Raw genomic sequence first — 72,089 nt, 5'->3', positions numbered from 1 at the left:
ACACTTTTTTTGGAATTCTTTTTTTTTCTGTATCGCTGCATTAAAAGTCCTGTAACTTATTTATTTTTCTATGGACGAAGCTCTGTGCAGGCTTATTTTTTGCAAGACGAGATGTAGTTTTTATTGGTACCATTTTGAGGAATATAGGCATTAGCATTTTGCCTCTGTTTTTGAGCGTTTTTTTACACGTTTTGCCATACAAAACAAAAAGCGCGTTCAACTTTTTGTATACGTCGTTACGGACGCGTCAATACCAAATATGTGCCATTTTTTTAACCTTTCTTATGCTAATATGAGAAAAAGCATTTTTTTACACCATCGATGTCCCTGAGGGACTTAAAGCACAGCAGTGATGATCGCTGTGTTAAGGCCATGCCTTATCGCTTATACAGCGACCCCAGGCACTGGCAACACAGGACGCCAGTATATGGCGTCCTGTTGCCATGGCAATAGGCTGGGCTCTCTGCGATTATATAGATTATATAGATTGCGGCGGGGAAAGGGTTAACAGCGGGAGGCCGGCTCCCGCTGCGGGATAGCGGTAGCCGGTTCCCGCTGCGGCATAGCACGAGATCAGTCATGATCTCGCGCTATTCCTATGACGTAAGGGTACATCATTTTGCGGGAAGTACCCGGCTCCCATGACGTACCCTTACGTCATGGGGAGGGAAAGGGTTAACCCTCTCCAATCCACTGTCTGACATCTAAAGACTTAATGATTTAAGACTGTACAGCTCCGATATTGGAAGATGCCCGTCGGGGTTCTCTTACTGTATATTGCCAGCCTCTCTGATGTCAGAGGCTATCCAATGTGTCACCTCATGCAGTACTGGCTTTAGCCAGCAGATAGCGCAATTGTATAATGACAGAAAGAGTAAGCCCCATAGGAAAACCAGGATACAAATTGGATTGGAAAGGGTTAAAATATTCAGCTAGGAAAACAGCATCTGTGGAGGGGTTCTATAATATTGAAGAGGTTGTTGAGTTATCACACAACATCCATTTAATAGGGCTGATTGTAGTGAAACAATAAACTGAGCAGTATTTACCTCTCCACCACTGTGAGCGTTGCAGCCCTGCTGTGATCCCGGTGTTTGTTGTGACAGTTGATGTCACTGGAAGTCAGGTGACCAATGCAACCAATCATGTTGCAGCATCAGGGTGCTCAGGGTGTGAGAGCTAGTGCCAGGAGAATGAGTGCTGACCTGCAGCCTCTCATTGGCTGCAGCAATCACCAGACTTCAGCTGTTTCAACAAACACTGGGACCACAGCAACACTAGAACCCAGCAGAGGTGGAGGGATCAGTACTGATCAGTTTGTTGTTTTACCACAGTCAGCCCTGTTAAAGGGATATCGTTTGGTTATCGGACAACTCCTTTAAAGAGGTTTTCTGAGAGTAGAAAAAGTTGTCAGTGAGGAGTTAATAGGTTAAAAGAATAAATAACTTTATAAGCACCTTTCTGATGCCCTATTGGGGTGCATCACTACTACTCAGATCCCGATGGTCTGATCGCGGCAGAGACTACAGCGCCAGTGGTTGGCTGAGTGATCACATGAGCAATGAGCGACACATGACTGCTGCAGTCTCGTCTGGGAGTAGATCAGCAGGAACAAGGGGTGGTACATTCCGGTGGTACATCCCAGGGGCACCACTGGAAAACAGTGATCATGTGACTGGGAATCGCATACAGCAGTCCCCGGTCATGTTTCCCTGCACTTGGCTTTCTTTGACAGCCGGGTGCAGGGAGATTTTAAATTTGCCGGGCTCTCCGGCCTTCTGTGCATGCGCAGAAGCCCGCAGTAGGGCCAGACCACCGCTGGACATTGCGGAGGATGGAGGTGAATATTTTCAGCTGCCCTCATGTTTCCGATCCACGAGGGTAGCTGAAATGTTAACTTTTTTTTAACTTTTGCATGATCGTCGGTATCCATTGGAATAAGCAATTTATGGGTGAGGGCATTGCTTTGCAATTTTGAACACACTGAAATATGATTCCTGTAATGGGTGTACCCGTTTCCAATTGCCTCAATACCACTCTGTCCTTCCTGGTTGCTGCTGACCTGGACATGTGACTGTTGCAGCCAATCACAGCTGTGACCTTCTATAACCAGTGATTGGCTGGTGCAGTCACATGTTCTGGTCAGCTGTCAGCAGGTAGTCCAGAGTGGTTGTGGAGCGATTTTAAATTATGGGAAAACCCCTTTAAGGATATCAAGTACACTTCTACCCAGATGACTACGCTGCACTTTTCTGCCATGTTTATGGCTCTAGCACACTTCTGGAATGAAGTAACTTTGCCCATAATGCCCCTTGCATGACCCGCTCTACCTTAGAATCCCTCTACTCCTACATATTGTAATAAATACTAAACAACCTTTCGAGCCCTCTGCCTAATTCCTCCTGGTAATTGAGAATTGAGTAAAAGTAGACGATCCAATATGTTGGCCTCACAGGGCACAATCTGCAAAGACATTATCACCTTGTTAGACACTGAAGGCGGAAGAGCAACAAAAACAATTCGCTCCACTGGGTGTTATAAAGAGAGCAAGCTTAGGGAATGTACAATTCACCATGATGAAATCATGCTCTATTTAGTTCATTAAAGCAATGTCTTTGTGCTCCGATCGGTATCATGCAGCGGAAGTGATGTCCAATTACACCAAGGATAAGCACCAATCTGACATGTCTCTTCTCCGAGACGCTCATGTACATATTCTGCTCAGTTTATGTCTTCACCGAAACGAGCAGGAAAGTAAAATGCTGCGAACAATTATATAGTGTCACAAAATAACACATCTGTAGGCCATCACCTAATCATGATTGTTATACTACTATCAATACAGAGATGGGTGGATAGTCAGAATGATGGATGGATAGATATGAGATAGATAGATAGATAGATAGATAGATAGATAGATAGATAGATAGATAGATGAGATAGAAGATAGATAGATAGATAGATAGATAGATAGATAGATAGATAGATAGGAGAGAGATAGATATGAGATAGATAGATATGAGATAGATAGATAGATAGATATGAGATAGATAGATAGATAGATAGATAGATAGATAGATAGATAGATAGATAGATAGATAGATAGATATGAGATAGATAGATAGATATGAGGTAGATAGATAGATAGATATGGGATAGATAGAGATGAGATAGATAGATAGATAGATAGATAGATAGATAGATAGATAGATAGATAGATAGATAGATATGAGATAGATAGATATGTGATAGATAGATAGATAGATATGGGATAGATAGAGATGAGATAGATAGATATGAGATAGATAGATAGATGAGATAGATATGAGAAAGATAGATAGATAGATAGATAGATAGATAGATAGATAGATAGAATAGATATGAGATAGATAGATAGATATGAGATAGATAGATAGATAGATAGATAGATAAATAGATAGATAGATAGATAGATAGATAGATAGATAGATATGAGATAGATAGATAGATAGATAGATAGATAGATAGATAGATAGATAGATAGGAGATAGATAGATAGATAGATAGATAGATAGATAGATGAGATAGATATGAGATAGATAGATAGATAGATAGATAGATAGATAGATAGATAGATGAGATAGATATGAGATAGATAGATAGATAGAATAGATATGAGATAGATAGATAGATAGATAGATAGATAGGAGATAGATAGATAGATAAATAGATAGATATGGGATAGATAGAGATGAGATAGATAGATAGATATGAGATAGATAGATATGAGATAGATAGATAGATAGATAGATAGATAGATATGTGATAGATAGATAGATAGATAGATAGATAGATAGATAGAATAGATATGAGATAGATAGATAGGAGATAGATAGATAGATAGATAGATAGATAGATAAATAGATAGATATGGGATAGATAGAGATGAGATAGATAGATAGATATGAGATAGATAGATATGAGATAGATAGATAGATAGATATGAGAGAGATAGATAGGAGATAGATAGTAGATAGTAGATAGATAGATAGATAGATAGATATGAGATAGATAGATAGATAGATATGAGAAAGATAGATAGATAGATAGATAGATAGATAGATAGATAGATAGATAGATCTATCTATCTACCTCATATCTATCTATCTATCTATCTCATATCTATCTATCACATATCTATCTATCTATGAGATATGAGATAGATAGATAGAATAGATATGAGATAGATAGATAGATAGATAGATAGATAGGAGATAGATAGATAGATAAATAGATAGATATGGGATAGATAGAGATGAGATAGATAGATAGATATGAGATAGATAGATATGAGATAGATAGATAGATAGATAGATAGATAGATAGATAGATAGATATGTGATAGATAGATAGATAGAATAGATATGAGATAGATAGATAGGAGATAGATAGATAGATAGATAGATAGATAGATAGATAGATAGATAAATAGATAGATATGGGATAGATAGAGATGAGATAGATAGATAGATAGATATGAGATAGATAGATATGAGATAGATAGATAGATAGATATGAGAGAGATAGATAGATAGGAGATAGATAGATAGATAGTAGATAGATAGATAGATAGATAGATAGATATGAGATAGATAGATAGATAGATAGATAGATAGATAGATAGATAGATATGAGAAAGATAGATAGATAGATAGATAGATAAACTATCCAACCAAAAGTAAGTGGACACCTGAGCAAGAATCAAAAGTAGTATTTACATCCATATAGTGGGGCCTCCTGTGGCCCTCATGACATCGAAAAATCTCCATAGCACTCTCCATAGGGTTCAGGCTGGGACTCTGTGCAGCCGGTCCAATCATAGAACATCCATATCTTCATACCAACATAAAGCACCATTGGATGTATGTAAAGGCACGCTGTCTTGCTGGAAGTATGGCTGACCATTCCCAGAGTTTTGTCACATTGTTGGCAACACATTATTGTCCAGAATGTCAAGGTACACATCCACGTTAATGGTTCTTGTCACTACAACCAATGAGCTGAGACCATGTCACGTAAAACATCCCCAGACAATAACAGAACCTCCGCTATACTGAACTGTTGGCACAACAGTGAAGCAAAAGGCATTTCCCAGAATCCTCCATGCCCAGGTAACTCCATTTGATTTAAAGCTGGAGTAGCACGATTTGTCAATCCATAGAAGTTATTCTATTGCTGAACTGTCTACTCACGATCCCCCTTGCAGCGTAGTAGACACGCCAATGCATTGTGCTTTGCGATGGACAGCTTCCTGCATGAATTAAGCAGCAGTCATACTTTCCATGTGTCCATGCATACTGCTGCTCCATTGATTTTCAGTGGTAGGAAAAGAGATAGCTGAGTTAAAGTGCTTTGCAATCTTTGGCACTCCCATTGAAATGAATGGAGTCGCTGTAAGCAGGAGCGTAACTATAGAGGATGCAGGGGATGCGGTTGCACCCGGGCCCAGGAGCCTTAGGGGGCCCATAAGGCCTCTCTTCTCCATATAGGGTGCCCAGTACTATGAATAAAGCATTATAGTTGGGGGCCCTGTTCCAGGTTTTGCACTGGGGCCCAGGAGCTTCAAGTTACGCCTCTGGCTGTGAGCATGTGAAAACATAGCTGTACTCATGCAGGAACCTTCAGGGCCTCCATTTTCGAGATCAGTGGAACCCTTACCAATCAGAAAGTTATCCATTCTTCTATGGATAGGGGATAACTTTCTATCTTGGCACAACCCCTCAAAGGTAATCATCTTGTTCAGATAAGTAATACTTTTAGGTTTCTAGGACATATGTAGAATAGGATTAGACTATGCAGTTTACTTGGGGCCATGTGGGAACAGGACCAATTTCAAGTTGGCTTGATCCTTTTTATAATGGGTGGTTAGAACCCACACAGGGACAATTTCTTCATAGGTGCTACATTGTAAGTAAATAAGGAAAAGGAAAATATACTAGACTCATAGTCCAGAAACTCCTGTCACATGTGGTTAGAAGCAGTAGCATCTGGTATCTGAGATGGCCCTAAGAACCTTCTGTTTCATGAGAAGATAGCAGTATTTTGCAAGTGGGGCCCTTTTACAAATTTTCTATTTGGACCCAAGAGCTTCTTGATACTCCTATGGTTAAAAGTGTGGTGGTGTAAAATAGCAATTGAAAGGGCCCTCATTTTATTCTGGGAATGGGCCCCTGCCCTCTATGTGCACCACTGAAGATATGTTATCCATGACTACCATATAATGATGAATGGATCCAAAGTATATGTGTTGAGAGTGAAGCTACTACTTTAGCTCAGATGAAGCAGAAGAAAGGAAAGAAAATAAGCCGTGCACCCCTATGGGATGGGGCTTCAGGCAAGGGTGGTTCACGGAGATGTGCCTAAAGATATTGAGCAAGGAATAGGTGCTGCCGGCTTAGTACACTAATCAACCAAAGGACATATTAGCATTGAAAACTGAGCTCATAGGCCAAGATGAAATAGCGCTTTGGTACTAGCTGTTGATAGGTGGCAACTTGAAATTTAACACCCGCTCTGAGAGATGAATGGGATTGTTCTGTAGGACCTCAAGGCCTAGGGGGTAGCAGAGGATTTGACCTGTTTCTTACCTGCAACCTGAGATGAGTCCGGAACTGGAGGCTCCATCACTGGTCTCCCATAGCTGTGGAACACCTTGGGGGCTCATCCATGCTGGCAAAAGAATGTTCTTTCACAGGACCAACTATTCAGCATTCATCGATAAATATTGCTTGACCTGTGCACCTCAACTTTTTTTTGTTTTTCAACCAAATAGGCAAAAAACAAACTGAACTTTGACATTTAACTAAACAGACGCACTGGTAGTTCGGTCACCGGGTGCTGGATGTCATAGATGAGAAGTACCAGGTCTGGTTGGCAATTCAGACTCTCCACTCCCACAGCTGATTCGGCTCTATTTCATCACACCATGCTGGCCGCTGTATTCGGCAGAACACTTTTGGCATTCTACATGGCTTTCGATGCATGGGCCAATCTCTCGAACCCCTACGCTTGAGAATCACAGCTCATTTTCTGCACAGGTCAGTAACAAAATAGGGTCTAGTCAAAACCCCCTTACAGAAGGAAAGTAAAGTCAATGGTATTGGTTTGAATAAAAAAATAAAAACTTTATTCCGAACTAGCAGTTACCGCTTTTTGAGATAGGCAAACCTCTTCATCAGACAGCTGGATTACACATAAATTGTTAAGCCAATTCCTCGGGGTCCAACATGAGTAAATTCCACGGCTAGGATGGAAAAAAACTTCTGAGGAAGAATCTGATATAGATTTGAAACCTGGTAGTGGAAGCTCTAGAGGTTATCTAAAAATGCAATTTTTGGTGCCTTTATCGGGACCTACTCCGGAGTATACACCATCCTAGCTGTGAAATCTGATTGCGATCCCTTCACCTGGACTTCAAGCGTTTGGCATCTGTGGAGTCGGTCCAAGGATTGTTGATCCTGCCTATATAATGTGTATTCACAACTAACCCAGGTGAGCAGAACATAACTCATCACTGTATTACTTACCTGGAGGAATCTTCACAGGCAGAGCCTATTCTCTTTTTTATTTACATGCAGTGGCGTAACTATAGAGGATGCAGGGGATGCGGTTGCACCCAGGCCCAGGAGCCTTAGGGGGCCCATAAGGCCTCTCTTCTCCATATAGGGAACCCAGTACTATGAATACAGCATTAGGCCTTAGTCAGAAGGGCGTTTTTTCGCGCGATTTGCGGATCGCATGACGGATGCGCATCCGCAAATCGCGTGACCGGTGCACGCAAGTCGCCCGCAAATCGCCCGAAAATCTGCTCCTAGCCGCGTTTCATTAGAAACGGTCCGGAGCTGTCCAGCGCATTGCATTCAATGGAGACGGCAATAGAGCCTCCTCCATTTAAAGCAATGCGCTGCGGGCGAGCCCGGGAGGAATTGTCGGTAAGGGCTTAAATATATAAGCCCTTCCCTGCAATTCATCCTAAAATGTGTTAAAATAAAAAAAAAATTGTATACTCACCTTCTCCCGGCAGCCGGAGCTCCGCGCGGCCGTCCTGCAGTGGGTGTGAAGGGGGTGTGAGTCAGACCTGCCCCCTGATTGGCTCAGCGCTGAGCCAATCAGAGGCATGCCTCACTCACACCCATTCATGAATTCATGAATGGATGTGAGTCAGACCTGCCCCTGATTGGCTCAGCGCTGAGAGGCAGCAGTCACTCACCCATTCATGAATTCATGAATGGGTGTGTGAGTGAAACCGGCCTCTGATTGGTCAGGGCTGTGACCAATCAGAGGCAGATCATTCAGCAGGCAGGGATTTTAAAGCCCCGTCGGCTGAATAGTGCCGAGAAGCAGTTCAGGAGAACTGACAGCGGCCGCGGCTGGACTCCGGCTGCAGTGGAAAGGTGAGTATACAATTTTTTTTTATTTTAACACATTTTAGGATGAATTGCAGGGAAGGGCTTATATATTTAACCCCTTCCCGACAATTCACCCCGCGCACGCCGGCAGCCCATTGCTTTCAATGGAGCGGCTGTATTGCCGCTCCATTGAATTCAATGGGCAAACATCGTTCTTCTCTGCCACAGCTGTTACAGCTGTGGCAGAGAAGAATGATTTGTCTTCTATATGTTCTCAATGGGGTCGACGCTGCTGCCGCCGGCCCCATTGAGCGCATATACAGAAGAGAACAGGAATCGCAGATCGCAGATAGGTGCGATCTGCGATTTTTTGTTCTATAATTTATCGGACGAGCGCATAAAAAGCGCTCATGTGTCCGATACCATTGCAAAGCAATGGTTTTATAAAATCGCCGGACGCATGCGCAAATCGCGCGAAAAATCGCGGCTAAAAACGCCCGTCTGACTAAGGCCTTATAGTTGGGGGCCCTGTTACAGGTTTTGCATTGTGGCCCAGAAGCTTCAAGTTATGCCTCTGTGCAGCATGGTTTAGGTATGGGTACGGGTACAGATACAGATAGAGGGGGGGGGGGCAGCTCACGTTTTGCATCAGGGCCCCTGAGCCTTTAGTTACGCCCCTGTTTACATGCAAGTATGCATAAATGTCATGGCCATTGGTGTCCGGAGGATAAGCCTAAGTAGCCAAGGGCAGCACAGATGGGAAGGGCATTTTCTACTTGGAGGTTCTAGGAATACGTGCCACCATACAGGTTTATAGGGACAATTTCGTTACGTAGAAAATGCAAATAAATGAATTCCCCCCTTTGGTCTTCAAAGACAATTCAAAGATGAGCCTGCACTTATAAAGTACCCAGCTCCGTCCGGGGAATTGCTGGGAGTTGTCTCATACTTGTTTGCTTGTTAGGACTTTCCAGTCGTTAAGACATTAATCAGATGTGACAATGACTCACCGAGGGATGATCTGTTGGGATGAACAATCTCTGGAAATTATTTGTAACTTTTTCCCTAAACTTTTTTATTTTAATTTCGGCATTGTACTTGAGAATTTTTTAAGGCTTCTTTCAAACAGGAATTTGACTGTATTTTTGGCTTGGAGTCAAGCTGGGAACAATGTACCCTGTTCCTAATTTACCGTTCCATACGTACAAACTTCCTTTAATTTATAATCTGTTTTTCAGAGCAAAGGAATTCTTTTGTACCTTAAGGACAAGTGACATCAAGAATTATGTTTCCTATCGGTGCCTCAGGAACTGAGGTCTAAACTGTCAGGTTTCCTAAGCATTATGTCGTGTGTCTGAATGTATTGTGCCTTAATTGGCGGCCAGTTAAAGTATGTCAAACTAAAGCTGTTATTAGCGAGAGAAGTTGCGCGGTGCAGACGGTTATCGTAAAACATTTCAAAAACAAAGGGTCAGTATTGCACTTCACTGAGGGCGAAGAAACAAACTTCTAAAAATGTTAGAATCTCGTAAGGAAACTTTTTCTTACAGTAGATTTACACAGGATGCCCCACATACATATTAAATGACTTAGAATGAGAAGAATAGTCTGAGTGTAGAGTGTTATACAAGGTGTCGTCAAAAGCCCGATCCGGCGCTACATCTCAATTCTGGTGTCCTATATTGAAATTACAATAGTGTACTCGAATAGAAAGTGGAAGTGCTATATGATGGTGCTATATGATGGTGCCTTGGGGGCCCTGGAACTTGGGTTTTAACCCCTTCCCGTCCCATGACGTAAGGGTACGTCATGGCAGGCTGGTACTTCCTGCAAAATTACGCACCCTTGCGTCATCGGGATAGCACGAGATCATGACTGATCTCGCGCTATCCCGCAGCGGGAGCCGGCTGTCAGTGATAGCCGGCCTCCCGCTGCAACAGCGGGGGGCATCGGAGATATGCCCCCCCCCGCTGTTAACCCCTTCCCTGCCGCGATCTAAGTAGATTGCGGCAGGGAAAGAGTTCATAGAGGGAGCGTCCTGTAGTGCCAATGCCTATGATCGCTGTATAAGTAGCCCTGCCATGCCTTATCACAGCAATCATAGGTACAGTGCTGCAAGTCCCTCAGAGGGACTCAAATTGTGTAAAAAAAAAGAAAAGAAAAATGTAAAAAAAAAACATTTTTGTGCTTTTTCTAATATTAGCATAAAAAAAGGTAAAAAAAAATTAAAATAGCACATATTTGGTATTGACGCGTCCGTAACGACGTGTACAAAAAGTTGATCATGCTTTTTATTTTGTACGGCAAAAAGCGTTAAAAAAACCCGCTAAAAAACAGAGGCAAAATGCTAATTTTTAGCATTTTGCCTCCCAAAAAATGCTATAAAAGTGATCAAAAAAGCCATATACTCCCCAAAATGGTACCAATAAAAACTACAGTTCGTCTCGCAAAAAATAAGCCCTCATAGAGCTCCGTACATAGAAAAATAAAAAAGTTACAGGGCTTTGAATGCAGTGATAGAGAAAAAAAAAGATTTCCGAAAAAAAGGGTTTTTATTACAAAAAAGTGTAAAAACCTAAAAAAAGGTATAAGAATTTTGGTATCGTTGTAACCGTACCGACCCGCAGAAAAAAATGTATTGTGTCATTTATGCTGCATGATTAACGCTGTAAAAAAAAAATCTATGGCAGAATTGATGCGTTTTCTTCTCTCCCTATCATCATAAAAAAAATAATAAAAGTTTTACAATATAGTCTATGTACCCAGAAGTGGCACCGATAAAAACTACAGTTCGCCACACAAAAGACAAGCCCTTATACGGCCGCGTCTACGGAAAAATAAAAAAGTTATGGCTTTTGAAAAATGGAGATGAAAATCCGCCAAAAATCGTTGCGTCCTTAAGCGCAAAATAGGCCATGTCATTAAGGGGTTAATTTTATGTTGTGGCCCCTGTAAGATATAGAGAGTAAAACCCAATTACAAAGTTGAAAATTAGCATGTGAGAATCAGAAATCCACTTTCTGCGTCTTTCTAAGTCCTGTAGGACCGCTGCTATGGCTGATGTAAGGAAACGTTAAGTTCTGGTTGTTCGGCTTATGCAAAAGTGTACTAAAAGGGGTCCAATGCGGATCAGCACATGAATCTCCTCCAGACAACAGCAGATGACGTCCTATACTATTGGCCAATGCAAAAAACCATATAGGCTGCTATTTTAAAGAAAAATCTCACATAATATCAGTAACGTATACAACTGTAGATCATAGCGCTCCATAGAATAGAGCTTGATTGTCAGTGCCGTTATTGGGCGATGATCCTGGCAAACCATGCACTGTCCTACCAGAAGTATTTGGAGCCCTCTGCTAGTAGAATATATTGTGTCTTATTAGTATGTCACATGTCTAAACCATAAGATGCAGATCCTTGGAGGTATGAGCCATGGTTTGTGGCGGGAGCTGCACGCTCTTGGATATGTGGGTTATGTCACTGCAGACAAGCCATCCATCATAAAATGCAATGCCTCGGCCGGTTTGCAATGATGCAAGGAGCCTCGTCATTGGACAGTTGAGGAATGGAAGAACATCCTATGGAGTGATGAATCCCACTACTCCATCTTCACATCAGAGGGACGTACCTGGATGTGGAAGATCACGGGGAACGCCTTTTGTGTGAGTGTGCTGTGCCAACAGTTAAGTACGGCGGAGGTTCCGTTATGGTCTGGGATGGTTTATATGGCATGGTCTCGGTCCGTTGATTGTAGTGACAAGAATCATAAATTCGGAGATGTACTTTGCCGTTCTAGACAATAATATGCTGCTGACTTTGTGGCAATACTTTAGGCCAGCCATACTTCCTACAAGAAAACGCGCCTCGTGACAAATCCAACGCTGTTTTATGTTGGTTTAAAGATATGGACGTTCCATGATTGGACTGGATGCTCAGAGTCCCAACCTGAAAACACTGAACATCACTAAGATGAGCTGGAAGGTCAGGTCAGGAAATATGAACAGCTCCATCTGAGAGAACTCAGCAGATGTTTGCAGGATGAATTGAGGGAAATGCTAGCTGAAGTGTATCAGACGCTAGTAGAAAGTATCCGATGTCCTTAGGGCCAAAGGAGCCCCACTAAGCATTATCATATGGGAATAATGACTACTTCTGATTCTTGCTCCAGTTTCGTCTGGTAGGATAGTGTATGTATCATTCATGAAGAGAAAACCCAATGTGATTATAGCCTACCAGTATAAGTATGTGCCCCCTGTAGTTACATGCAAATAGCCCTGGAGTTCGTTTTAAGCTACATCTAATGCTGTGAACAGCTCCCGCGCCTGTCACCGTATTTTCTGCTTGACGTCAATGAGCGATGTCCTGAAATGGCCACCGCGATGAGATGTGCTATTAAGTCTGATGACAAGTGATGTCTTAGGTTATCAAAAGAAGGACGTTTGTCTCGACTGTTTATCTCGGTGTTCGCACTGCACCAAATCTTTATTAAAATGTCAGCTTCTTGCTAATAAACTGCGAGATTTGATGCGCAGCGACCTCAGATTTCTCCCACCAGTTGTTACATTTTACTTTTATACGATTAATGTTTCTATTCTTCATTGTTTTAGTTTTGGCCTTTTTTTCTATAGGATTGTTCACATTTCCCTATTTTGTGCGTGCAAAAAAATAAACTAGAACATACTCTATTTTCCTTTGTATTTGCGCACCAAGGATCCTCATAGAAGTCAATAGGGAGGGAGGGGGCGCCAATGTGCACGAAATACGTAAGATGTGTGAAACCCTGCGCGATTCCACTAGAAAAAGAGCAGATCTGGAGCTAATTAGCCATTTTAATTGGTGCGTTTGCTTGCCGCACGCAAGTGAAAAAGCCCTGTGGGCAGAAAAAGTACAGTACAATACGCCGATGCACATCGCTCTGGCGCACGCAAGTGCACTTAGGCTCGAGTGAAGCCAGCCTTACTGGTACTGGGGAAGATAAACTATTGACATCGCATTTAAATGTTTAAGATACTTTTTTGGAAATTCTCATAAAAATGCTCGGACGGGTTCACAGGGCTAGAGGTGAATCCCCGGTGGGCCCTGGGTCAGAGTGGACCCCCAGCCCCCTATCCCGGCACAAGCAGTAGACTCACTGCACTAAATACAGACAGGCAGCATACAGCATCTTGCCAGCCTATACATCCATGTAATAACTTATAGACATACAGGCTGAGGTGACATCCAAGGGCATTGGGACGTTGGCCAGCATCCACAAGCCACCTTGTTATGGGTGAGATCACATGAATGTCACACTGATAGTTGGTTTTACCGCAAATCAACATGGTTTTCAAATTTGTTGTAATTGGCCACATGGTTTTAATGGTAAAACTGCAAAATTCTACAGTTATCAAAAATCAGTTCGAAAATTGAGCTGTTTTAATATAAAATTGCATGTCAGCGCCATTTTTGGACATATTGTGCCCGTTATGTGTGAGCTTGACCTTTATCGGATATGTCATAAATGCCACCTTTGGGATCCCCATCAACTGGGTGAATGGGAGTCTTCCAAATCGCCCACGACTCATTCACTGGTCGTTATAGCTGACTTCAGCATAAAACCCATGGCTGGATCGCGAGCTCTCGTTGCGTGTAAATGCTCCCCGCTCAGTGCTTCACGTAGAAGGTAAAGTACTTAGCAAGAAGCCAGCGAGAAGCCCGCGATCCAGCAATAAGTCTTTCTGTCCCATTTATCGTCGCCTCTGTTCACAGTGGTGCCGTGAACGATGAAACTGGACGCTACGGAGGGGAATCGGGTTGTCTTCAGCTATTAATCTAGGTTTAGTTTGAGCGCTGACGACGGCCATGTTCGTGTCTAGGGACCTCGGGGTGAGACTCAATCCTGCCTTTGCTGTGGAGAGGCACACTGCTCCCTGCTGGTGTGATGGTCTGGGGGGCCATTACATACGACAGTCAGTCACCCCTAGTAGTGGTACGAGGAACAATGACAGCTCAGCGATATGTTCAGGACATCCTGCAGCCACATGTGTTCCTCTTAAGGCGGCTTCCAGCAGGATAATGCTTAGTTGCACACACAAGGAGGTCACAGGAATGCATCCATAGCAGGGTACTAGAGCCTTCATCCCGTCCCGGGATATCACATCTTGTATCCACACTAGAGGCAGTACAACAGGGTACTTAACCCCTTAACGACTGCCCCATCGGGAAACTACGTCCTCAGAAAGTGGGCTTTAATCCTAGAGGACGTAGTTTTATGCGTCCTCTTTGGATTAATGCCCACTTGCCTGAGGACGTGACAGCTCCATGCTGTCGGTGCCCGCAGGTAGCCGACAGCATGGAGCTGTTATCCCAAGATGCGGGCAGTCCCCCCCGGCATTGCGATCGGCGCTATCCAATGGATAGCGCCGATCGCAAAAAAGTAAATAGAACTGTGAAAAAATGTAGATATTCAGCTGCCCTGATGGATCGGATCCATCAGGGCAGCTGAAAATACTCACCCGGCTTGTCGGCGGTGTCCCCCGGAGATCTGGTCCTCCCGGACCCGCCGGCGGCCTTCTGCGCATGCGCGCCAGACGATGACGTCACGCGCATGCGCAGAAGCCCGGGAGCCCCCGGCAAATTTAAAATCTCCTGGCTCCCGGCTCATGAAGGTAGCCGGGAACCAGGAGGTGTTACCGGGGACCGCTGTGAGCAGTCCCCGGGCCCGAGATCGCCGCTATCCATTGCGAAAAAGTTGGAAAAGTAAAAAAAAAAAGTAAAGTAAAGTAAAAGTAAAGTTTCACCTCCCCTCATGGATCGGATCCATGAGGGGAGGTGAAAATACTCACCCCCCGGTCCTCTGCGATGTCCCGATGTCCAGGGACCCGAAATCCCCATCTGCGCATGTGCGCCCGATGATTGACATTGGGCGCATGCACAGAGAGGCTTGAGCCCCGGGAAATTCAAAATTCCTCTGCTCCTGGCTGCCATGTGTAGCCAAGAACAGAGGGATGTCACAAGGGACATGATCACTGTCATCCAATAGATGACAGTGATCATGTAAAGTAAAAAAAAGTGCAAAAAGTAAAAAAAAAAAGGAGGGAAAAAGTAAAAAAAAAAAGTTTAAAAAAGTTTTTAAAAGTTAAAAAAAACTTGCATTTCATCTCCCCCCACGGATCATATCCATGAGGGAGGATGAAATGACATACCTAAGGCCCGCGGATTTATCCGCGGACCTTACCCCAGCTTCTGCGCACGTGCCTGTCGCCAATATGGCAGGCGCATCCGCAAAAGCTGTGGTAATTTAAAATCTCCCTGCTCCTGGCTACAAAACTTAGCCGAGAGCCTGGAGATTTCACGGAGAGCCGCGGTGAGCGGTTCCTGATCACGTGTTCGCCGTTATCCAATGGATAATGGCGACCACGTAAAAGTTAAAAAAAAGGTAAAGGTTCATCTCCCCTCACCGATGCGATCACAATTTTTTCCTTTTGCTTTGCTTGAATTCATTCAAAAACTGTGGGGTCAAAATGGGCAGTACACCCCTAGATAAATTCGTTAAGGGGTCTAGTTTTCAAAATGGGGTCACTTGTGGGGGTTCTCTTTGGTTTTGGCCGCTCAAGAGCTCTACAAATGTGCTATGGGGCCTAAAACGTCTTCAAGGAAAATTTATGTTCTGAAAACCACCGACTGCTCCTTTCATTTTGGGTCCCGTTGTGCATCCAGACATAAGATTAGGGCCACAATGGGTATGTTTCTGAACATGGGAGAAACGGGGGGATCCATTTTGGGTTGTAAATCTCTATGACACCCCTCAGTGAATACATTAAGGGGTGTAGTTTTTAAAATGGGGTCATTTGTGGGGGTATCTATCATTCTGACACCCATGAGCCTTTGCAAACTTGGCTTGGTGCGGGAAAACAAAGTGCTCCTCAAAATGCTGAAAAGTAATGTTAAATTTGTACATCCTCTAAATGGTTAAAAAAAACACAAAAGTTTTTCAAGTGTGCATTCAGAATAAAGTAAACAGATGGAAATATATATCTTATCAAAAATTTGTACAGTATGTTTGAACATATTTGAGATATTACGGTTGAAAATGTGAAAAAAATGACAATTTTTTCAAAATTTTTCCAATATTGGTACTTTTAATAAATATACACAAATTATATCGGTCTTTTTTTATAACCTAAATGAATTACAACATGTGGCGAAAAAACAATGTCAGAGTCACTTGGATATGTAAAGCCTTTACGGAGTTATGCTACGTTGAACGACGCATGTCAGATTTCCAAAATTTGGCTCCGTCACTAAGGCGCAAACAGGCTTCGTCACTAAGGGGTTAAGCCTCCATGCCTGCCAGTATCACATCTTGTATCCAAGCTAGAGGCGGTACAACAGGGTACTAGAGCCCCCATGCTGGCCCGTATCACATCTTGTATCCAAGCTAGAGGTGATACAACAGGGTACTAGAGCCTCCATGCCCCCCGTATCACATCTTGTATCCAAGCTAGAGGCGGTACAACAGGGTACTAGAGCCTCCATGCCCCCTGTATCACATCTTGTATCCAAGCTAGAGGCGGTACAACAGGGTACTAGAGCCTCCATGTCCGCCTGTATCACATCTTGTATCCAAGCTAGAGGTGATACAACATGGTACTAGAGCCTCCATGCCCCCCGTATCACATCTTGTATCCAAGCTAGAGGCGGCACAACAGGGTACTAGAGCCTCCATGCCTGCCTGTATCACATCTTGTATCCAAGCTAGAGGCGGTACAACAGGGTACTAGAGCCTCCATGCCCGCCTGTATCACATCTTGTATCCAAGCTAGAGGCGGTATAACAGGGTACTAGAGCCTCCATGCCTGCCTGTATCACATCTTGTATCCAAGCTAGAGGCGGTATAACAGGGTACTAGAGCCTCCATGCCCGCCCGTATCACATCTTGCATCCAAACTAGAGACGGTACAACAGGGTACTAGAGCCTCCATGCCCACCCGTATCACATCTTGTATCCAAGCTAGAGGCGGTACAACAGGGTACTAGAGCCTCCATGCCCACCCGTATCACATCTTGTATCCAAGCTAGAGGTGGCCCAACAGGGTACTAGAGCCTCCATGTCCGCCTGTATTACATCTTGTATCCAAGCTAGAGGCGGTATAACAGGGTACTAGAGCCTCCATGCCTACCCGTATCACATCTTGTATCCAAGCTAGAGGTGGCCCAACAGGGTACTAGAGCCTCCATGTCCGCCTGTATTACATCTTGTATCCAAGCTAGAGGCGGTATAACAGGGTACTAGAGCCTCCATGCCTACCCGTATCACATCTTGCATCCAAACTAGAGGTGGTACAACAGGGTACTAGAGCCTCCCTACAAGGGGTCGGTTCTCCACAATAAATTACCCTTTGCTCTGATATTGTAATCACTTATAACAACGCTACAACCACACAGAGAAAGTATCATCCGACAACTTCTAGGTGCTTGATTTTTTTTTGACAATCAGAGTATCTCAGCATCATGCCCCGAAACCCGTGAGTGAAGACAGTAAAACTGCTCGGTCTGATGAACTGCTTTCCACAATTACCACATTGTACAGTAACCTTAGGGTATGGTACAGTAAGTAGCTTAATGGAACGTCAAAACCTCTATTAGTAGTGCGGTATTAATTACTGCTCTGCTTCCATTATGGAAAAGGTTACAACTTCTGTATCTGCCACTTTATGCCGTACTATTAGAATCCTGTTAAAAAAGGAAGATTTCATTACCCTCTATTAATTCTCCATACAGTACAATACAGATGGGACTTTATTACATTTCGGGGGTTGCATAATCCTCCCATACCGCGGGTACAAAACAAAAAGTTTCGAAATACTTTTGAAATAGCTGAATTCCTAATTATAAAAGTCATTAGTAAAATCTGAAAATGTTAATTACCATATCTTGTGTAGGATTCGACATTTCAAATATTAATACATGCAATTGGCAAGGACTGTTGTCTAAATGTGTTGTCATTACCATCTGTGTACTTTATAGCTTGATTCCGAGTGAGGAATGCTTTATTATATACTGTGTTTTGGACAAGATGGCTTTTATTCATTCTTTTTATGGAACCTGCTTAGGAACGTTTAGATCCCATATGCAAAAGGAATGTTATACTGAAAGTTAATTGCGCGTCAGATGGATGAGGGATTTGAGAAATTTATGTGAAATATCTGGAAATGAAACGGGGCCAAAAAAAATGATTAGATTCCGATTATTTTGGGGTGAAACGGAAGATAAATATTGTCTCATTGTTAATTTGGTTTAGTGAGACGTTTGATCCTTTCATAATACGGAAATCTTAAAATACTTGAAATTTAAATATGGAAAATGGCCACTGAAGCCAGGATCTTGGTATTTCAAAAGGTGTTGGGAGCTGCTTAAGGTCCTTTCCAAGGGGGTAATATAACCACATATTTGGGTCTGTATTATGTCCACAGTACCCGTAATATTAGAGAAGGGAGCTCTGATCGAACTATAGAACCAGCAAAGTGAGTATACGGCTTTTTTAACCACTTGATGTAATTGTATATCAGGCGGTCCTGCAGTGTGTATTAAGTGGGCTCGTTAGCCAAGTCTGCTCCATACCTAGTGGCTTTGATTATGGCAGTCAACTCTTTAGATGCCATGTTCCAGGCTGCTTCTAAAACAGTCCCCTCCGATCCGCCATTGGCACCTAATGATGCTGTCATGGTTAGCTAAAAGTTGCCATAGTAGCCCTGGGGATAATGAAGGCTCCCGAGGCTTCCATGTGTTAAACCATGTTAAATCCTGCCTGTGGCAGGACTTAACCCTTTCCAATCCACTGTCTGACGTATGAAGACATTCTGATTGAAGGCTGCACAGCTCCAATGTTGGAAGACGTCCAGCAGGGTATTCTTACTGTATATTACTGGCCGCTCTATTGTCGGGCGACATTGTATAATGGCAGAAAGAGAAAAACCCCTATGAAACCCTGAATCCAAAATTGGATTGCAAAGGGATAATATGTGAACATTAAAAATACAGTATACTGCAATACAGAAGTACTGCAGTATATTGTGGACGTGATCAAATGATCAAAAGTTCAAGTTCACTAAGGAGACAAAAAAATATGTAAAACTTAGTCAGATAAAATTTTTAGAACTAAATAAATATTAAAATACCAAAAAAAAAAGACTTTTCCATTTTACACACAGTCTACACAATAAAAAAAACATAATTGGTGTCACCACGGAGGAAAAAATCTCAACTAAGTATTATTTATTTCACGCGGTGAACGCTGCAAGAAAAAATAATGTGCATAATGCCATAATTACAATTTGTGGTCACCCCAGCTCCTAATAAAAAATTAAAAAGTGATCGAAATGTTATATGTACCCAAAAGTGACAGCAATAAAAACTACATCTCGTTGTAAAAAAAAAAAAACAGACCTGACACGCCCTGTATGGGTAGAAAAATAAAACAAATCTGGGGTGCAGAATATCTTGACGAAAAAACAATTATTTTAGTAAAATTATGGTGCCGCCCCATGGAATGAAGTTATTATGACATGTCATTTTTACTGCACCACGAATGTCGCAACAGTAAAGCCATCTGAAAAATGGTGCAGCTGCGTTTTAGCTCCATTTGACTTCACTTGAGCTTTTTTAAAAGTTTTCCAATATATTATATAATACTAGAGATGAGCGATCTGAACCTTTTGAAACCTTTAAAAGTTCGAATTTGTCTCGAATTTCCCTAAAAGTTGAGTTCGGCGAGTGCCTGGACCCCAGGCAGTTTGTTTCGACCAAACTGGATGTTCATAAAACAGTGTCCAATACTAGTTTTAGGGGGTTTTTGTTTATGAACTTCCAGTTCAGTCCAAACTAATTTCAACCAAACTTTTTTGACGAACTTTTGAAAAGTTCTCTCATCTCTAAATGGTGGCATTAAAATATACAACTCGTCCCGTAAAAAAACTAACCTTCAAATGGTTATGTCGACAAAAAAAAAAAAAATTATGACTTTTGAAGGGCGAGGATATAAAAAAAAAAAAGAAAATCCATGTCATGAAAAAAGGGACATGGTGTCAGTGTCGGGAAATTTATTTACGGACCTTTCCCATCGAAATGGGCTACATTTGCATGCAGGTCTGTGGGTACTAGAAGTACAAATCCAAGGCTTTTTGCCACGGATTTTGTATGGAATCTGTATGGAAAAATCCAAGCTGGATTCCACCTGTATCGATATGCAGCAGCTTATGCTGCGAGTTTTCAGTGCGGATTTCACTTCTTCAGTTGAGGGGGTTAAATTTGCTTAAAAATTTGCCCCAAAATCCACAGGTTACATGAAGACTTGGACACGGATTTTCTTAAGAAGCGAATCATCACCAATGCACTTTCCCCTTTTGCATATAAAGATACAAATTAGCGCTGCCTGGGTTGGTTAACGCTTATTTAGAATGTTGCATCTTTTATATTATTATCAAAACCCAAAAAGAATTGAACAATCCAGAGGCCGGTTGTCCCCTTCCAGCTGCAATAATGTGACTGGCAGCAAACTAGAAAATGGACATTTATAGTTGAAAGGCCGGTGAATGACTGTAGCAGCATGGTCCCTCTCTGCCGGGAATAGGAAGAGGAATAAAAGGAAGATCGCCTGTTGAGAGTTTTATTTACTGTTGTGGCATGAATAATAATCCGACAGTCAGGATTCCGATCCATCACTTATAGGTACGGAGGGAAATAGCTTCCATATTTCGGACACATCATTGATTAAAAGGCAACAGTAGGGAAGATTTCCGTAAATGAGACATGCATATGTTAGCTGGAAGGTTCATTACTGTGGTCTTAGTAGGAGGACCAAGGGAGGCCGTGCTCTACTTGAGTGAAGACATTAACAAACATGGCCATCATTGCTCAAGATTTGGCACAGCAACATCCTTCACTGAAGTCATTGTTAATGCAGTTGGCTTTTCTGCGGATATACTGCAGTATGAATGTTCTAGTGAAAGACTCAGGGAATTTATCATCCGGGGAACTTTTTTACATCAGTTTTCTGGTAGCTTTTTTTTATCCCCTTTCCAGTTTAAAGATGCAACAAATTGTAAGGGGTGCTAAAGGGAACAGGTACTCAGTAGAGATGAGCGACTATTGAAATATTTGGGTCAGGTAATAAAATTGATGGAACGGCTGATTCTGACTCCTATTGAAATCAGTGGCCGTATTAATGTGTATGTGTGTAAATCCCACCAAAATAACGTTTGCATGGACTTTGAAAAACTCCACCCAGATGTTGTCCTACAACCTACAACTAAAGCATTGGAAAGCAGCAATACTAGCAACTGAGACACCACTGCCGCTCTTACAGCTAAAGAGCAGGAGAAGAGCTAGAGGAATAATCTCAGAGTATAAAAAGACATCTAGATGTTGTCCTGGCACAGATTTGGACCTACAACTCAAACACTGCCAAGCAGCAGCTCTAACAACTGAGCCACCCCACTTGTCTGTTGTGTACAACAGACGGGGGAAAACAACATGAATGAACACAAAGAGAACATAAAATTCCCATCCAGATGTTGCCCTTGGCTAGATTTGATTTGCTAACAATATAGCCAGCTGCAGAGGAGGGGAAGAACAACAAGAATAAACACAAAGAGAATGCAAAAATGTTGCCCTTCAGTTACACAGACACATACCTTTATGTGTATAACGATTTTTGGGAAAATTCGGATTGAGATGACCCAATCCAATTTTCCAAAAATTGCACAATTTTATTGGCCTGCCGATCATGATGAGCAACATTACTAAGTGAGCCGTGAAGAGATGTGTGAAGGAGAGTCCCCATGCACCAGGATAAATAATGGTAGAAAGAAAGACCTCTTACCCATAGATGTAGATGAAGAAGAGGAAAAAAAAGGTTGATGAAGTACGGGAACTATTCAGCTTAAGTCCAACCAGTTCCAAGAGCCTGTCCGCTGCTCACTATCATTGATGATACTTTTCCTCTATGGTGGACCACAGTGTGGGAGTTAATAAAAGTCATTCACCATAATGCGGAGTTGTAGAGAGTATCTTCTAGTGTCCCAGCTGGCCCAACAGTGACCCAGCAGCAGGGACTTCATCCATAATCATACCAGATTGGAGACCGTCCATTACCAGTGCCCAGTACCTGTAAAGCAAACTGCACCGCCAGTGGAGAGAAACCTTGTGATTCAGAAAACCTTCTACTAGACCTATTCCTGACCTGACCAAGGCTGCCGTTGCCGACAGGCGTACTAAACATAAAGGTTGTGCAAAGATGATACATTTGTCCCATCTTTAAATATGTTTAGAGGCGTGGAGTAACTTTGTACAACTACTGGAGTGAGGTTGCAACCAATTTTGCAACTTTTTAAAAAGTTGTATGCCATAAATGTCTGCAAAAACCTTCCTGCACTCAAATCCCACCCCTTTTCTAGATACTTGAAAAGTGGAATGTGTAACTCAGTAGTTAACTTACGTTAGTAATAAATGTGCCGTATTATGCCCGAATCTTTATTTTTGAGACTTCCATTGGGATAGGGATGAAATAAAAGATATACTTCTGCTTCATATACTTATATACTTCATATACTTTCTGATCAACAGCAAAAACATTAGGTAGGTAGGAGGGGGTGCAGCTACAGTTTCTTTGTATCTATGAAACTGCATGCTGTGAGAGGGGAGGAGGAGCAGCCCCACTTCTGCAACTAAACTGCCCACCAAAAATTGCTTGCCTGCACAACACACATGTAAAAATGTACACAGCATAGACATGCCTTCCAGTGCTTTACATTAATGAGCCTCTTCATGACACTTTGCATAAAAAGTATTGTTTTGTAACAAAAGCGGGAAATAGGATGCTACCAGATCGGCTAGCGTGCAAATCCAGGTTTTCTGTCCTCAGCTAATCCTAATGCAACATGCCTTATTTTAGGCTCCCTCTAGCACCAGAGGCTGCCAGAGCAATCAGTCTCTGTAGTCTGTAAAGGTGCTTACTATTCTGTATGTTCTCCTGGTTTTGATCCATGTCTGTCTCACCCAGCTTTTCCTGACCTCCCCACTCCTGACCTCGGTTTGTTTATTGACCACATTTACACTGTTGCCTGCCTGCCCTGGCCATCGGCCTGATTCTTAACTATGCAAGAAATCTGTCTGTCCCAAGCTTGGCCCTGTTCCATGACCCTGCCTCTGTCTACACCCTTAAGTGCCACGTCACAGTAAATCCGACCAAGTTGCTGCCTCTAAACCAAGACTAATTCTGCTATAATGGTCTGATGTTTCCTGCAATGAGGATCAGATCTCAATGGATGTGGTTAAAGGGGTGAAAACCAGGGACTCCCAGGTATAACCCTCAGATCTTGACCTAAGCCTGAACAGAACCCAGAAAGAGGTGGGGTTATGCAAATTTACTTTAAAATAGGACATTTCCAAGAAAATTGGGAGAAAATTTGCATAATTACTAAAGGGGCTGTCCAGTTGCAAACTACTGATGGGCCTATCTGCAGCATAGGCCATCAATTGTAGATTGGTGGGAGTCCACTGCCCAGGACTAGCTGTTTACCAGACGAGTGTGTTCATCCTCTGAGCTGATTTCTGCAGCAAGTGGACAGCTCCGTTCCCACTGCAGTGGCCAAGCTTGGTATTACAGGCAAGGCTCCTATTCAATTGCACCTTGGCCTGCAATGCCAAATCTGGCCATTGCAGTTGGAACGGAGCTATTTGCTTCCCACAGAAATCATCTCAATGCACAAGCACACTGGTCTGGAGAACAATAGGTTTGCAGGGATTTCAGGGGGCAGACCCCCGCTGGTCAACTGTTGATGAACTCTCCTGCGGATAGGCCCATAAAAAGTTTGTGAATGGACAACCCCTTTAAGTAGCTATTCAATTGGTTCCAAAATAAATAGCACCGTATTCGCTACTGTCTATGATAGGCAACATGTAAAGATGCGTGTGAGTTACAGAACACACGTGTTCCTCATGCTGTAGAGTTAAATTAACACATTTTTATGGCTAAGAAAAAACTTGGAAAGCCATCCGTTATTTTCATCGCTTTCTTTTTTATTAAACCTTAGCTTTGTAATGAATTGCCATTTAAGAAATGAGCCATATGGGCTCGGTGTGAGTAGAAGTGAGAGGCAGAACTATCGCTGCGGGGAGCATCATGGTATTGTGGTGTAATCAATTAAACAGACATTTACAGTAAACATGCAAATTAATTCCTCAACTTACAGATTTCTTATCAAATATTGCTGTTTTCACAAAAAAGTAGCGAAATAAATGTCATTCCTATTTATTGCTATCTGAGACATTTTTCTAAAACCAAAAGGCAAAAACTTTTTAACCCCTTCAGGAAGCTGTCCTTTTTTTTCTTTTCTGCCGCTATATTCCGACCGCCATAACATTTTTATCTTTCCATCTACATGGCGGTGCGAAGGCTCATTTTTTGCCGGACGTCCCGTAGTTTCTATTGACAGCGTTTTGGAGTACATATGACTTTGTAATCGATTTTTATAAAAATTTTTTGGAGACATGCTGACTAAAAAAGCGTAGTCCTGGCGCTGTGTACTTTTTTTTCTGATGACGTTCACTGTGTGGGATAAATAATGCATTACTTTTATAGATCAGACTTTTATGGATTAAGTGATCTCAGATATGTGGTTTTTTTTAATTAGAAAGATTGGAAAAGGGTATTTTTAGACCTTCGGAACCTTTTCGAATAATTAACAAAACTTTTTTTAAACTTGTTTTTACTTTTGTTTTTAAGTCCCCACAGGGGACTTGAGTTTGCAATCATTTGATCACTTATAGGGTATAATGCACTACTGTAGTAGTGCATTATATCACGTTCTGACGAATAGTCTATCAGCCAGCCATCTATGTTATAGACAATAATTTATTGCAGCCCTGGGGGTCATCAGAGGGAAAAAGGCTGACATGGGCACTGAAGGGCACCTTGTGATCTCACCCCGGGGGGTCCATTTAGGACTCTTAAATACCCATTGACAGCGTCATTCATAGAGTTAACAGCCATGATCAGTGTTCAAGCTGTCAAAGACTGCTACCATCTCCCGTGTATGAAGCCAGATCAGCTACCAATTCTGCTCCACATGCCCATGATGTAGGTCTACGTCCTAGGGCATTAAGGGGCTAAAGAGAACCTGTCATATCCTCAGCCATGGCCCCCCTGACTCCAACTATGTCTTTATTTTGTTTATACAGCCCACCCTTTCCCATTGCCCTGTACAGACTCTTCCTAGATTAAGCTCCTGGTGGTGTGAATGCGTCAAGTGGGCAGTCCTCACTGCTCACTGTCAGTCAGGTCTGTGGCCCTGCTACACCATCAATCAAGTCTGTGGCCCTGCTACACCAACAATGTCTTCCCTTTCTACAGGTCCTTCTTAGTGTTGGTTCCCAGCACTGTGAATGTGCCAAGTGGGTAGTCCCCACCACTCACTATCAATGTATGACATTGGACTTGATTGATAGTGAGTGGTGAGGACCACCCACTTGACACATTCAAAGCACCAGGAGCTGAATCTAAAAAAAGCCTATGCAGGGCAATAGGGGGAGGGGTTTATAAATAAAGCTAAGCATCCGACCCTGCTGATATGAGAACATAACAATTGCCTTCACAAAATCCAAACTCCTTTTAACATTATAAAGTTTCATAAATTCCCTACATGTCTATGGTCACAAAGAGTCAAAATGATGGCAGGGGTTAAGATCCATGGTGAAAAAAAGTTCAAAATATTTACCAGAACATTCATAAAGGGGTAAAAAGAGATTGCATAAGATTGAATGGGGCTGAGCTACAATGTCACAGCAACGTTTTTTAATATCTCATGCAATCCCCTTTTAAAGGGGTTGTTCAGTGAGGATAAATACTTATGGTCCAGTTGCAACATCAAGTCTTGCGGTATGGACCTTTCGCTGCCCAAGACATAAAGAGGGCTAGCCTAATTACTCAAATGAGCTGAATAGCTAGCTCCCTGTAATGGCATCATGGGCCATACCATGTAACCAGGTGTCGAAACCAGGCTGGTTGTGTAGGTTCTGATACGACTGGATTGAGTTAGGATTTGGCATCCCTGGAAACCCCTTTTAAGGTCTTATTTACTTAAAGGACTTGTGCACTTTAGGAAATACAATTTTGATAATAGCAACTCCTGATGATACATTGATCACAGGTCGTTCCACTGCTGGGAGCCCCAGTGAACAGCTTTAGTCTATGATGGAGCCTAGCACCAATTCTCTTTGTGTTTAATTCTCTGCAGTGCCCATATAGGGAAAACGAAGCATTAGAATCATAGAATGGTAGAGTTGGAAGGGACTTCCAGGGTAATCGGGTCCAACCCCCTGCTCAGTGCAGGATCACTAAATCATCCCAGACAGATGTCTGTCCAGCCTTTGTTTGAATACTTCCATTGAAGGAGAACTCACCACCTCCCGTGACAACCTGTTCCACTCATGGATCCCCCTCACTGTCTAATATCTAATCTGTGTCTCCTCCCTTTCAGTTTTTATCCCATTGCTTCTAGTCTTTCTTTGTGCAGATGAGAATAGGGCTGATCCCTCTGCACTGTGACAGCCCTTCAGATATTTGTAGACAGCTATTAGGTCTCCTCTCAGCCTTCTCTTCTGCTAAACATTCCCAGATCCTTTACCCGTTCCTCATAGGACATGATTTGCAGACTGCTCACCATCTTAGTAACTCTTCTCTGAACTTGCTTCAGTTTGTCGATGTCTTTTTTTAAAGTGGGGTGCCCAGAACTGGACAGAGTATTCCAGATGAGGTCTGACTAAGGAAGAGTAGAGGGGGATAATGACCTCATGTGATCTAGACTCTATGCTTCTCTTAATACATCCCAGAATTGTGTTTCCCTTTTTGATTGCTGCATCACATTGTTGACTCATGTTCAGTCTATGATCTATTAGTATACCCAAGTCTTTCTCATGTGCTGCTGCTTAGCCCAATTCCTCCCATTCTGCATACGTCTTTTTTCATTTTTCTTGCCCAGATGTAGGACTTTGCATTTCTCTCTGTTAAATACCATTCTGTTAGTCGCCGCCCACTGTTCAAGCTTTTCTAGATCTTTTTGAATCCTCTCCCTCTCTTCCCTAGTGTTAGGAATTCTGCCCAGCTTTGTGTTGTCGGCAAATTTGATCAGTTTCTCATCAATTCCCTTCTCCAGATCATTTATAAAAATGATGGCCACCACTGGGCCTAGGACAGAGCCTTGTGGTGCCCCACTTGATACATTCTTTCACTTATGTATTGCACATTATACAATTCCAATTAAATAAATAGACTATTCATTTGAAATACAGATGAGCCGAGCCCTCGAGAGGCAGAGGCAAACTTGACAGCAGTTTTTTTTTTTTTTTGGCTAACTGATCCTAGGAAGGAAACGTCTTTTGTTAACTCATAGGAGCGATATATTAGGTCATTTATGCTATTTCTGTCGTATAAAAGTAGCACATTTTTGGACACACTACATCTCCACTAAAATTTGCAACTTTTACAAGCGTGAGTCAAAAATTATCCGCACTCTGGCTGTAGAATTACTTTTGATAAAACTTTAGAAAAGACAACTATATCACTTTTCGATATCGTCTCTCTCAGTTTTTCAATACACTTTGTCCATCTGTCAACAAGCTTTCATATTCCCTCATTAAAAAAATATTTTAGGCTGATCTGCTATGAACGCACGCTGTTTTCACCTCTTTATCAGACATGAATCTTCCTCCTTTTAGGGCTTCTTTCAGGGGACCAAAGAGGTGATAGTCCGGTGGAGAAGATCAGGACTATAGGGAGGGTGCTTTAACACCTCAAAACAAAGTTTCTGGAGAGTGTTGACAGTATCGTCAGAGATGCGGGGACATGCTTGTCATAACCTAACACCCTTGGAAAGAAGTTCTCTGTGTTTTGTTTGAATTCTAGGCTTCCGCTCTCCAGTGAGCATCTCGCTGTAATGAGCGCTGGTGATTGTCGAACCTTTATTTTCGTGCTAACAAGTGGGGCCGCCATCTTCTCTTACGCCGCTGTCACAAATTAACTGACGTAATAAGTTCAAACCTGCACAGCAGTGACTGGGAAGACAATGACCTACAATGGAAAGTGTTGATAAGACAGTGCGGCCAACATACGTTTTAATATAGCTGGAGTGCAGATCATTTGTAACTCACTCTCATGTATGAACTGATCGATATTCTGTCTATATTCTGCTTCTACAAATAAAGCGACAAGATAGCAGCATACAACAGACCGTGAACAGAGGGGAAAAAAAGTCTGCGCTCTTAGAATATGCAAAGCGTTGACCCAGACTATTTTCCGTCAATCTAGTAAAAAGAAACTGGAACGGCACTTACTCCAGAGGAGGGGGGTGTGACTAGCAAGAAGACCCCTCCTTGAAGTGTCGACTCCTTAAGTCGTCCCGGTAGCAATTATATCTCGGGGTCGGATGAATTCAATGTTCTCTTTATTCCCAAAGGTATTACAGGCAACACGTTTCTGTGCACATAGGCACTAGAGATGAGCGAGCACCAAAATGCTCGGGTGCTCGCTACTCGAGTAGAGCTTTCGGCGATGCTCGAGGGTTCGTTTCGAGTAACGAACCCCATTGAAGTCAATGGGCGACCCGAGCATTTTTGTATTTCGCCGATGCTCGCTAAGGTTTTCATTTGTGAAAATCTGGGAAATTCAAGAAAGTGATGGGAACGACACAGAAACGGATAGGGCAGGCGAGGGGCTACATGTTGGGCTGCATCTCAAGTTCACAGGTCCCACTATTAAGCCACAATAGCGGCAAGAGTGCCCCCCCCTCCCAACAATTTTTACTTCTGAAAAACCCTCATTAGCAATGCATACCTTAGCTAAGCACCACACTACCTCCAACAAAGCACAAGCACTGCCTGCGGGACACACCGCTGCCACCTCTCCTGGGTTACATGCTGCCCAACCCCCCCCCCCCCGCACGACCCAGTGTCCACAGCGCACACCAAAGTGTCCCTGCGCAGCCTTCAGGTGCCCTCATGCCACACGCTGGCCTCATAGCCACACCACCCTCATGTCTATTTATAAGTGCGTCTGCCATGAGGAGGAACCGCAGGCACACACTGCAGAGGGTTGGCAGGGCCAGGCAGCGACCCTCTTTAAAAGGGGCGGGGCGATAGCCCACAATGCTGTACAGAAGCAATGAGAACTCCAATCCTGTGCCACCTCCATCAGGAGCTGCAAACGTGGGCATAGCAATGGGGAATCCATGTGCCACACAGTATTCATTCTGTCAAGGTGTCGCATAGCTCAATCCACACTGCAAGGGGAAAGCTGTCAGCGCTCTGCCCTCTACCCAAGTCAGTCAGTGCCTTTGTGCCAGACAGGTCAAACACCGCGATGGGAACTAAGTTTGCACCAACAGCATAGGGCGGTCCTAGGAAGCCCAAGACATGAACAAAAAATTGATCTGAGCGGCCAAACATGGCAGACTTGCACCGTGCCCACGACATAGGCCTCGGCCCACAGCTTCAGCAATCCTAGGCAGGAAGCGGACTTTCACTGCACCAAGGACATAGGCCTCTGCACAAACCCTCAGCAATCGCGGGCGTACAGCGGACTCCTATGCTAGCGTAGCTGTGCACGTCTCATTAGCGCTGTATTGCTCCTGTAGTTTGTCCCAATGCAGTGCCCGGATAGTAGAGCTAACGTCAGATTAAATACAGGTAGGCTTCGGCCCACACTGTATGCCCCAGTCTGACCGGGTTTTTTTTATAAATAGTCACAGGCAGGTACAACTCCGCAATGGGAATTCCGTGTGCACCCACAGCATGGGTGGCTCCCTGGAACCCACCGGCTATACATAAATATATCCCATTGCAGTGCCCTGAACAGCAGAGCTAACGTCAGATTAAATGCAGGTGGGCTTCAGCCCACACTGCATGCCCCAGTCAGACTGGTTTTTTTTATAAGTATACACAGGCAGGTACAACTCCCTATTGTGAAGTCCGTGTGGACCGACAGCATGGGAGGGTCCCAGGAAGCTACCGGCGGTACATAAATATATCCCATTGCAATGCCCAGCACAGCTGAGGTAACGTCAGGTTTAATGCAGGTGGGCTTCGGCCCACACTGCATGCCCCAGTCAGACTGGGGTTCTTTATAAGTAGACACATGCAGTTACAACTCCGTGTGGACCGACAGCATAGGTGGGTCCCAGGAAGTCACCGGCGGTACATAAATATATCCCATTGCATTGCCCAGCACAGCTGAGGTAACGTCCGATTATTTGCAGGTGGGCTTCGGCCCACACTGCATTCCCCAGTCAGACCGGGGTTTTTAATACATAGACACTGGCAGGTACAAATCCCTAATGTGAAGTCTCTGTGGACCCACAGCATGGGTGGCTCCCTGGAACCCATCGGCGGTACATAAATGTATCCATTGCAGTGCCCTGCTCAGCAGAGCTAACGTCAGATACAATACAGGTGGGTTTCGGCCCACAGTGCATGCCCCAGTCAGACTGGTAATATGTACCTTAACAGTAACCGCGTGGGTGGGAATGTGGTGGATGCGGACCTAGTAGCGCGGTTTTATTTAGTTGGTTTTCGGAATGTGGTCAGGATTAAGTGGGCCGTGGCGGGGGGATGGTGGGGGGGCTCTCTTGTTGTGTCGGTAAAGGTGAAATTCTTGGACTGCCACCAGACCGACCAATGCAAAGGTATATGCCAAGAATGTTTTCATTGTTGTAGGAGGAGGGGGATGTTTTTGAGGCACTACGTGTCCTCTCCACGTGTCCGTGGTTATATGCACCTTAACAGTAACCGCGTTGGTGGGAAATGGCCTCGCCGCCATCATGTCTTTGGGAAGCCTCTGTTTCCACACCCCAGTGACATAGCATTAGCAGCGGTATAGGCAGAGCCCAGAATTATTAACATTTCAGCGGTAGCATAAGGGACAGGCCCCAGTAACATATCACTAGCTGCATTATAGGGGGAGCACAGTATTAGTTCCATTTCAGTAGTAGTAGCAGTCCAGACAGGCTCCGGAAACAATTCCGAAGCAGCAGTATAGGGGGAGCACAGTATTAGTTCCATTTCAGTAGTAGTAGCAGTCAAGACAGGCCACAGTAACAATTCCGAAGCAGCAGTATAGGGGGAGCACAGTATTAGTTCCATTTCAGTAGTAGTAGCAGTCAAGACAGGCCACAGTAACAATTCCGAAGCAGCAGTATAGGGGGAGCACAGTATTAGTTCCATTTCAGTAGTAGCAGCAGTCAAGACAGGCCACAGTAACAATTCCGAAGCAGCAGTATAGGGGGAGCACAGTATTAGTTCCATTTCAGTAGTAGTAGCAGTCAAGACAGGCCACAGTAACATTCCCGTTGCAGCAGTTTAGGGAGATAACAGTCTCTTTCACATTTCAGTAGTTGCAGTATAGACAAGGCCCCAGTTACATTTATGTAGCAAAAGTGTAGGCCAACCCCAGACACATTGCTGTAGCATGAGTGCAGGCGAAGCCCATAAAAATTACTAGGATTACACTGTAGGTGAGGGCCCAAAAAAATTGGTGTACCAAAAGTACTAATGTACCTCAGAAAAATTGCCCATGCCCAACCAAGAGGGCAGGTGAAACCCATTAATCGCTTTGGTTAATGTGGCTTAATTTGTAACTAGGCCAGGAGGCAGCCCAGTTAAAATAAAAATTGGTTAAGGTGCAAGTTTCAACGCTTTAATGAGAATTGAAACATATAAACATTGTTTACAAAAGTCATATAACTGAGCCTTGTAGGCCTATGAAAAATTTCCCCTTTTTGCGTGATTACGTCAGGTTTCAGGAGGAGGATGAATATAATACACAGATTGATAAAGCTAAAAGGTCCCCAGTTTTTAAGGTGATAGAGAACGATGCTTCCATCCGCGGGTGCAGCCTACGTATTGTTTAGGTATCGCTGCTGTCCGCTGGTGGAGAAGAGAAGTCTGGGGAAATCCAGGCTTTGTTCATCTTGATGAGTGTAAGCCTGTCGGCACTGTCGGTTGACAGGCGGGTACACTTATCCGTGATGATTCCCCCAGCCGCACTAAACACCCTCTCTGACAAGACGCTAGCCGCAGGACAATCAAGCACCTCCAGGGCATACAGCGCGAGTTCAGGCCACGTGTCCAGCTTCGACACCCAGTAGTTGTAGGGAGCAGAGGCGTCACGGAGGATGGTCGGGCGATCGGCTACGTACTCCCTCACCATCCTTTTACAGTGCTCCCGCCGACTCAGCCTTTACTGGGGAGCGGTGACACAGTCTTGCTGGGGAGCCATAAAGCTGTCAAAGGCCTTGGAGAGTGTTCCCCTGCCTGCGCTGTACATGCTGCCTGATCTCCGCGCCTCCCCTGCTACCTGGCCCTCGGAACTGCGCCTTCTGCCACTAGTGCTGTCGGATGGGAATTTTACCATCAGTTTGTCCGCCAGGGTCCTGTGGTATAGCATCACTCTTGAATCCCTTTCCTCTTCGGGTATGAGAGTGGAAAGGTTCTCCTTATACCGTGGGTCGAGCAGTGTGTACACCCAGTAATCCGTAGTGGCCAGAATGCGTGTAAAGCGAGGGTCACGAGAAATGCATCCTAACATGAAGTCAGCCATGTGTGCCAGGGTACCTGTACGCAACACATGGCTGTCCTCACTAGGAAGATCACTTTCAGGATCCTCCTCCTCCTCCTCCTCAGGCCATACACGCTGAAAGGATGACAGGCCAGCAGCATGTCTACCCTCAGCAGTGGGCCAAGCTGTCTCTTCCCCCTCCTCCTCATCCTCCTCATGCTCCTCCTCCTCCTCCTCAACGCGCTGAGATAAAGACATGAGGGTGCTCTGACTATTCAGTGACATACTGTCTTCCCCCGCCTCCGTTTTCTAGCGCAAAGCGTCTGCCTTTATGCTTAGCAGGGAACTTCTCAAGAGATATAGCAGAGGAATGGTGACGCTAATGATTGCAGCATCGCTGCTCACCATCTGGGTATACTCCTCAAAGTTTCCAAGGACCTGGCAGATGTCTGCCAACCAGGCCCACTCTTCTGTAAAGAATTGAGGAGGCTGACTCCCACTACGCCGCCCATGTTTAAGTTGGTATTCCACTATAGCTCTACGCTGCTCATAGAGCCTGGCCAACATGTGGAGCGTAGAGTTCCACCGTGTGGGCACGTCGCACAGCAGTCAGTGCACTGGCAGATTAAACCGATGTTGCAGGGTCCGCAGGGTGGCAGCATCCGTGTTGGACTTGCGGAAATGTGCGCTGAGCCGGCGCACTTTTCCGAGCAGGTCTGACAAGCGTGGGTAGCTTTTCAGAAACCGCTGAACCACCAAATTAAATATGTGGGCCAGGCATGGCACATGCGTGAGGCTGCCGAGCTGCAGAGCCACCACCAGGTTACAGCCATTGTCACACACGACCATGCCCGGTTGAAGGCTCAGCGGCGCAAGCCAGCGGTCGGTCTGCTCTGTCAGACCCTGCAGCAGTTTGTGGGCCATGTGCCTCTTTTCTCCTAAGCTGAGTAGTTTCAGCACGGCCTGCTGGCGCTTGCCCACCGCTGTGCTGCCACCCCGCGCGACCCCGACTGGTGGCGACGTGCTGCTGCTGACACATGTTGATTGCGAGACAGAGGTTGCGTAGGAGGAGGAGGAGGAGGGTGGTTTAGTGGAGGAAGCATACACCACCGCAGATACCAGCACCGAGCCGAGGCCCACAATTCTGGAGGTGGGTAGGACGTGAGCGGTCCCAGGCTCTGACTCGGTCCCAGCCTCCACTAAATTCACCCAATGTGCCGTCAGGGAGATATAGTGGCCCTGCCCGCCTGTGCTTGTCCACGTGTCCGTTGTTAAGTGGACCTTGGCAGTAACCGCGTTGGTGAGGGCGCGTACAATGTTGCGGGAGACGTGGTCGTGCAGGGCTGGGACGGCACATCGGGAAAAGTAGTGGCGACTGGGAACCGAGTAGCGCGGGGCCGCCGCAGCCATCATGTTTTTGAAAGCCTCCGTTTCCACAAGCCTATACGGCAGCGTCTCCAGGCTGATCAATTTGGCTATGTGCACGTTTAATGCTTGAGCGTGCGGGTGCATGGCGGCGTACTTGCGCTTGCGCTCAAACAGTTGCGCTAGCGACGGCTGGACGCTGCGCTGAGAGACATTGCTGGATGAGGCCGAGGACAGCGGAGGTGAGCGTGTGGGTGCAGGCCGGGAGACGGTCGTGCCTGTGTCCTGAGAGGGGGGTTGGATCTCAGTGGCAGGTTGGGGCACAGGGGGAGAGGCAGTGGTGCAAACCCGAGGCGGTGAACGGCCTTCGTCCCACCTTGTGGGGTGCTTGGCCATCATATGCCTGCGCATGCTGGTGGTGGTGGCTCCCCGGCTGATCTTGGCGCGACAAACCTTGCACACCACAGTTCGTCAGTCGTCTGCACTCTCAGTGAAAAACTGCCACACCTTTGAGCACCTCGGCCTCTGCAGGGTGGCATGGCGCGAGGGGGCGATTTGGGAAACAGTTGGTGGATTATTCGGTCTGGCCCTGCCTCTACCCCTGGCCACCGCGCTGCCTCTTCCAACCTGCCCTGCTGCTGCACTTGCCTCCCCCTCTGAAGACCTGTCCTCAGTAGGCTTAGCAAACCAGGTGGGGTCAGTCACCTCATCGTCCAGCTGTTCTTCCTCCGAATCCTCTGTGCGCTCCTCCCTCGGACTTACTCCAATTACTACTACCTCACTGATAGACAACTGTGTCTCATCGTCCTCCTCACCCACTGAAAGCTCTTGAGATAGTTGCCGGAAGTCCCCAGCCTCATCACCCGGACCCCGGGGACTTTCCAAAGGTTGGGCATCGGTCACGATAAACTCCTCTGGTGGGAGAGGAACCATTGCTGACCAATCGCGGCAGGGGCCCGAGAACAGTTCCTGGGAGTCTGCCTGCTCCTCAGAATGTGTCATTTTCATGGAGTGAGGAGGCTGGGAGGAAGGAGGAGCAGCAGCCAGAGGATTCAGAGTTGCAGCTGTGGACGGCGTAGAAGACTGTGTGGTCGATAGATTGCTGGATGCACTTTCTGCCATCCACTACAAGACCTGCTCACACTGCTCATTTTCTAATAAAGGTCTACCGCGTGGACCCATTAATGGTGAGATGAATGTGGGGACGCCAGAAACGTGCCTCTCTCCTAATCCCGCAGCAGTCGGCTGCGACACACCTGGATCAGGAGCTCGGCCTGTGCCCACACCCTGACTTGGGCCTCCGCGTCCTCGCCCGCGTCCACGTCCTCTAGGCCTACCCCTACCCCTCAGCATGGTGTATTACCAGTAGTGCAGAAACAGAACGCTGTAATTAAATGTGCCGCTTATTGGCCTGTGGTTGGAGGCTGACTTCGCGTACGTAACGCACAGCAGAGGCAGGAAACAATTATGCGCAAGGCTGGGTATTAATTCACCAACTACTACCCCCAGCAGAGACGCAGTAAACTGAAGGCAGTGACAGGCAGGCCAAATACAGTATTTTTTTGAACTTTTTGGGAACAACCACACTGCCTATATAGCCAGTATATCTCTTTCACCTTTCCCACTGTCCCTGCCTCACCAGTACTGCCCCTATACTCTGTAAAATGACTGCAGACTGTGGACGCTATGCTCTGCACGCCCGATATACAAAAAAAAAAAAATTGTGCAACACTGCTCCCAGCAGCCTCAACAGTACTACACATGGTTAGATGTGGCCCTAAGAAGGACCGTTGGGGTTCTTCAAGATGTATATAACACCTAACACTCTCCCTATAGCAACAGCAGCATCAGCAGCATTTTCCCTGATCTCTGTCAGCATGCATCTGTGGCGAGCCGCGGGAGGGGCCGATTTATATACTCGGGTGACACCTGATCTCCCCAGCCACTCACTGCAGGGGGGTGGTATAGGACTTGAACGTCGCAGGGGGAAGTTGTAATGCCTTCCCTGTCTTTCAATTGGCCAGAAAAGCACACTAATGTCTCAGAGATGAAAGTGAAAGTAACTCGAACATCGCGTGGTGCTCGTCTCCAGTAACGAGCATCTCAAACACCCTAATACTCAAACGAGCATCAAGCTCGGACGAGTACGCTCGCTCATCTCTAATAGGCACCTTTCTCAAGCCAATATTACCCAAAACATACATACACATATATGTTTTGGGTAATATTGGCTTGAGAAAGGTGCCTATGTGCACAGAAACGTGTTGCCTGTAATACCTTTGGTAATAAAGAGAACATTGAATTCATCCGACCCCGAGACATAATTGCTACCGGGACGACTTAGGCCTCATGTCCACGGGGAAAATCAGGCCCGCTACGGATTCTCCATGGAGAATCTGCAGCGGGTCCCTCCTGCCCCGCGGACATGAGCGCTGAAAATAAGAATAAATCAGAATAAACTTACCTCCCGCACGCTCCGGATCCTTACTTCGCTGCCGCGTCATCTTCTCTGCGTCGCGGCCGGATCTTCTTTCTTCGGCCCGACGGATGAGCAGGATGACGTCGGTGACGTGCCCCGCGCATGCGCCGGCCCGAAGCAAAATGATCCGGCCGCGACTGAGAGAAGATGGCGCCGCGGCGAAGAGAAGAAACGGAGCGGGTGAGTAAAATCTGATTTTTGTCTCCCGCGGATCCGGACGGCTTCCATAGGCTTCAATAGAAGCCCGCGGGAGACCCGCACGAAAATGGAGCATGGTCCAGATTTTTTCATGCTCCATTTTTTTTAAAATCACTTTTATTGACCATCCGCGGGTATTTATTTACCCGCGGGTGGTCAATGCATCCCTATGGGGTGCGGATCCGCGGGCAGGAGAAGAGTTAAAATCTGCTGCGGATTTTAATTCTTCTTTTGCCCGTGGACATGAGGCCTAAGGAGTCGACACTTCAAGGAGGGGGCTTCTTGCTAGTCATACCTTCCTCCTCCGGAGTAAGTGCCGTTCCTGTTTCTTTTTACTGGATTGACGGAAAATAGTCTGGGTCAACGCTTTGCATATTCTAAGAGCGCAGACTTTTTCTTTCCTCTGTTCACGGTCTGTTGTATTCTTTTATTGGGGGATATTGTGAATGAGTGAATGAATACTGTTCCAGAACCAAACTCATAAGAGAAATACAGCACCAGAACCAAGATTAGTACACAAATACAGCACAGATCAATATCAGTACATGAATACAATAACAGAACCAAGGTCCTAAATGCATTACAAGAATAAACCTCAGTACATAAATATAGCACCAGAACTAAGACCACAACATAAGTAGAGGCTGGATAGACATCTGTCTGGGATTATTTAGTGAATCCTGCATTCAGCAGGGGATTGTACATGATGACCCTGGAGGTCCTTTCCAACCTCCTAACATAAATACAGCACAAACCAATCTCAGTACTTAAATACAATACCAGAATCAAGCTTCTAGCATAAATACAGTAGCAGAACTAAGTATCACGTCTGTCTCCTGAGATCTCTGGTACTACAGGTTCTCTGGAGCTTTCCTGCTAAATTGTGGGGATTGTGCTGGCTGGGCAGTGTGTGTCTTCAGTCAGCCAATCACTCCAGGTCAGTACACATATAAGCTGTCTTCCCAGGTGTGGGTGTGGTCAGCTCTCTTCCCAGGTGTGGGTGTGGTCAGCTCTCTTCCCAGGTGTGGGTGTGGTCAGCTCTCTTCCCAGGTGTGGGTGTGGTCAGCTCTCTTCCCAGGTGTGGGTGTGTTCAGCTTTCTCTGTTCTCATTTTCTCTCTGTGTTGTGTGAGCAGGCTCTATGTGTGGTGGCTGCAAGAAAGGTTTGTGTCTTGTGGTTTTGTTTGGTTATGTCGCTGGACTCCTGATTAGTGTAGGAACTAGCAGTAGGGAGAGGTGTTAATTAGTGGTAGTTTCACCTTGTGTTCCTTGTGTATCTAGGTAACATTTGTGTGGGTCTGGTGCTCATTTGCCCTCACGAACATAACACTAAGCAATTGTGTTGCAGGGTGTTGATGGGCTGATAGCACCACCTTGGAACATCAAAGGGGAGAAGACAGAGACAGAAGGAAGATTATTCATGTACCTATACAAGATGCTGACATATAAAGGAAAGAGATTTTCTGGCCAGGCGGACTCAAGGGGAAAATCACCCCCAGGCTATATCTACATGGTACCCCTACTAACTGCATGGGTCACATGTATGTAATATCGGGCATGGGTGAATATTTCTTTTGTCACATTTTGCCACCATTTTGAGCTGGTTTGTATATTTTTCCCCTGCATAGGCTCTTTAAGACTGGTGTGTGCAACACTAGACTTACAAATCCCCTAATGTTGGTATTCAACAAGGGGTTTTGTGAACCAAACAACCTTCTAATGAAACCACTTAAGATTCGGTAGCCAAAGGCTAAACTTCCCTACTCTCGCCTTGTTATAACACTTGCCAGCAAGTCTTGTCCAATGTCCTATGTTTCTTTTGTTTTGCAAGACAAAATGAACATCCTGCTATTTGTTAGGCAATTAGATTCTAACTATCCGAAACTAATATGCAAATATGAACAGCATGGAACGCGGTAACAATGAAATTTTATTGTGGCTGATATTACTAACTGGATACAATTCATTCCGGGAGACATTCCGCATTGCTCTTCTTCGGTGGCTGAGATCTTCTCGACTTTCACCGACCCTACATCAATAGAAAGCTTCTTGCCTATACGAAATGTATCCATCTGATTGCTTCTATAGCCGCATGACTATTGTCAACCCGAAATCCTTGAGAATGAAACAAAAGCAGCTGGTTAAATGGTATAGAACATTCTGCCGTGGCAGAAGTCGTAGACATTGTGATTATACATGCAACGCACTGTAGACCATTTATAAATGACGCTATTACTTTAAGGGTTATGTCTTAAGAGAGAACCTTGAAAATGATTTCTTTCAATTCCGCTCCGTGATATCATTTGACAAGTGGAATAAGTCTGAATCAGATATTGAACAAATAAAAAAGGAATAAGTGTAAGCCAATTTTCTTTTTCATTATTAAACTGCTAATATAATTGCTGAGTTTAGACATATTCAATAGAACTATCCATCTCTGACAAAGTAGGGAAATACACCTAATCTCCCGCTCCCATTATACCTATCTGTACATTTACACATTTTTCAGGGAAGATTAGTATAGAGAGCTTCCTCCTGACATTTCAAGTTCAAATCCGCAGCTAGAAGGAGGCATCACTCTCTATATAGTGTCAGGGAACAAAGCGCTCAGCAAATAGTTTCTCTCCGTGCCTCCTTGTAATATCTAAGGTCGTCTTTAGACCTCTAATGTCAATTGTGTTAAGTGGAACAAAAAAAAATAATAATTATGATATAAAACTGACTCACTGGTCGAAAACGGAGACAAGCAATTTCGTAAAACACACTCAGCTTTTATTTGATAAAGAAATCAGGGACTTTACCAATGGGACCAATTCTGATATAACTCAGTGGCTTTAAAGGGTTGTCCAGTTGTAAACTATTGATGCTTTATCCTCACGATAGGCCATCGTTAGTAGATTGGCAGGAGTCTTTCGCCCAGAGCCCTTGCCGGTCAACTGTTGGGTGGCCGGTGCACTTGTGCGCTGAGCTGATTACTGCAGGAAGCAGACAGATCCGTTCCCACTGTGATAGCAAGGCTTGGTATTGCAGTCCAAGATCTCATTCACTTCAATGGGAGAGTTATGCCTGTAATACCAAGCCCGACCACCCAAGTGGGAACAGTGCTGTCTGCTTCCTGCAGAAATCAGCTTGGTGTGTGAACCGAGAGCAAGGCAGGTGGTTTGGTCTCCGCAACCAGAAAGGACGCACACGGGGTGGTCAAGTTAAGAAAAATGTATTTACTACAGGTTAATAAAGGCAAGTTAATGGTAAAAGAACAGGAATAAGGACAAGCACAATACAGAGTATAGTTGGAACAATTCAAGTTAGATTTCACAATATATTCCACGTTTACTATGTCCACCTCCACAGCACGGACACTGAAAGTACAATAGTCCCAAAACTATCCCTAACTGACCCTAACTTCCCATTTGGGTGCGCACCCCTCGTACCGGTGGTCCGGGTGGACTGCTTACAGTTTGTAGAAGCGCGCATTGGGGCCCGATGTCGTCCCTTTCTTGTATAGTGAAGCGTCCTCTCCTCACGGTTATCACAACATCCGAGGCAATAAGATTCTTCTCAGCAGGCAGGAAAACAAAATGGATGAAATGGGATCCAACAGCAAGTAGCTCAGCACACTGACAGTCCTGCAGAATCCATACACCGCGGTGTGATATAAGCCAGGGTTGTGCAGTTACCGTCCGGTACTCAACAGCACTGCCAGTCTATAACTTTGGTGGCAATGTCCACAGCCACAATATCAGTATTACTGGTTAGCCACTGGGCACAGTCCTTTCAGCATGGCTCCACTGAACATACTGTCTCTTTACACTCTGTCTGCCTCTGGACTGAATTACACACAGGTTAGCTGCACAGGAAAGTCCTCTAAGATCTCCACACACTCTCAATGCAGCAGAGACACTTGGTTCTCTCTCTGCAAAGATGGCTGCTGCTCTCTGTGTGTCGTCACATCCTGCTTCCTTCTCATACTGGGTCTGCAGACAGGCAGGCTGACCTCATAGGGGTGTGTCCCTCCAGCATCACATTCCCATTGCAGGGGCTACTGACCAGAATCACAGAAACACATATACACTCAACTTTAACACAGTTTAAACAAATGGAACTTGGCACATCATTGGGCTGTATATTAGGACAAGTATATGCACAGAAGCAGCACTCCTATTGCCATAAGGCTGGGACACAGTCTGTATATTACATATTCCCCCCCCACTTTAAGATTGGCAGTCCCTGCCAATGACTGAATATCCAGAGGGTTGTACATTTATGCGCAAAGTGGTAGTGTACCATTGTATGGCAGGCCAAACAAACTCATCCTGCAAATACCGAACAGGGGGGGTGCCAGCATTTGTCCTAGTGGTCCGTCTGAGGACCTGTGAAATACTCTGGGGCACTTCAGCCATGGGCTGAGAAGTACTAGCAGACTCCACACCAGTGGGGGCACAGGCTGGAGGCTCAGTAGTCACCGGTGGAACATCCTCAGGAGCAAGGATCGGCCAGCAATCATCCTCATCGTCATAGGCCCATTCCACACCACCAGTCTCTGACTGTGGGAGCTCGTTGATGTTGGCAGTTCTGGTACAATTTGTTTCTTCAGAATGACATAGGCGCAGCATATTTCTGTGAAGTACTTGAACACAATCAGCTCCTTCCTTCTGGACTTGGTACACTGGCCCATTGACATACTTGCGGCAAACATCACGATATGGCACAGCCTCCCATCTGCTTTCCAGCTTCCCTTGGGGCTTCTTGACACGCACCAGAACCAGGTCACCTGGCTGCAATGGTGCTTCTTGCACTGGGGTCTTATCAGAATGAGAATGTTCTCGTAGACGCTGCCGCACCAATCGATGGATCGTCTCAAGTCTCTGCCGATGTGCTTGTACCCAGGAGTTTGGATCCCTTGGAGGGAACCCATCCACATCAATCAGCTGTAATTCTCCCATACTTCGCCCAGAACGCCCAAAGAAGAGAGTATAAGGGGAGTACCCTGTTGTAGAATGGACCTGATTATTATAGGCCCAGACCATCTCAGACAAGAACTGAGGCCATTGTAACTTCTTGTCTTCCTCCAGCGTCCGCATCATCTGTAGCAAAGTTCTGTTGAATCTTTCACAGGCCCCGTTCCCTTGCGGATGGTATGGAGTTGTGTGCGACTTCTTTATTCCATAGATACGTTGAACTTCCTTCATTACATGGCCCTCAAAGCAGGCTCCCTGATCGGAGTGGATGCGTTGAGGACACCCATACACTCGAATGAAATCTTGACACAGAACCCGAGCTGCTGACTCAGCTGTCTGGTCCTTGGTGGCAGTTACCACTGCAAATTTGGTGAAGTGGTCCACCATTACGAGGCAATACTGATGCCCGCTGTTAGATGGGCCCACCATTAGATAGTCTATCATGACGATTTCCAAAGGTTCTTGGGTCACTATGGTTTGCAGGGGAGCCCTCTCTTCTATTGCCTTATGGATCTCACAAGTTCGACAGCTGCGGCATACTTCTTCAACCATTTGACGGAGACCATGGCAGTAAATCAGACGTTGTAACCAACGAAAGGTCTTCTCGTGACCAAAGTGACCATTCTTGTTATGAGCCTCCATCGCCAATGAGCGTGCCAGTTCACTAGGCACCACAATTTGGTATCGAACATCGATTTCAGAAGGTAGATAAACCTTTCGGCATAGAACTCCATTTTTCATCTCCAACTTCTCCCACTGATTCAGAACCGATAATATCTCCCGCGTCAGTCGTTCTCTTTCCTCTCTACAGGGCTTCTTGCCTTCCTCAACAAACTTGATCATCCGTGCCAGCCCCTCATGGGCCTGCTGCATCTGTGCCCATTCCTGTCTTAAGGGACCACAGAAAGGAGCCACTTCAGTCCCTTCCATTTCACACTGATTAGCGGTGGCCAGGGCCTGTGAAAATCTGCTGAAGTCAGGCACCTCCACATGCTCTAACTCGTGATCCACATCTCCTGTGGGGGTCTGGGTAGTTACCCTAGAAATTCCATCAGCATTCTGGTTCTCTGTCTTGGACCGATACTTAATGTGTTAATTGAACTTACACATGCGGGCTATCCACCTCTGCTCTAAAGCCCCAAGCTTGGCATTTTCCAGATGAGCTAATGGGTTGTTGTCAGTCAGTACTAAAACTTCAGCCCCAGTCAAGTATTCAGAGAATTTCTCAGTCATGGCCCATACTAGTGCCAACAGCTCCATCTTAAATGAACTATAATTCTCAGGATTTCTTTCAGAATCCCGCAAAGACTGGCTGGCGTATGCTATAACCCGCTCCTGGCCATCCTTAACCTGGGAAAACACTGCTCCGAGACCATACAGGTTCGCATCCGTATATAACTGGAACGGTAAGTGGTAATCAGCGTACGCCAAGATTGGGGTCGTTGTCAGAGCATCCTTCAATTCCCGGAAGGCCTTTTCCTGTTCAGTTCCCCATTTCACAGGCCGGTTCTTCAGACCACCGGATGTGCCCCGTAGGAGGGCATTTAGTGGTGCTGCTACCCTGGCAAAATCCTTAATAAACCGTCGATAGTAACCGGCTACTCCAAGAAACGCCCTCACTTCTCTCAGGTTAGTTGGTGTCGGCCAATCCTGAATAGCCGCTATCTTGTCCCTCGATGGTCTCACCCCTTCTCCTGATACGCGATGACCCAAGTAATCAATTTCAGATTGGAACAACCGACATTTGCTGGGTTTTAATTTTAGCCCGTGTTCCCGCAATCGTCGAAATACTTGACCCAGTTGGTAGAGATGGTCTTCAAAGGTTGCAGAATACACAATAATGTCATCCAAGTAGATGAGAGTGAACTCAAAGTTGAAGTCACCGAGACATTTCTCCATCAATCTCTGGAACGTCCCGGGTGCATTTGTCAGCCCGAAGGGCATCCGGTTAAATTCATATAGTCCCATGGGCAAGATGAAAGCTGTCTTCTCCTTGTCTTTCTCAGCCATCGGCACCTGCCAATACCCACTAGCCAGATCTAGTGAGGAGAAGTACCGAGCTCTCCCTAGCGCCGAGAGGGACTCCTCAATCCGGGGTAAGAATCTCTCACGGTGCAGGCATTTAACTTCCGATAGTCTACACAAAACCGAAGAGACCCATCCTTTTTTTTTACTAACACAGCTGGAGCTGCCCAGGGACTTTGGCTTTCTCGGATGATCCCACCTTGCAGCATCTTAGTCAACAGTTCTTTCACTTCCTGATACAACCGTGGAGGAATTTGTCGGTAGCGCTCTCTAATTGGAGGGGTGTCTCCTGTGGGAATCTCATGGCAGACCCCAGTTGTACATCCAAAATCTTCAGCGTAACGCGTGAAAGTGGCTCTGTTTTCCCACAACAGCTCATCTATCTTCTGGACCTGTTTTGGAGAACACGAATAAGTCTCCATCTTCATCTGTTCTCGAATTGCACAGCCATTCCATTCAGAGGAGGGACCCTCATATTCTCCCATAGACACGGTTATGGTCCACTCATCTCTTTCAGCCGGCTTCAGATGCATCGGCGTTACGTTCTTTACTTCTTCCGGAGTTACATAGATGTTAGCCAGCATCCATCCTGGTGTCAGATCTACACTCTGGTCCTGGGTGTTTACACATCGGAGTGGTACTCTCCCATTGCGAACTATTGCCAAGGAACGGGCTACTAGCGGATCAACACCTCCTTCGGCTGCCGGCAGTGATTCTACCAAGACAGCTATGTTTTCTAATTTCCGACAGGTGCCTACAGGCATGGACACTATCATCTCCCGATGGGGTGGCAGTGTAACTTTTGTATGCATAGGGACAGAAATTCGTGCCAGAGGACGCTGTGCATCCGAGCTTTCCTGTAAGCCACATATCCGGATCAGCCGCTGGAACGCTGCTCGAGTAGGCCGATGGGTGGTAGTTTGTTTCCAATAACCATGACCTTTCTTTTCAAAGAGGATCTGATCCAATTCTTTTAGCACATTCATCCCCAAAATGACAGGGGCCTTTACTTCATGTGGCTCCTGTACCACCACAATGCCTTTCTTACCTAGATCTTGACCACATAACCGGACATTCATCCAGGTCACTCCCACTACTGGGACTGGTAACTGGTTGGCTGCGACCACTCGTACGAATGTATGGGGATCATATTTCACATGTTGTCGGAAGTACCGTTCATAACAATCTCTACTCAGAGTCGTTACTTGAGAACCCGTGTCAATCATCCCGATAACCGGAATACCTTCTAATTCCATTTGGATGATAGGACTTGCAGCAATTAGGTCATTATCAGGGCATTTTCCCCACATAATCTCCTTCTCAGTCTCCCCTACTCCGTGCCCTACAGCAGCAGGGGACCTTAGTTTAACGGCAGTCTCTCATAAGCTTGTCGCTGGTCTGGACATCTGGCAGCAACGTGGCCCATCCGTCCACACTCCCAGCAACGTATTTCCCGTCATTCTGGACATCGATTTGGGCCCCTTCGGTAAGCCCCTTCGGTTTCTCCTGAGCGCTGTACTAAATTATTGGGACCCCTTCGGTAGGTCCTGTTCTCATCCCTCCAGCGGGGTTGTGGGTGGTTCTGACCTTCTTGGTGTGGACGGCCCACTCCTTCATCTCTAGTTCTCTGGAAGTCTGCAATTCTCATAGAGTTTTCATCACAACAGGTTTGCAAGCGTTCCATTTGCTCTTGCAATTTCTGCATTACTGTTAGAATTTCTTTAGCTGGCACTCTTTCTACTGTTTCTAGGCTGGAGCTAGCCCCCTGCGACAAAGTGACTCCAACTGCGGTCTGGGGCTTTGGGACAATACTATTGGCACGTGAGATGGCCTCTACCTGCACGTCATGAAATTTAGCATTAGTCTCTCGTCGTATAAAGTCCTGCATAGCAACAGTCAAACTGCCGTCGTGGATCCCCAGAACAAACTGGTCACGGAGAGTCCGTTCAGGGTTACAGAAGGCCGGTGAGCCTCTTTCCTTCCCTTGAATATCTCGGATCAGTTCTTGTAGGGCATTTGCATATTGGGGGAGACTTTCATTCTCCTGTTGCACTCTCTGGAAGAATCAAGCCTGCAGGGATCCCAGCAATACTGTTTCTCCATAGATGGTTTCTAGAATCTGTACCACTTGCTCAAATGTCTGCCTTTGATCGAATGGCCTTAATATCACTGTGGTCTTAGCATCACCTTGTAACGTCAATATTGCTAGCTCTACTAGTACGTCTGGTGTGGTCTGGTACATTCGCTGGACCATTCTTATCTGTTCCACCCACATACTCACAGACATATTATTGCCATCAAATTTAACTAACTGACTCACTATAGCCCCTGCTGGCATTCCTCCTCTGGCACCATCCCCTCTAACTGGTGCGTTGCCGTCCATTCTGGAAAGCGGATCCTGCCGACTAACGCCAATTTGTGAACCGAGAGCAAGGCAAGTGGTTTGGTCTCCGCAACCAGAAAGGACGCACACGGGATGGTCAAGTTAAGAAAAATGTATTTACTACAGGTTAATAAAGGCAAGTTAATGGTAAAAGAACAGGAATAAGGACAAGCACAATACACAGTATAGTTTGAACAATTCAAGTTAGATTTCACAATCTATTCCACGTTTACTATGTCCACCTCCACAGCACGGACACTGAAAGAACAATAGTCCCAAAACTATCCCTAACTGACCCTAACTTCCCATTTGGGTGTGCACCCCTCTTACCAGTGGTCCGGGTGGACTGCTTACAGTTTGTAGAAGCGCGCGTTGGGGCCCAATGTCGTTCTTTCCTAGTATAGCGAAGCGTCCTCTCCTCACGGTTATCACAACATTCGAGGCGATAAGATTCTTCTCAGCAGGCAGGAAAACAAAATGGAGGCAATGAAATCCAACAGCAAGTAGCTCAGCACACTGACAGTCCTGCAGAATCCATACACCGCGGTGGGATATAAGCCAGGGGTTGTGCAGTTACCATCCGGTACTCAACAGCACTGCTAGTCTTTAGCTTTGGCGGCAATGTCCACAGCCACAATGTCAGTATTACTGGTTAGCCACTGGGCACAGTCCTTTCAGCATGGCTCCACTGAACATTCTGTCTCTTTACACTCTGCCTCTGGACTGAATTACACACAGGTTAGCTGCACAGGAAAGTCCTCTAAGATCTCCACACACTCTCAATGCAGTACAGACACTTGGTTCTCTCTCTGCAAAGATGGCTGCTGCTCTCTCTGTGTCGTCACATCCTGCCTTTCTCATACTGTGTCTGCAGACAGGCAGGCTGACCTCATAGGGCTGTGTCCCTCCAGCATCACATTCCCAGTGCAGGGGCTGCTGACCAGAATCACAGAAACACATATACACTCAACTTTAACACAGTTTAAACAAATGGTACTTGGCACATCATTGGGCTGTATATTAGGACAAGTATATGCACAGAAGCAGCACTCCTATTGCCATAAGGCTGGGACACAGTCTGTATATTACAGGTGCATGGGTACCCAGCAAGCAGGTGATTGGTAGGGATCCCCGGCAAGAAAAGCCCTGTCAATCTACTGCTGATGGTCTATCCTGAAGATTGGCCAACAATAGTTTACAGTTGGACGACCCCTTTAACCACTTAAAACAGGAGTGTAAAACATGCAGCTTGGGGGGTGAAGAAAAGTGACATATAGCAGGGCAATAGGAATGGATAGGTACTAAGGATGCACTGTGTAGCCATGTCTATGTAAAGGGCTACCCACAAGGTGCCTCGGTGCATAGGGGATAGTGAATGAGTGAGGTCCTACACTCACTAGAGCTCAGTAGGAAGTGGTGTAAGGGCTGGAGTGTAGTGGCAAGAGAAAAAGAGCTGCTTATATGGAGATGGTCTTAAAGGTGCGAGCCTGAGAAGAGAAGGGAGACACCAGAAGAAAAGAGGGGTATTTGTTGTGTTACTTCATGGTGAATGGATTTTACGCAGAAGCTACAACTTGGACAACCCCTTCAAGAACATTATCAATTCCATCCCTGAGTGAGAGGAGAGTACAGCATCTGGAAGGAGAGACACCAGGAGCCCCTTGAACTCACCAGAACCCCAAGAAGACAACAGAGCCACGATCTACAGAGAGGGAGACCAATTGTTGGTGCTGCTTGTGTAATTGGAAACCAGTTAAGGGAATACTAGAGCAGAGACACGTGTACTCTGCAGCGATAAACTCTGCGATCCGCTCCAACCCGGATTATAAGTGTGCGCACTAGTACAGACTCACAACAGGCCTGATGTATAGGGAAATGGGGCAGCAATTTTGCAATACCCCACCATGCATCTTGGGAGTATAGATGCAGTGTTTAGTTATTGCACGTTCATATTAGTGTAGCAACACCCTTGTACAAGATGACTGTATACTGCTTGCAGTGTCTGCGCTCCACTGCTACCAGTCCAACTCTTGCAAATGTCATTCCTATTGCTTTGATTTATCACTTGTAGTAAATAACGGACACAGAACATAGCAATATGATGTCATAGGCATCACGGATACTTGGTGGGATGATACACATGATTGGATACAAAGCTTGAAGGATACAACTTATTTATAAGGAACAGACCTAATAAAAGGGCAGGAGGTGTTGCGTTGTATGTTAGGAAAACATTCATCTCCACAGAGATTCAAGCTTCAGAGCTGGGAGTTCTGTAGAAACTGTTTGGGTAAGAATACAAGGAGAGAACAACAGAAAGGACACCATTGAAGGCATTTACTATAGTCCACCGGGACAAGCAGAAGTTATGGAGGAACTCTTCCTACATCAGATGGCCAAGCTCTCAAAAAAGCACAACATAGTGATCATGGGAGATTTTAACTATCCAGACATTTGTTGGGAATCTCTCTCAGGTAAAAGTAATGGATCCAACAAATTCCTGAAGGGCTGTCACAGTGCAGAGGGATCAGCCCTATTCTCATCTACACAAGGAAAGACTAGAAGCAATGGGATGAAACTGAAAGGGAAGAGACACAGATTAGATGTTAGACAGTGAGGGGATCAGTGAGTGGAACAGGCTGCCACGGGAGGTGGGGAGTTCTCCTTCAATGGAAGTGTTCAAACAAAGGCTGGACAAATATCTATCTGGGATGATTTAGTGAATCCTGCACTGAGCAGGGAGTTGGATCCAATGACCCTGGAGGTCCCTTCCAACTCTACCATTCTAGGATTCTATTGCGCACAGCATTGAGAAACCATAGAAAGAAACTGTTTATTGACAGTTACTGTTGTTGCTCCTTATGCTCATGCTGGTATAATCATTTCTGTATTCATAAATAAAATGTTATATATGTTTGTCAAATCCGTGACTCCATTGTCTCCTGAAACCTGCATCGTGCACCACCGCCCCGTGACATCTGGGTCTCCTATATATTAGGAGAATAAAGTGTCGTTACCCCTTATCGCACTCCAGAAATGAGTATATGAGTTAGAGGCATCATATATACATGCAGCTCTTCTCAGTTCCAGTTTTAGGACTTATGAAATACCATTACCTCGACATCAATCATCTACAATGGAGAGAGCAACATGCATTGTCTCCTCCTTTCTGGAGTGCTGATTGGGCAGGGGAAGATGACCCCCCATTCTCCCAAAAAGGTGGGAGTCCTGGAAGTGGAACTTATTTCTATTTATTACAGCATATACTTAGGATACACCATAAATGTCTCAGATGGGAATAACTTTGTGGCCCTTGGAAGTGGTTCAGTATGACAATGTGTCCCTCAGACCAAACCACGTTGCGCACCCCTGGCTTATAGGGACTGTATTACCAATCTTTATATTAATTTGAATCAGATAGAGAAACATTTTTCTAATGTTTTTATTTTCTGATTGTGGAATTTTTTATTCTGTTGTCAGTGCATGACTATGGGGGCGGCCATCTTGCCTGAGCTACATTTAACAGCATTTAAACATTTATAGATGCTTTACAGCAGCCTCATCAGCAATTTGGACAGGAGGGACCTATTGACTTTGATAGGGGCTAAAAGGGTTAATATATGTTGCTTAGCAATCCATTTTAGAAAAATTGATTAATACTGCAATATTTTATATGTGTATAGAGCTGATGACTGTTTTGAGGAACAAGCCTGTGGTTTCCTGTCTTGAGCTCTACGCCTGACCTGAGTGGAATCAGGAAGGTCACCAGAGCAGATGTTCCTTAGTCTGTCAAGAAATGGCTTAACCACAGAGAGTTATCAGTCCCTAAAAAGAATGTGCTTGTCTAAGTCATATGTGGAATCACAAGTCTAAGTCATATGTGGAATCACAAGTTTTTCCCTGTTTAACCACAAGTCGCATCCTGCGAGGGCGACCGTCTATAAAAACCAAGACATGCAGAAAATAAACAGAGTTTATTGCTTCAACCATATACTGTGTGTAATGGTCAATGCTTTGTCTCAGAGCGCTCGTACCTAGGTCAATTTGGAAACGGACAACATCACTGACCAGTCTGTTTGAGCAGACTAACCCCCGACAGTTCTTGGCGCCCAACGTGGGGCGGGGCTTATCTTTACGGGACATCGCAACCAGTAGACTGAAACAAACTCCTGGCCCGTTGACGTGGACACTGGATCCTGAGACCCCAGACTGAAAACACCGGTGTAAAGGTAAGAGATTGTCTTACTATTATACAGTCTGGATTCTTTAGATCTGTGTCTCTAACGGACTAGAGGTTAGTTGTTGCCTGTTTCAATATATTTTCTGCCCCGCCCATATTTTAGAGTGAATAAGGTTCATTTAACTGTCCTAGACGGAAGAACTCACTCATTGGGACTTAAAGAGTCATGTTGTCTGTATTGGAGATTGAAATAATTGTCATTATTATAGTCTCATTTCTGGCAGTCATATTGTTACTCTGGATCTGTTATAATATTACTAAAAGTTCCCTAAGAGGCGAAGTCTGGTCTCCCCTGAATCCTAGTGTTTGAAGTTGACCACGTTTTAGTTCTGTAAATCTATTCCGGGACAGGGAACTGTGTGTTCCCAGATAATCTCAGTGATTATCTTAGTTTACTGTGTGAAATATACGTCCTGCATACTTAGTGAAGAATAGTTGAAACTGGTCAAACATGGGGTCTGAACAATCTAAGACATATCAGACTCCTATTGAAATAATTAAAGATAGAGAAGGGGAGGACATTTGCAGACAAGCCTATAAAGTTTACAAACGTATAGGCCTCAAGAAGGCGGGAACATTCAATTATGAATTTTGGTCACAATATGAGGATAAGCATAGAAAGGAAATAAGAAATAAGGGTTTGGAAAAGGGCATGAAGGCCATCCTGGACTGCTCTAAAACAGCAGAAGACGAACACTGGGACTCCGAGTCCCGAGGCGAGGGCATTTTAGTTTATTGTCCTATGGCCCGGCCACCAATAGACGTTCCCATGGAAACCCCTACGGTTCCATTGGCCCCTCCTGTCGTCCCGGCCACTCCACCAATGTCTCCAAATAATCCCTTTAATTCTCTGTATCCCAATTTGCCGCCCCTGCCCCCTACGTATCCACAGGCTACTGCCCAGATGGATACACCTCCCTACAGCCCTCAATCAGGACCCCCGGGCCCAGAAGTAAATAGGGGGCCGGCTTGGGACTGTCCACGTTGTGGTCAACAGAATGCCTGTTTTAAAGAACTCTGTACGGTATGTGGGACTCCACGTCCCAGGGACCAGTGTAGAAAACCGGTTCCCTTGTTCCCCGTTACAACCTCCACTACCCATTATAGAGAACCAAACAGACCGAGTCCACCATTGGGCACGGTCAGACAAGAGGGCACCGACGGACCATCGTCTTCTAATGACAGACCCACGGACGCAAATAGACCAACTCCCGGGTCTACAGTCACTACATGGCGACCCTGGAGCGCCACAGACCAGATGGCACTGTGTCAGCAACTGCCTGATCCCCAGACAGAGCCAGCAGCTTTCCATAGAAAGTTGGAAGTCATACAGAAAAACTACTCTGCCACTTGGACAGACATGGAATGTCTTATGAATGTAAAATGTCCTCTGGGCCTTTACAATAGTATTGCTCAATTTTGTGGTCTTGAAGAACGCCCAGATGACCCCCAGACATTACTTAGTGGTACTCAATATGTGGACAAGGTTAAGGCCTGGTTTAAGGATAAAGCCCAAGAGAGACGTACAGCCCTAACCCAGTGTAGACAGAACAAGGGCGAGTCTATCGAATGTTACTTTGGCCGTTTAGAGGAAGTAGGCAGAGATCTGGGTTTGTATGATTGTCCAAAGGCCATACGTAATGCTGCTTTTTGTGAAGCCTTTATGCAAGGAATAGATAAGCGCCTGTCCGACCGCGTTAAAGCATGTACCCCCGATTGGCGACAGGCCAAACCACGTGATCTATATAAGAAAGCTGTAGGATTTGTCATGGACACAGAAGACCACGCAAAGGGTGTTATGGTTAAACATTACACCATGGAGGGGGACACAGTCCGACTTAAAGACCCCAGGCGGGAGACCCGTAAGTGTTATAACTGCGGGAAGACTGGACACTTGGCCCGTAATTGTCGGGCCCCTAAACGCCCCAGACAGAACATGTCAGACGAAAGGGGACAACAGGGAAGTACGGCCAATACCACATCATCCCGCCCACAGGGAAACAACGGGTATACCAATTACCAATGAAGGTCTGGCACTCCTTCCCCCGTGTCCCTTATAGTTACTGACACATGTGGACCACAAATTTTTCAGCCTCTAAAAATCCAGGGGAAGGAGGTGCCCTTTTTAATTGACACAGGGGCCACTAAATCATGTGTCAGTACCTCACAAGTCAATGACCTTAGTATTCCCCTCTCAGACTCCATAGCCATAGCCGTTGGAGTGTCCGGTGAACCAACACCCATGCGTGAGACCGAACCCATAGAAGTCTCCTTTCAAGGGTCACGAGTCCTCACTCGCTTCCTGGTGTCACCCGCTGGGGATTGCATCATGGGAACCGATGTGATGGGACCCCTGGGGTGCTGTATTCAGCTCCATCCTTCCGGTGAGGTTCATGTCAGTACCTCCGCGGCCGACCACCAGGTATTCTGTCTCATGGCAGCAGACTTGGTCACTCCGCCTCCTTCTTGTACTGTATATGTGTTGACCCCAGAAGATACACAGGTTCTCTCAGCAGTACCAGAGACCCTATGGGCAAAAGGGAAGACAGACTTGGGGCATCTCCACGTACCCCCAGTCATGGTGTATCTCAAAGATGGGGAAAAAGCCCCCATGATTCGCCAGTATCCCCTAGCCATGGCACAGGAAGATGCAATAGCCTCCACTATTACAGAGTTATGTGCCTTGAATGCTTTAAAACCTTGCGTCTCACCCGCTAACACGCCACTCTTCCCGGTTAAAAAGAAAGGCAAGAAAGGCGAACCTGATACCTACCGGATGGTTCACGATCTAAGAGAAATTAATAAGGTGACCATCCTAGAGACACCTCTGGTTCCCAATCCATACACCCTGTTGTCCACCATACCCTCCGGAACCTGTTGGTACACTCTGGTCGATCTTACCAATGCATTCTTTTCTGTCCCCCTACACCCCGATTGCCAGTACCTGTTTGCCTTCACGTTTCGAGGAAAACAGTACTGCTGGACTGTCTTACCACAAGGGGCACAAAACAGCCCAAATCAATTCACCCGATGTATGATGCTTGTACTTGATGCATGGACGGTCCCACCGGGTGTGGCCCTGCTTCAGTATGTTGATGATCTCCTACTCTGTGCACCGGACAGACCTACCTGCGTTGCGGCCTCACTCAGCCTCCTTTGTTTTCTTGCAGACAGCGGGTGTAAAGCCAGTAAAGACAAATTACAGTTTTGCAAATCTCATGTTGTGTTTCTTGGTCACTGCCTAGGTCCTGGTACAAAACACCTCACGCCAGAACGTACCAAGGTGGTGGAGGACATGCCACTCCCCGCCTCCCATGCTCAGTTGCGGACATTTCTGGGGTTAGTTTCATATTGTCGGCCGTGGATTCGCTCTGCCTCCATGACCATGCAGCCTCTGTACGACTGCCTGAGTTCTAAGCCATTTGCTTTGACCCCGGAAGCCGAGTCAGCTTTCCATCAGCTGAAAATACAGATTACCAGTGCTCCGGCACTGGGTCTGCCAGACTATGATAAACCCTTCCAGATGTTCGTGACTGAGATGGCGGGACATGCTACTGCCGTCCTCACACAAGAGCATGGTGACAAAAAGCGCCCTGTAGCATACTACAGTGCACATCTTGATGCAGTAGCCAGGGGTTCACCCTCCTGTGTACGAGCAGTTCTGGCCGTACAAGCACTGCTTGAGAAAGCTTCTGAGGTGGTCCTAGACTACCCACTTGTGGTCCTCACGCCCCATGACGTACATGGAATTCTGACACAGGTGAGCCGTAGACATCTGTCTCTTGCTAGACAGATCAAAATGGAACTTGCAGTACACTCTTCATCCAATGTCTCATTTCAACGCTGCACAACTTTGAATCCGGCCACCTTACTGCCATTAGGTGACACTGATTCAAATGGGGGAGTAAGTACAGGGGACCAGCTTTTCGCGAATTCCCTGACTGATGAGGAGGAGGCCTTTGACGCAGAACATCAGCACGACTGTGCAGCACTCATGGAGCAGGAGACAGCTGGGTTCGCACATGTCACTGATAAACCTCTCCTAAACCCCCACCTTGAAATGTTTGTGGATGGATCACGATACCAGAATGAGATGGGCAGATTTGTGACTGGGTTTGCTGTAGTATCAATGAATGAAGTACTGATCGGTCGTGCCTTGCCTCCACATATGTCAGCACAGGAAGCGGAGCTGTGCGCTCTGACCGAGGCCTGCAAATTAGCCCGGGGAGTCACTGCTAATATCTACACGGACTCCAGGTACGCGTTTGGCGTTGCGCATGACTATGGGCCGATTTGGCGCGCGCGGAGCTTCCTTACAGCTCAGGGTAAGCCAATCAAGAATGGTGATGCAGTAAGTCAGTTGATGTCAGCTATCATGCTCCCAAAGCAGGTAGCCATAATAAAGGTAAAAGCACACACCCAAGGGGACTCCTTGGAAAGCAGAGGCAATGAGAAGGCAGACGGAGCAGCTAAGGCTGCAGCCCTGCTGGACTGGAGGACACCCGTGTGCAGAGTTCAGACCAGGTCCTGCCCAGCGGAGGAGGATCCTGAGCCCCCTGCCAAGGACCAGACTCTCTCTGTCCCACCACAGAAGGAGGTGGACCTACTCCCCTCAGGGCAAGAGCAGGAGCGCTGGGCAAGTGCAGGGGCAGTAAAAGGAAATGAAGGTTGGATGATGGGTTCCCGTATGTGTTTGCCGGCGGCGGCTTACCCCAGTATGGCCATGCTGGCTCATGGGAAGGTGCACGCCTCGCGCAATGCTATGGTAGCCCTGGTGGAGAAAATGTGGTACGCCCCGGGATTTGACAGGATGGCAAAGGCATATGTCAAGGCTTGTGAAATCTGTGCACTACACAACCCCGGTCAAGCAGTAAAGACCCCTCGGAAGTGCACTCCGCGACCTTTGTACCCCTTCCAGAGACTACAGATAGATTACATCCAGCTGCCCAGGTCAGGAAGGTATGAGTACGTTCTGGTATGCGTTGACCTCTTTTCCGGGTGGCCCGAGGCCTACGCGGTCCCGAAGGCCACTGCAAAAAAACTTGTGTCAGAGTTAGTGTGTAGATTTGGGGTACCAGAGACCATTGAGAGCGACCGTGGTACTCACTTCACTGGAGAGGTAATGAAGGAAGTCATGTCCGCCTTAGGAGTAGAGCAGGCGTTCCACACCCCCTATCATCCACAAAGTTCAGGAAAGGTGGAACGCATGAACGGTACACTAAAACTAAAAATTCAAAAAGCCATGGTTGAAACAGGAAAACCCTGGCCCGAGTGCCTACCTTTGGCCCTCAACTCAGTACGGACGACACCTAACAAGAAGACAGGACTGTCCCCATATGAGATTCTCTTTGGCTCCGTGCCTAGGCTAGGACTGTACCATCCCCAGGTCTTGTCCCTGGGTCATGATAAAGTTACTTCCTTTGTGCAGGACTTATGCCAAAAACTAAAAATAACACACAACCTAGTTTTCTCTTCTATTCCAGACCCTGATAGTTTGGAAGGATCCCACTCTCTGCAACCTGGAGATTGGGTGGTGGTAAAAAGACACGTCAGGAAATCACTGGAACCTCGCTTTGACGGACCATACCAGGTACTGTTAACCACTCCCACCTCGGTCAAGTTAGAGGGCAAACCCACTTGGATCCATGCCTCACACTGCAAGAAAGTTCCAACGCCTCAGCACCACGAGGGGGGTGGAGAATAAGCCCAACCCAGGGTGGTGGGGGGGGATGGCAACCTGGACACCAGCACTAATAGTCTGGATAGGTGTATTATCTACCCTTTGTCTTCTTGGACTACTCTCTTTTCGGAACAACTCCTCACCAACTGTCAATGTGAGAAGAAGATGGACTAGTTGGGCGGAAGGACACCCCAACATGTGGGAATACCTCGCTCGTGATGTGTTGAATATCTCCCATATGTGTATGCCCAATTTAAAGAGTGGGGAATCCATCCTGCGTACTTGTCTCTTGTCAGTCCCCACTCCGACGACAGAACTAAAAAGGGTATACGGGCACCTGCTGGGTAACAATGAGAGTGAAGTGGAGGAAGGCGACATTCATGAATTTGTAGGACCATATGATTATTGTATGTATTGTGATGAACAGCCTGATACGAGATGGACTAACATGACTGCTTTTATGGTGAGAAATGTAACAGAAGCTGAGGTTTGCTATAAATTCACATGTAACCCGGACAAAATAGGCAGATGTAAACACAACACCATAAAAAACGCTTCATACATTGCGGAAACTCATATCCTGTGTAATAGGACTGACCGGCACTGTAAAAAACTCACCACTCAGATGTCATGCAACAAAACGCAGGAGACACCTAGCCACACCAAACACGTTAAACTCCCCTTAGGGTGGGTTCTGGCATGTGGCAATCTAACATATACATATATTCCAGCCAACCTGACCGGAGGTCCCTGCTCCCTAGCTAGACTGAGCATACTAATGTACCAAAAACCTAACAGCCCACAGCTCACCAAAAGACAAAAGAGGGAGGTAGAAGGACTGGATAGCAAATGTGAAGGACCACCCACTCTGCTTAGCTACACAGAACATACGGCACTGGTGGTCAGTATTGTGGGTGTTCCCGGGTTGGCACAATATAACGCAAGAGTAATCAATGGATTGGCATGCGATATGGTAAAGGGCCTGAATGCCACATCACAGGCCCTGGACCTTCTCCTACTAGACATACAAGGAGTCAGGAAAGCAGCTTTACAAAATAGAGCCACCATAGATTACCTGTTGCTCGCGGTAAACCACGGATGTGAGGAATTTGAGGGGATGTGTTGTTTCAACCTCTCTGATCACTCAGAATCCATTCACCAAAAGATCAATACCTTGGGAAAAATAGCTACTAGCATAAAACAGGATAAAGACCAGGGATGGTTTAGTTTTCTTAACCCTGCAAATTGGTTTTCTGGTCTGGGAGGATGGTTCATGGGAATCCTACAAAGTATAGTACAGATAATTGTCATGCTGTTGTGTATATATATAGTAATCAAAGTCATAATCTCTTGTGTGGGCAAATGTACGGCAAAAGCCTTTTCAGCCCCTGTGTAGGCCGACCCTTGCTGGATGAAGGTTAGACATACTGTCCAAGGATCTGACTAGGCCGTCAGTGCCATCGGGCGATAGAACTGGACCCTGCGTGTGTCTTCCTGATTCCAAAATGGGGGAATGATAGGGGCTAAAAGGGTTAATATATGTTGCTTAGCAATCCATTTTAGAAAAATGGATTAATACTGCAATATTTTATATGTGTATAGAGCTGATGACTGTTTTGATGAACAAGCCTGTGGTTTCCTGTCTTGAGCTCTACGCCTGACCTGAGTGGAATCAGGAAGGTCACCAGAGCAGATGTTCCTTAGTCTGTCAAGAAATGGCTTAACCACAGAGAGTTATCAGTCCCTAAAAAGAATGTGCTTGTCTAAGTCATATGTGGAATCACAAGTCTAAGTCATATGTGGAATCACAAGTTTTTCCGTGTTTAACCACAAGTCGCATCCTGCGAGGGCGACCGTCTATAAAAACCAAGACATGCAGAAAATAAACAGAGTTCATTGCTTCAACCATATACTGTGTGTAATGGTCAATGATTTGTCTCAGAGCGCTCGTACCTAGGTCAATTTGGAAACGGACAACATCAATGACCAGTCTGTTTGAGCAGACTAACCCCCGACAACTTGTATGGGAGACTGCTCTAGGCCTGTTCTGTGACCTGGAAAGAGGAGGTGAGTAAATAGTTGCAGCTGATCACTTAATTTGGATGGTGCATCCTGTGTTATCTACATGTAGGTGTTACCTCTCAGTGCCATCCTGCCTGTGATGTGACTGCTGGAAAGCTTTCTCTCCAGATCAGGAAGGGCAGACTAATATTAGGCTCTGTGGTCCGTGTGAAAAATGCTGAATTTTAGGATTTTTTTTTAATATTGATTGTGACCGAACCGACACTTAAAAAAGTCCAAAAATTATTTTAAAAAAAATGTTTAAGAGAAAAATGTTTTTTTATATATATAATAGGTAATTCATAGGAATTACACATTTCCTTTAGAGGGGTTGTACCAAAAACAACTTTTATCACTTATCCACGGGATAGGTGATAAAAGTCTGACTTGTGGGGTCCTGTTTCCCTCCTACTGTACATGTGCAGTGCCATTCCATTCATTTTCAATGGGACTACCAGAGATAGCCGAGTGCTTGTACAGCTATTTCTGTGAGCGCCATTAAAAGTAATAGAGCAGCACCGCACATATACGACGGCCGCTCCATTCAATCTGACATCACTGCAGGTTGGTGCAGCAACTCTGCAAACATGAGAAGAAGGAGACACTGGACCCCCCCCCCCCCCCCCCCCCCCCCAAGGATCGGTGGCAGTCTCTGACCATCACCCATAATACTTTAATCACCTATCCTGAGGATAGTTGGTAAAAGTTGTTTTTGGTGCAACCCCATTAATGACTGTAGATACGCCTTTTTATAACAATCATATGTCTATGCTAGTGGGGCTAGCTACGGCTCCTGCTTCTATGGCTGCCTGTTTTTTCTTGAAACTCAACCCTGTTCCTCCACATGGGTTCTTCTTAGACCCCTATTGCTCAATGTCAATGGGTGATATCAGTGGGTGGAGGAAACCTGATGTCACTCACTGACTGTGCGCTGAGGAGACCGCCCACTTGACACATTAACAATGCTGGAAGTCAGACCTAAGAAGAGCCAGTCTAGGTGTACGGAGGTGAGTATCAAGACAACACAGTCAGCAGTAGAGTCCCTGGGGCTGCAACTGCTAAGCTAAGTAGTCAGCCCCACTGACATAGACTCATTACAGGTCTTCTTTAGGAGGCCTTGTTCTATATATGATAATAAGTGCTCCTTGGGCACCTTGTGCTACCCTGGAGCTGATGTTCTGTTGTCTGGTGACAGTTTCTTCTCTTATGGGCCAAGATCGGTTGTTTTACCCTTCTAAATGCCATAGTCAAGAATGACTGCAGCAGGATCAAGCGTGACTCCGATCAAATGTGACTTCTGTCTTCGATAAGGACAACAAGTTTCCCAGTGATGTGACCGGAGACTCGTGACCCCTGCTCTGGCCCCCGGGATATCTGTACAATAATCATGCTGTTGGTGTATATTAAAAGGGTTATCCTGGGAGCAACATAAAAAAAGCCATACTCACCGTCCCCGCTGCTCCCATTCTGCCAGTGTTTGGCCACCTGCCAGTCTTCACATCTAGGTGTAAGAAGTTAATGATGACGTTACCAACACCAGGGCCACATGACAACTGCAGCCAATCACCAGATCACTTTTGCCGGTGATTAGTTGCAGTGGTCACATGTCTCATCGGGACCTCAAAGTTCTACAGATGGAAGTAACACAAGCGGGTACTGGTGGCGGTGTAACAAGGACCGGTGAGGTGAGTATGGCCTCTTTTATGTTGGTGCAGTATAGTGGGCAACTTTGGAAGGAAAACAAAAATATTCCCTCTTTAAAATGTCTCTTCGGTCCTGGAAAAACAAAGATGGCCAAACCACTTCTTTGACTACCTGGTGCACACTGTGAATAGTATACATTGGTAATCTAAGATACCACATGCTTCTTCTACTGGCCAGCACTGATGACATGGGCAACACTGGTCAATCAAAGCAGGTGGAGTGTCTTAGGGTATCAATGCACACTAATATCCCAATGTGCAGCAAATAGTCAGGGAAGCAATTCTGTCGTCCTTGTTTGTCCAGCCCTGAATAGTCGCTTTTATGTGCCCTAACAACCTAAGGAATGTATTAGCCTGAACGCAATTTCAGTCTACTGTTTTCCTAGGTACCATATGTAACCCCTACTGGCAGCGCTGGCAGTGCCCGTAAGGTTTGTTATCAGCTTCCCACTGAAATCCATACATTTAAAATTAACAAGTATTTTGAGGGAATGAAAGATTTTGAATTTAGAGATGGATGAATGATGGATGCAGGAAGGAGTGGATGGAGAAAGGGGTAGCTGAAGGAATGGAGGGAGGGAGGCAGGGAGGGAGGGATGAATGAATGATGGATGGATGCATAGATGGAGGGATAGATGGATTAATTAATAAATGCATGGATGGAAAGATGGAGGGATAGATGAATGGATATATGGATGGAGAAATGGATGGATGAATGGAAGAATAGAGAAACAGACAGATGGATGATGGAAGGATGGAGGGATGAATGGAAGAATGAAGAAACAGAGGGATAGATGATGGAAGGATGGATAGATGGATGGAGAAACAGATGGATGGATGGGAGAATGGAGAAACAGATGGAGGGATGGATGGATTTAGAGAATTGAATGGATAGATAATGGATGGATAGGTGGATGTAAAGATGGATGGATGATGGCTGGAGAAAGGGAGGGGCAGATGGATGGATGGATAAATATTGTAAGGATGGCGGAAGGGTTGGATGCAGGAACAGAGGGATGAATGGATGTAGAAAGAGATGGAGGAATGGAGGAATAGGTGGATAGATGGAAGTAGGGATGAATGGTGGAATGGAGGAATTAATAATGGATGAAGAGAGGGAGGAATGGAGGGGGAGGGATGGATGGATATGAATGGAAGGAAAGGATGGATTATGGATTCTGAGGGAATGAAAGACTTTTAATTTAGAAATGGATGAATGATGGATGCAGGAAGGAGTGGATGGAGGAAGGGGTAGTTGAAGGAATGGAGGGAGGGATGAATGAATGAATGATGGATGGATGCATAGATGGATGAATTAATAAACGGATGGATGGAAAGATGGAGGGATAGATGTAGGGATAGATGGATGGAGAAATGGATGGATGAAAGTATGGAGAAAGATCGATGGATGATGAAAGGATGGAGGGATGGATGGATGGAAGAATGGAAAAACAGAAGAATAGATAATGGAAGGATGGATAGATGGATGGATTTAGGGAATTGAATGGATAGATAATGGATGAATAGGTGGATGTAAGGATGGATGGATGATGGCTGGAGAAAGGGAGGGGCGGATGGATGAATGGATAAATATTGTATGGATGGAGGAAGGGTTGGATGCAGGAACAGAGGGATGAATGGATGTGGAAAGAGATGGAGGAATGGATGGATAGATGGATGTCGGGATGGAGGAATGAATGATGGATGAAGGGAGGGAGAAATGGAGTGGAAAGGATGGATAGATATGAATGGAAGGATGGAGGAAGGAAAGTATGGATGAATGGAGGATGGGAGTGAGAGAGGGATGGATGATGGCTGGTAAAATGAATTGTTGCATGGAAGATCAGAGGGTGAGGAATGGATGAATGATGGAAGGGATTAAGGTATAGAGGAAGGGATGGATTGATGGGTGGATAAATGATGGATGGATGGAGGAACAGATGGAGGAATGGGTGGATGGATGAATGGATGGAGGGATGGATGGTGCAATGGAGGGAACGGAAGGAGGGATAGATAATGAAAGAAGGGATGGAGGGAGGGAAGGATGGATGATGGATGGATAGATAGATGAATGGAGGATGGGAGTAAGTGAGAGATGGATGGATGATGGCTGGAGAAATGAATCTAAGCATGGAAGATTTGAGGGAGAGGAATGGATGGCGGGTGGATGTATAATAGGAGGGATTAAGGGATGGAGGAAAGGATGGATTGATGGCTGGATGGAACAACAGAGGGATGAATGGATGGAGGAAGAGATGGAGGAATGGAGGAATGGGTGGATGGATGGATGGATGGATAGAAGGATGGATGGGGGAATGTAGGGATGAATGACAGAGGGAGCGAGGAATGGGGGAAAGGAAGGAGGAAGGGATGGATAAAGGAGGGGTAGAGGGAAGGAAGGATGGATGATGGATGGAGGTAGGGAAGGATGGATGAATGGATAGATGGAGGATGGGAGTAAGAGAGAGATGGATGGATGATGGCTAGAGAAATGGATTGATGTATGGAAAATTAGAGGTAGAGGGGTGGGTGGTTGGATGGACGATGGGAGGGATTAAGGGATGGATGGATAAATATTCTAGTAACTACACCAGAGCAATCATTATATGCAGAATGATATTAAATCCAGGGGAGTACACTTTAAGAACACATTAGGGAAACTCTTCTTCGCCAGAGAAACATAACACTTTCAATGCATATTACTAAGTCCACCTCATCACTTTAAGTGCACAGCACAGCATGATGGTTCACAGAGCGCCAGAAATAAATTATGTAACATTTACAGATTCAAATGCATTTTACAAATGTTAAAATCAAGAATTAGTCCAATAAAAACATCCATTTACTGCGTGCCGCACTCCGGCTCCATAAAACGCTTTCAGTGGTGTCAGCTGTGCCAAATTTATGAACAAAGACCACTTGGAACATCTCCATCGCTGCAGTCTCAGAGGGGTCATCGAGATAGTCAGAGGGGCCACCTACAAACCGAAATGCATGTGTGAATGCCTAGATAATCCTTCCCTGTGGTCCCGTTGGAAGGCGAGCCAGATCAGGGGTGCAAGACTAGCAAAGTTTCTGAAAATCACAAAAGCTTCTGCTTATTTGTCTACCAGTAATTATTACTGAGCAGACGTCGTCAGAAGAGCCTCAGACTGTATTTGTTAGGATAAAGTAAAGCATGAAAACTTTTAACTCCTCCCCTCTGTACAATATAGAGCTGAATGAGAGCAAAGTATAAGCAGATTGTCAAAAACAATCCCTCCCCTAAAAGTTGTCGGATGGAATGAAACTTTCTCTGTGATTGTAACCTTGATATAAGTGATTACAATATCAAAGCAAAGGGGTCATTTACTGTGGAGAACCGACCCCTTGTAGGGAGGCTCTAGTACTCTGTTGTACCGCCTCTAGCTTGGATACAAGATGTGATACAGGTGAGCATGGAGGCTCTTGTACCCTGTTGTACTGCCTCTAGCTTGGATACAAGATGTGATACAGGTGGGCATGGAGGCTCTAGTACCCTGTTGTACCGCCTCTAGCTAGGATACAAGATGTGATATGGATGGGCATGGAGGCTCTAGTACCCTGCTGTACCGCCTCTAGCTTGGATACAAGATGTGATACGGGGAGTATGGGGGCTCTAGTACCCTGTTGTACTGCCTCCAGCTTGGATCCAAGATGTGATACAGGTGGGCATGGAGGCTCTAGTACCCTGCTGTACCACCTCTAGCTTGTATACAAGATGTGATATGAGTGGGCATGGAGGCTCTAGTATCCTGTTGTATCGCTTCTAGCTTGGATACAAGATGTGATACAGGCATGCAAGGAGCCTCTAGTACCCTGTTGTACCGCCTCTGGCTTGAATATAAGATGTAATATGGGGGGCATATTGTGATACAGGTGGGCATGGAGGCTCTAGTGCCCTGTTGTACCACCTCCAGCTTGGATACAAGATATAATACGGGAGGGCATGGAGGCCCTAGTACCCTGTTGTACCACCTCTAGCTTAGATACAAGATGTGATACAGGCAGGTATGGAGGCTCTAGACTCCTGTTGTACCATCTCTAGCTTGGATTCAAAATGTGATATGGGCGTGCATGGAGACTCTAGTACCCTGTTGTACCACCTCTAGCTTGTATACAAGATGTGATACGAGTGGACATGGAGGCTGTTGTAACCTGTTGTACTGCCTCTAGCTTGGATACAAGATGTGATATGCATGGCCATGGTCTCAACACCTCCTAGCAGTCTGGTCAGAATTACCCAGGTGGTTGGCAATTCATCGATACGACCATCCAGCTTCTCACATCCCAATAATGCGCCCCTCTCAGACTCTGGTAACGGGTGAAATCTCTTCTCCGCGTCGTAGAAGCGTCTAGTGGTCAACAAGCTCTACACAAGCAGAAGAAGAGGTCACTACACACAAGGAGCCTCCGAGAGTCTCTTATAGGCCAAGGGGGAACCACTTTTAGGGCCTCCGGTGACAAGACCGTCCATCTAATCACCACAACTCTCATCATTTGTATATCTGCCTGATATTTAACTGCATGCTGAGTTTTGCAGCAAAGGACACCTTTTTCTAGGGGCCGGATTGTTGTTGGTTTTTTTTTACAAAGAGTGTGTATTAACCCCTTAGTGATTGGCCTATTTTGTGCCTCAAGGAACAAGCAATTCTCATTGATCCATGGCAAGAGCCACAACTCATTGATATTGCAGTATGAGGGTTTGTTTTATGTGGGACGAGTTACATTTTTTAATGGCCCCACTCTGGGGTACATATAATGTATTGTATGACTTTTATTACATTTTTTGAGAGTAAACCAACCCCATTGCTTTGAATGAGCTGTAGTACCAGACATAGCCAGTGGGTAAGAGTGTCGCTGTTTCTGCATTACATAGGATAGCAGACTCTTTTCTTGTAACCCTCTAGATCAACTCATGTAAAGTACAGTATATACACTTGGAAAACAGAAATAATTCCTCGGAGTAAACGTCATTCCTTCTGTAATCTATGTGTTTCCTATTAGGGAGTGTTTTAGGCATATAGTGAATAGCGCACTGTTCTTCTTTAAAATGGAGCAAGTTGTGATGATGTTTTATTGGCAATGGTAACACTTAGACATAATACATTTGCTTCTGTCTCCTATTGATATCAACTGCACACTTGTACGATCAGAAGAATGGTATATTATTACTATGACAGAGACATCAAAAACACTTTTTCGTGTTCTCGGATACTCAAGTGAATTCGATGTTCCCTGTGACAGAAATTGCCATTTTTAAATAAATTGCATTTTAGTTCATATTTTAGATGTAAAATACCGGTGACATTTTTCAGAAACATTTTAACTCAATAGCCCAACCTTAGCTCGGCTCTGGTTCCATCATGCAGCTACATTTTTGGCCTCTTCTTTGGCCTTTTATAGCTGTAAGAAAAGTAGCGCGTCATATGGTGATAACATTAGGTTCAACGGTCAAAATTGGGACTTGAGGACGAGCGGAGGCTCACCTCTTGTCATTATGCAATCAGAAGATGAATGTGCGGGCAGCAGGGATGTTTTAAACATAGGGCAAACAGTGCATTTGCACCAGCCTGCCTGGTAGCACCAGATCCCCTGGTATGGGTGCCAATTTCAACTGTATCCACATCTTCACAACAGGGATACAGTTGAAAAGTACTGAGGAGGTAATAAAATAATAAGCTATACTCACCTATTGCATGTCTCTCTATTGCTCCGGTGTCCCTTCACTTCCGGGTCCCGATAGTCACCAATCTGTTGAAGCATGTGACCACTGTGGCCAGTCACTGGTGCCATTCCCGTATACCGGGTAGTCATAGTCTTCTGTCACTGAGGAATATTAACAACCTTTTTACACATGTTCAGGGAAGTCTGATTAATTGCCCTAGGTTTTACTCACTGAGTCCTCAAATGTTGCTATTGGCCGTTCCCTGGTCACCATATAGACCTCTTGAAGTTGCACGGAGACAGGCGTTGGGCAATGCTCAAGGAGGTGGCCGTCCTGCTGTTGGCTTTTTTGCTAAATGACGCATAACTGCCATATGCGAGTGGCTGGTTTTTATTACATGTATATTTAGCAATACTGCTTAGTTATCGAGTGCTGTGCTGCTATTTTGCTTATCTCTTTTTTGTTCTCCTGATGAGTACATGGATGGGATGAAACGCATTAGCACCCCACGTCACTAATTGCGGACTTTAGTATTTTTACCCCCTGTTTTTGACACTTAGGTTTCTTCAGTATATAGTGATTCCACGGAGCCGCTCTTTTCAGGGCGATCGTACCGCATGTTGCTGGTTAGGGTAATATAGTTATCAGGAATATTTAGGGACAACTTTTTGTATTAGTAATATAATTATAGAATGGTAGAGTGGGAAGGGAGCTCCAGGGTCATCTGGTCCAACCCCTGCTCAGTGCAGGATCACTAAATCATCCCAGACAGATGTCTGTCCAGCCTTTGAACACTTCCATTGAAGGAGAACTCACCACCTTTGGTGGTAACCTGTTCCACTCATTGATCACTCTCACTATCTAATATCTGATCTGTGTCTCCTCCCTTTCAGTTTCATCCCAGTGCTTCTAGTCTTTCCTTGTACAGATGAGAATAGGGCTGATCCCTATGTACTGACAGCCCTTTAGATATTTGTAGACAGCTATTAAGTCTCCTCTCAGCCTTCTCTTCTGAAAGCTAAACATTCCCAGATCCTTTAACCGTTCCTCATAGGACATGATTTGCAGACCGCTCACCAACTTGGTAACTCTTCTCTAAACTTGCTCCAATTTGTCTATGTCTTTTTTAAAGTGGGGTGCCCAGAACTGGACCCAGTATTCCAGATCAGGTCTGACTAAGGAAGAGTAGAGGGGGAATAATTACCTCACATGATCTAGACTCTACGCTTCTCTTAATACATCCCAGAATTGTGTTTGCCTTTTTGGCAGCTGCATCACACTGTTGACTCATGCTCAGTCCTATTCCCGTTCTTTTTACCCTAAAGTAGATTACCCCTGATGACAACTATCACTAACATGACGAATTACGTCCAGAAATATGGATCAGGAGTGGTAAGACCTTCTGATTTATCACCATTTTTTTTATCATCACTTAATTTCATTGTGTCATAGTGAGTATTGTGACTTTGGCTGTTGTGCCCATTTAAGTATTATACATGGATGGTGTTTTTCTTGTCGCTGCACATGTGATAGTTGATAGCGCCTCCCTCAATATATTATATCTGACATATTGATGTATTATTGGGATTTGTCTAGGCACCATATATTTTAGTTTTATCTCATTGAAGTTGTGTTTTAATTTGGACATATATCACCTTCTTGGTGATTTTTGACATAAGAACTATACTACTGCTGTAAGGGGTCCTAGCCACTTCTGGGGTCACCATGAGATCACATGACCAAAATAAAGGGAATTTTTCAGATAGAAAAGAGTAGCAAAACAAGGTAAGACTTGCTGATTTATATATATATTGGGGGGATAACTACATAATGAAAAGAAAAAAAAAACATTCAGGGGACTGCCTCTTTAATGAATGACAAGGGGCATCCTCTATGTCCAGAAGAAAGAAGGTTTCTAAACCAACATAGAAGGGAGTTCTTTACTGTAAGAGCAGGGAGACTGTGGAACTTTCTGCCTAAGAATGTGGTGATCGCAAATTGGATAACAGAATACAAGAGCGGCCTGGATGTATTTCTTGAGTGAAACAATATTACATGTTATAATCAGTAATAACCTCAGAAGGGTCGATGATCCTGGGATTATTCCGATTGCCAGATTGGAGTCAAGAATGAATTTTTTAACTTAAATGGGAAAATTGGCGTCTTGGGTTTTTTTTTAGCCTTCCTTTGGATCAACATTGGGGGGTAATAGGCTGAACTGGATGGACATATGTCTTTTTTCGGCCTTACATACTATGTTACATATCTTTATTTTGCTATTGCAGCAACACCATTTTCTTCACCCTTTTTAACCTTTCAGAATACGGAGTTACAAACAAGTCCAACTATAACGATCTGCGATAGTCATAAAACTTATTAAGGAATTACAAGCGTTCTATCAATATTCTCATTTGAAGACTTTTGTAAATTTACATATAGACGACGCTTTTTAGGCAATGTTTACCGCTATTTTTGAAGATGAATCTATAAATGCTCGTATGAAGTGTTTAGCTCTCATTTGTCAAGTACCCTTAAACTAGTAAACTGGAGGCACTTGGGAAATGTCACTTGTGTTTATGGATGTTCCCGAGCACTAGATTTGCTTAGATGAAAAGGTTAATTGGGGACATTTTGCCATCTCACAAAACAAAAGCTTAACGATGTAGCTGTAATCATGAAATGGTCCAGAATGACTGAAAATCAATATAAATTATCTTAGAACTGTGTTGTTTTCAGAGTTAATTGTAGGTAAAACTATTGTACACCTCATCTGTAGAATGTTATTTAAAAACAAGAGTCGTCCTACGGTCTTAGACACAAAGAAACAAAATTGCTATTTTATCTTAAAGATGCATGACCTGGTATAGTAGAAAATATGATACTATGTAGGTAGCCATCACATTAAATCAAGGGGCATACATATCATAGAACAGAGGGTGAGGCCACTATGCTGCCCATGACATGAGAGGATCCAGCAATGTTTGGTCCCAACCCATTTTCGGGTGGTTAAAACCAGTGCTGGACTTGCCTCTCCAGAGGAACTCCAAGGTGATTGCGCAATGTCTAAAAGGGGTATTCCCAAGATAGACTTTTAGTACCTATACATAGGATAGGTGATAAAAGTCTGATTGGTGGGGTTCTCACTGCTGAGACCCCCGCCAATCCTGAGAACGAGGGTCCCATTTCTCCTTCTCCTCTTCACTACAAGCTCACTGCAGTGAGGAGGAGATTAAATGGAGTGGTGGTTGCACATGTCTGATCCCGCTCCATTTATCTTCAATGGGGCTGACAGAGGTAGCCGAGCACTTGAACTCAGCTATTTCCGTCATGGAAGGGAAGAGAAGGGGTGAGGTATGGACTGGCCAGAGGGAGGAATGAGAAGAGTGTATAAAAGATTAGTGTACATTATGAGTGTGTGTCGCAGTAGTACGTTACTGGAAGCTGCAAGTGCAAAAAGTTGGGAGAGATCCCAACTTGGCCCAGATTGTAGTAAGAAACTGCCCCCCAAAAGTAGAGCTATCTGGACTGCACAAACTAATGCTGACAGAACCGCACCATTCTAGTTTGCTTTGTGTGCGATAAATTGTAGCTGATTTCCTGTGGGTCTTAAGGCTGTTGAATTATAACTGTTAAAGTGGTCCCTCTGGAAAGTGTAAAGTTCGTTAATTAATAGTATTGAGCAATTATTTAAATAATCAGATCGGGAGTTGCTGACCCGGTTTGAAAAAAACAATTGTGAATCGAGACTCCCGATTCCGACTTCCAGTAAAAGAAAAATCGGGTTTTCTAATTTGGCCTTCAAAATGTTCCTTGAACAACACTGGAGGCGGAGGTGGAGGTACTGGTGGTGGCGGCAGCAGCCCAGTGGAAATCAAAATTCAAATTTGAACCTAGAACTTCAGCACAGCAAGGCAGCCAACACCATAGTGCCCTGTGTCCTTGAATATTTCGGGGTCTACCTCTATAGGCTTCCTTCAGCAGAATTAGCTATTCGCCCCTTAGTTTTGCATTCTTAAAGGGGTTATCTCTGATGAGACAACGTCTTTAAACAGATAGCCCAGTATTTGTATTTGGGCTATCTCCAGCAGTCCCTTTGAAGATGAATGGAGTGCTGCCGCTCATGTGTGATACTGTTCCATTCAATCTCCTCCTCATTGCAGTGATTCCGCAGTGAGGAAGAGAAGGGGACTCAATACCCCTATACTCGAAATTGGTGGGGGTCTTAGCAGTGAGACTCCCACCAATCAGACTTTTATCACCTATCCGATGAATAGGTACTAGAGATGAGCGAACACCAAAATGTTCGGGTGTTCGTTATTCGAAACGAACTTCCCGCGATGTTCGAGGGTTCGTTTCGAATAACGAACCCCATTGAAGTCAATGGGCGACCAGAGCATTTTTGTATTTCGCCGATGCTCGCTAAAGTTTTCATGTGTGAAAATCTGGGCAATTCAAGAAAGTGATGGGACTGACACAGAAACGGATAGGGCAGGCGAGGGGCTACATGTTGGGCTGCATCTCAAGTTCACAGGTCCCACTATTAAGCCACAATACCGGCAAGAGTGCCCCCCCCCCTCCCAACAACTTTTACTTTTGAAAAGCCCTCATTAGCATGGCATACCTTTGCTAAGCACCACACTAGCTACAACAAAGCACAATCACTGCCTGGATGACACTCCGCTGCCACTTCTCCTGGGTTACATGCTGACCAACCGCCCCCCCTCCCCCCCACAGCGCACACCAAAGTGTCCCTGCGCAGCCTTCAGCTGCCCTCATGCCACGCCACACTCATGTCTATTTAGAAGTGCGTCTGCCATGAGGAGGAACCGCAGGCACACACTGCAGAGGGTTGGCACGGCTAGGCAGCGACCCTCTTTAAAAGGGGCGGGGCGATAGCCCACAATGCTGTACAGAAGCAATGAGAAATATAATCCTGTGCCACCGCCATCAGGAGCTGCACACGTGGGCATAGCAATGGGGAACCTATGTGCCACACACTATTCATTCTGTCAAGGTGTCTGCATGCCCCAGTCAGACTGGTAATATGTACCTTAACAGTAACCGCGTTGGTGGTAATGTGGTGGTGACTGCGGACCTAGTAGCACGGTTGTATTTTGTTGGTTTTCGGAATGCGGCCAGGATTAAGTGGGCCGTGGCGGGGGGATGGTGTGGGGGCTCTCTTGTTGTGTCGGTAAAGGTGAAATTCTTGGACTGCCACCAGACGAACCAATGCAAAGGCATTTGCCAAGAATGTTTTCCCTGTTGGAGGAGGAGGGGGATGTTTTTGAGGCACTACGTGTCCTCTCCACGTGTCCGTGGTTATATGCACCTTAACAGTAACCGCGTTGGTGGGAAATGGCCTCGCCGCCATCATGTCTTTGGGAAGCCTCTGTTTCCACACCCCAGAGACATACCATTAGCAGCGGTATAGGCAGAGCCCAGAATTCGTAACATTTCAGCCGTAGCATTAGGACAGGCCCCACTAACATATCACTAGCAGCATTATAGGAGGAGCGCAGTCTTCGTTCCATGTCAGCAATAGTAGCACTCAAGACAGGCCCCAGTAACAATTCCGAAGCAGCAGTATAGCGGGAGCGCAGTCTTCGTTCCATGTCAGCAATAGTAGCACTCAAGACAGGCCCCAGTAACAATTCCGAAGCAGCAGTATAGCGGGAGCGCAGTCTTCGTTCCATGTCAGCAATAGTAGCACTCAAGACAGGCCCCAGTAACAATTCTGAAGCAGCAGTATAGTGGGAGCGCAGTCTTAGTTCCATTTCAGTAGCCTTAGTATAGCCAAGGCCCAAGTTACATTTATGTAGCTAAAGTGTAGGCCAACCCCACACACCTTTCTGTACCATGAGTGCAGGCGAAGAACATACAAATTGCTATGATTACACTGTAGGTGAGGGCTCCAAAAAATTGGTGTACCAACAGTACTAATGTACCTCAGTAAAAATTGGCCATGCCCAACCAAGATGGCAAGTGAATCGCTTTGGTTAATGTGGCTTAAGTGGTAACTAGGCCTGGAGGCAGCCCAGTGTAACGAAAAATTGGTTCAAGTTAAAGTTCCAACGCTTTTAAGAGCATTGAAACTTATAAAAATTGTTCAGAAAAATTATTTGAGTGAGCCTTGTGGCCCTAAGAAAAATTGCCCGTTCAGCGTGATTACGTGAGGTTTCAGGAGGAGGAGCAGGAGGAGGAGGAGGAGGAGGAATATTAGACACAGATTGATGAAGCAGAAATGTCCCCGTTTTGGATGGTGAGAGAGAACGTAGCTTCCATCCGCGGGTGCAGCCTACGTATTGCTTACGTATCGCTGCTGTCCGCTGGTGGAGAA

This window comes from Eleutherodactylus coqui, chromosome 3, assembly GCF_035609145.1.
Source record: "Eleutherodactylus coqui strain aEleCoq1 chromosome 3, aEleCoq1.hap1, whole genome shotgun sequence".
In the NCBI taxonomy this organism is placed as follows: Eukaryota; Metazoa; Chordata; class Amphibia; order Anura; family Eleutherodactylidae; genus Eleutherodactylus; species Eleutherodactylus coqui.
This window is presented reverse-complemented; position numbering follows the sequence as displayed.